Source organism: Rhinopithecus bieti, unplaced genomic scaffold (genome assembly GCF_001698545.2).
Source record: "Rhinopithecus bieti isolate Rb0 unplaced genomic scaffold, ASM169854v2 scaffold_1348, whole genome shotgun sequence".
NCBI classification, from domain to species: Eukaryota; Metazoa; Chordata; class Mammalia; order Primates; family Cercopithecidae; genus Rhinopithecus; species Rhinopithecus bieti.
In genome coordinates this window covers 332,865-400,410 of record NW_016803373.1, presented here as the reverse complement: position 1 = coordinate 400,410, position 67,546 = coordinate 332,865, and the positions used below count along the sequence as shown (strand labels likewise).

The 67,546-nt window shown below is 40.7% G+C and overlaps 1 protein-coding gene across 7 annotated transcripts; it reads right to left on the bottom strand.

The window, feature by feature from the left end:
- Positions 1-7,522: 7,522 nt before the first annotated feature.
- On the bottom strand, positions 7,523-45,761 carry UAP1 (UDP-N-acetylglucosamine pyrophosphorylase 1). 7 transcript variants are annotated; one of them, XM_017881689.1, is made up of 11 exons: positions 45,474-45,566; positions 40,390-40,516; positions 29,786-29,990; positions 27,495-27,670; positions 25,641-25,813; positions 19,421-19,614; positions 18,263-18,403; positions 16,795-16,983; positions 14,529-14,579; positions 9,514-9,580; positions 7,528-8,096 (listed from the first exon to the last, which is right to left on the bottom strand). In XM_017881689.1, the coding sequence occupies exons 2-11, from the start codon at positions 40,463-40,465 to the stop codon at positions 8,004-8,006; spliced, it is 1,365 nt and encodes a 454-aa protein (XP_017737178.1). In that variant the 5' UTR covers positions 40,466-40,516; positions 45,474-45,566; the 3' UTR covers positions 7,528-8,003. The 7 variants fall into 7 exon arrangements, with proteins under 7 accessions (XP_017737166.1, XP_017737178.1, XP_017737143.1 ...); XM_017881654.1 differs by having other exon boundaries at positions 40,390-40,718; positions 45,474-45,565; XM_017881668.1 differs by having other exon boundaries at positions 14,529-14,576; positions 40,390-40,718; positions 45,474-45,565.
- Between the last annotated feature and the right edge of the window lie 21,785 nt (positions 45,762-67,546).

Here is a 67,546-nt window from a genome sequence, read left to right as displayed (position 1 = left end):
ATTCAAGATGGATTAGAGACTTAAATGTTAGACCTAAAACCTTAAAAACCCTAGAAGAAAACCTAGGCAATACCACTCAGGACATAGGCATGGGCAAGAACTTCATGTCTAAAACACCAAAAGCAATGGCAACAAAAGCCAAAAATGACAAATGGGATCTAATTATACTAAAGAGCTTCTGTGCAGCAAAAGAAACTACTATCAGGGTGAACAGGCAACCTACAGAATGGGAGAAAATTTTTGCAATCTACTCATCTGACAAAGGGCTAATATCCAGAACCTACAAAGAACTCAAACAAATTTACAAGAAAAGAACAACTCCATCAAAAAGTAGGCAAAGGATATGAACAGACACTTCTCAAAAGAAGACATTTATGCAGCCAACAGACACATGAAAAAATGCTCATAATCACTTGCCATCAGAGAAATGCAAATCAGAATCACAATGAGATACCATCTTACACCAGTTAGAATGGCAATCATTAAAAAGTCAGGAAACAACAGGTGCTGGAGAGGATGTAGGGAAATAGGAACACTTTTACACTGTTGGTGGGACTGTAAACCAGTTCAACCATTGTGGAAGACACTGCGGCGATTCCTCGAGGATAGAACTAGAAATACTATTTGACCCAGCCATCCCATTACTGGGTATATACCCAAAGGAGTATAAATCATGCTGGTATAAAAACACATGTACATATATGTTTACTGTGGCACTATTCACAATAGCAAAGACTTAGAACCCAAATGTCCATCAATGACAGACTGGATTAAGAAAATGTGGCACATATACACCATGGAATACTATGCAGCCATAAAAAGGATGAGTTCCTGTCCTTTGTAGGGACATGGATGCAGCTGGAAACCATCATTCTCAGCAAACTATTGCAAGAACAGAAAACCAAACCCCGCATGTTCTCACTCATAGGTGGGAATTGAACAATGAGAACACCTGGACTCAGGAAGGGTAATATCGCACACCAGGGCCTGTCGTGGGGTGGGGGGAGGGCAGAGGGATAGCATTAGGAGATATACCTAATGTAAATGACGAGTTAATGGGTGCAGCACACCAACATGGCACATGTATACATATGTAACAAACCTGTACGTTGTGCACATGTACCCTAAAACTTAAAAGTGTAATAAAAAATAAATTTAAAAAAAAAAAAAACAGAAAAAAATAAAATGTATATTTTAAACTTTAAAAGGAAATATATTGTCTCATTTCAATCTTATCCATACTACTTATGTTACATATTTTACTCTATAAAATACATACAGTATGAGTTGTACACATCGTAAGAAGGAAAAAAAAAACTTTGCCTATCAGAATAAAATGAGATCTGTGGGAAGGATCATTTCCTGGGAAGTGGAATCACTGAGAAAGAAACTGAAGAACTGATATGGAAAGGATGAGTCATGAAGCTATCAGGATAGACTTTTTGTTCTTATGGTATCCTAACTTTGTTGAGCATTTGGAAAACACTGTTCATATAAACATATTTTGTGTCAGCACTGACTCACTGCACTTTTTGGCAACCCTTTTAGACCTTTCAACTTTAAAGACATAATACTGAAGGTATACATTCCATCAGAGGACTCATATTAAACCTCTTGCAGAAAGGCTTTATCTCAAACTGCATTACCTTAAATTTCTATATATTTTCTTCATATATTCCTCTGAATCATAAGGCATTATCATATTTCACAAATGAAGACACTCTATGAAATGCCCAATGCTAAAGACAATAGCATAATGAAGACTACGCTTTCTTATACTGCAACGATGCACACTCCGCTATCTGAAAGTATATTTACATCCCCCACCTCAACTGTACCACAGCCAATTTGACCTCAGAATTCCTTCACAGCTGTACCAAAGTGGCTAATGTGAACAACTTTGGTTAATTTTTCCTTTGAGCCTTTATAAAAGATAAAGCTTTTTATCATAAAATTAAGAATGCATTGTCCAAAATTTATAGAGAGAAAAAGACCTACCCATAACGTCATCACCTTAACACATTTTTTCCTTTTTGAGACAGAGCCTCACTCTGTGGCTCAGACAGGAGTGCAGTGGCGGAATCTCAGCTCACTGTACCCTCTGCCTCCCGGGTTCAAATGATTCTCCTGCCTCAGCCTCCTGAGGAGCTGGGATTACAAGCGTGTACCACCACACCCAGCTAATATTTGTATTTTTAGTAGACATGGGATTTCTCTATGTTACCTAGGCTGGTCTTGAACTCCTGACCTCAAGTTACCCACCCACCTCGTCCTCCCAAAGTGCTGGGATTACAGGTGTGAGCCATCGTGCCCAGCCTTAACACATTATTATACTTTTTACTTCTCATTCAGCCTGAAAAAAGTGCCAGTAATATTTTTAAACCAAATTGTTCACTAACTTTCCCCTTTCTCTTCCCTGCCTACCACCCCACCCTCGTTTCAGAAAATGTTGAGTCAGAGAGGGATAAAATTTAGAAAGACCCCTATTTAGGCTGGTTTTTTCTAGCAGTCTGAGATATTTGCAAAGTGGAATTATCCCCAGAATGCCTATTTCCTGGCCCCATCTACTCATCTTTTGCTTGTACTGTTCTCAAGTGAAATATTCTTCACTCTTCCCCTCATCTAAGCTTTCAAAGCCAGAACACATCCAGTCTCTTCCCTCTTATCCCTGGTTGCTGATTTCTAAGCTAAGTCTATGCCTCCAAGTCAGTAATTTTCACTCCTAGCTGCCTTTTGGAATCATCTAATGCTTTTTACAAATTAGATGCTCTGGCCTTCTACCAGACTGAGAATCATAATCTCTAGGACTGAAGTCAAAACCTTGCAAGATTTTTCTAAAATCTCTCCAAGTAATTCAGAAGATCCTAAGGGTTGGAAACCATTGTTCTAGTAATTACAATTCTCCTGGTCATGTCTTGCTAGTTTTATCTTTCTTTCTTTTTTTTTTTTTTTTTTTTTTATTTTTTTTTGAGACGGAGTTACCCAGACTGAAGTGCAGTGGCATAATCTCTGCTTACTGCAACCTCCACCTCCCAGGATCGAGCGATTCTCCTACCTCAGCCTCCTGAGGAGCTGGGATTACAGGCACACGCCACCACACCCGGCTAATTTTTGTTTTTAGTAGAGACAGGGTTTCACCATATTGGTCAGGTTGGTCTCAAATTCCTGACATCGTGATCTGCCCACCTCAGCCTCCCAAAGTGCTGAGATTACAAGCCTGAGTCACCGCACCCAGCCCATCTTTCATTCTTTTACCGCCCCCTCAGGTGTTTGAAAGAATAAAGCTCACATAAGATTTATCTATTTGGTTTCTTGCTTAATTTATTATTGCTCTGGAAACGCTGGCCTGTCTCTCTGCCTAATTTATGTTTCCTTTTTAGTATCATCCCTGAACGTGTTTTAATAATTTCAACTTTTATTCTTGATTCAGGCAGTACCTATGCAGGTTTGTTACATGGATATATTGTATGATGCTGAGGCTTGGGGTACAATTGATTCTGTCACCCAGGTAGTAAGCTTAGTTTTTCAACTATTGGTGGAAAACTATTGGTTTTTCAACCCTTTCCCCTCTCATTCCCTCCCCTCTCAAGCAGTCCCCAGTGTCTGTTGTTGCTATCTTTATGTTCATGAGTACCCAATGTTTAGCTCCCATTTATAAGTGAAAACATGTGGCATTTGGTCCAGCAATCCCATTACTGTGTATATATCTAAAAAATATATAAATTGTTCACCCAAAAAGACACATGTACTTGTATGTTCATCACAGCACTATTCACAATTGCAAAACATGGAATCAAGCTAGGTGTCCATCAAAGATGGACTGGATAAAGAAAATGTGGTACATATACACCATGGAATACTACACAGCCATAAAAAAAAAGAATGAAATCATGTCCTTTGCAGTAACACGGATGCAGCTGGAGGCCATTATTTTAAACAAATCAACACAGGAACATCTCTCAACTTTCCGTCAGCCTCCCCAAATCCTCTTACAGTGCTCATTCTCAAGCCTTAATGTACACCAAAATTACCCAGATGGCTTGTTAAAACACACATTTCTAGGCTGCACCCCCAAATGCATAATGTAGTAATTCTGAGAATCTGTATTTCTAACAAGTTTCCAGGTGATGCTGATGTACCTGGTCAGGCGACCACACTTAGAAATATCAGTTATAGATTTCCTAATGAACCCCATATTTTGTGCATCAATCACCTGGCAACTTGATGCAGTTCAGGGACCCCTTTCCTCCCCAAAATAATTATAAATCTTCCTTCATGATCCACTTCTAAATCACAATACACATTTGCACTTAGAGGTAATTAAATCTGGCCGGGCACCGTGGCTCACACCTGTAATCTCAGCACTTTGGGAAGCCAAGGTGGGCGGATCACCTGAGGTCAGGAGTTAAAAACTAGCCTGGCCAACATGGTGAAATCCCATCTCTACTAAAAAATTAGCTGGGCATGGTGGCAGGTGCCTGTAATCCAGCTACTAGGGAGGCTGAGACAGTAGAATTGTTTGAACCCGAGAAATAGAGGTTTCAGGGAGCCAAAATCATGCCATCGTACTCCAGCCTGGGCAACAAGAATAAAACACCATCTCAAAAAATAAAAAAGAGAAAAGAAAAAAGGTAAATAAATCCAATAAACCCTGATTAAAATGTTTGAGTGCCTACTATGAGAAAAACATGGCCTGATTACTAAAAACCACACTGATTTTTCATAATACATGTTAGAATTATTGAGGTACATTTTCTTGTTAGTATATATAAACATATAACCCCAATTTGGGAAGGGAATAGCTCTACTCTCAAAATGATGGATGTGATAGTTAATTTTATGTGTCAGCTTGACTGGGTTAAGGGATGCCCAGACAGCTGGTAAAACATTATTCCTAGGTGTGTCTTTGAGGGTGTTTCTAGAAGATATTAACATTTAAGTCAGGAGACTGAGTAAAGAAGACTGCCCTCATCAGTGTGGGTGGGCAGCATCCAATACATTGAGGGCCTGAATAAAACAAAAGGGCAGAGGAAGAGTGAACTGGCTCTGCTTGAGCTGGGACATCCATCTTCTCCTGCCCTTGGACATCTGCACTCCTGGTTCTCCAGCCTTCAGACTCAGACTAAGACTTACCCCATTGGCTCCCCTGGTTCTCAGGCCTTCGGGTTTGGACTGGAATCACACCACCAGCTTGCAGAGGGCAGATCATGGGTCTTAGCCTCCATAGTCACAAGCCAGTTCCTTGTGATTAAATCTTTCATATATCTATATATTTCAGCTGGTGCAAAAGTAATTGCAGTTTTTCCCATTACTTTTAATATCCTATCAGTTCTGTTTTTCTAGAGAACCCTAATAAAATGAGATCCTTCGATGAGGACATGCTAAACTCCAATTTATGATTGCCTTTGTTTAATTCTTACTGAGCTTAATTCCTTACATTTTAGTAATAAATTATATTTTCGTTTTATGCGGGTTAATTTTGTCTCTTTAACCAGAATGTAAGTTTTTCAAGGACAAGTCTCTGTGTTATACTTTTTAATATCCCATCTAATACTGCTGACCACATGACAAGCAAGCACTCAGTCCTTATTGGCTAACTCATTCATTCATCACTTCCCAATATGTATTTCCTAAACCAGGGTTCAAAACAGGACCATGAATTGCAAAAACGTCCACGTTGGCCAACAGAAAAACAGATTTCCAAACTAACTGAATGATTTGCATTTTAGTCACTCTTCTAGAGTATGCATGCTTTTCCTTCCCTCTTTTACCCAGATAACTGAAATCTGACTGTACTATGATGAATAAAGAGGAAAAGTTAGCAATAGTAAGCTGGAATTAGAAACAAAATCAAAATTACCAATAAATGCCAAAATTTCCAGGAATAGAAGAGGTAGAAGTTGAAAACTGTAATTTTTCTTTACCTTCCGATAGATGTCACTAATAATTCCTTTGTGGACATCAAAGCTGGATTAAATTTGAGAGGTAAGAGGGAAATTGAACAAAAATCAAATATTCAAGTAACATACCCATTGGGCTTATATGTTCACTTGTGACTATCAAAAAAGTTATTAAATCACAGCCAGTCAATCAAGCCAGACTCAAAATGACTATCAGCTCTCACATAAATTCTATACTGTTACTGCCAAATTATTCTAGCTTTTATTTTCATAAACATTTTACCCAATTCTATATTTTCTGAATTGTGACAATTATTTAACAAGAACTCATAAAGATACATAATGCTATCACCTCATCATTCCATGGTTCAGAGGCTCTCAGAGTTTGTTCTTAACTACCCAATGTTCCCCAGCCATTGCTCCTCTCCAACAAAACCACTACACAATCCCAGGCTTCCATTCTTCCCTTTTCATGGTGTCACTAGTATGTTCTTACAACAGGGGGAGGAGAAATAGCAGGTGGAAATAACAGTGGAAATTGCAAGGTTCAAGAAAAAAAGAAATGGATCACACCATTAGGACCAGTTTTTGGCATTCAGGAGCTAAAAACTCTGCAATTCCATTCTTACAACCCATTTGGAGCTCATTTCAAAAAGAAGTCAAACTTCACTAATCTTTCTGAAAACTAGAATAGATAACAATAGCAAAATTGAGCTGTTATTGAAATAAAATAGAAAATATGCTAAATGAACAATTTAGGCCTTAGTTAAAAAAAAAAATTTAGATAAGATTGATGGATATCAACATCACATGCTCTTCAAAAAAAACAGTGATCCTTAAACAAAAGACCCACCCCATGAATGGCATCCTATCTTGTGACAACTTGTTAGTGGAAAATAAAATTTATTCATCTCTTTTCTAGATATAATTTTCATAATCATTTATCCAGATATTCATTTTATACTTTTGTCAATACCTAAATACTATTTAAGATGCATTTATAAAGCTCAGTCTTTTCAAACGAACAGCATTTTAGACACACAGAACCCTTACTAATGACCAATGATCTATGGCCCATATTTAAAGAACCACCTTTGTCTTTTTTTTTTAATCCTCCAAAACAATTACAGTAACAAAAAACTGGAATAGCCTGCCAGAGAAAATTCAGAAACTATATTCTTTTGAATTCCTAAGTGCCACCAAATATTTGAGCAAAACAGAGTAAATGAATAATTTGAAACAAGGTTTCTCAACCTTGATACCATTGACACTTTAGGCCAATAATTCTTTGTCGTAGGAGACTGTCCTGTGCCTTGTAGGATGTTTAGTGACATCCCTAATCCCTATTAGATGCCAGTGGTACCATTTCACCTCCCACTTGTCACAACCAAAAATATCTCCAGACATTGCCAAATAGCCCTTTGGGAGGGGGACAAAATAATCTTTGAATGAGAGCTACTACTGTAAAGTGGTAAGAAGAGAAAGCCCAAAGTTAGACATTCACTGAAAGAAGTTCTATGACTCCGCAGCCTCACTGAATTATCGATTTGTTTTTATGCATTATCTTAAAGTTTCTCCCAAGTTTCACATTTTCTCAATGAAATAATTTCTTCAAGTACAAATGACACTCCAGGGACAAGAAGACACATTTATTTTACTGCCCAATTATTTTCTTAAAAAAGCTTGATGTTTGATAAAATAAAACAAACTTTTAGTAGCATAGAAATCTTTCAACATGTACCATGACATATTATTACTATGTACAACTTCAAAAACAAATGCTTCCAGCTCCAAGTAAACTGATGTTGAACATCCTGCCTATATTTCAGCTGTACAAAATTTCCTGGTTGGCCAATAGTCTCCTTGGCTTGGAAAAAAATTATATAAATAAGACCTTCAATGAGTTGGGAATCATAAAAATGCTATCTGCAGTTCAGTCATCTGGATCTTGGGAAGTGTGCAATAGCTGTAAGAGTTCAACAAGCAAAATAAAACCCTGTGGATATTTAAACGTCCGTTGTCCAAGAGGTCTTGTAGGTTCACAGTTGGTCTATCAAAAATAAAAGCTATTCCTATTGTGGCAAACAAAACTTGGTATCTGGTTCAAATACCATTTTTCACCAGCTCATGAACTCCATTCTCATCGATGATTAGAGGTGCATGGAATTCTTTATCTGCCACATAACTTTCTAATCCCTAAAAAGAAGATTGAAATGAAACACAATTAGAAAATCTGCACTTGTCATGCAATGCTGGACTTGCTATAATGATGATTTAAAGCACAAATGCCAAAAAAGGTTGAGATGCAGAATATAAAAGTCAAAATCTATTTAATATACATTTTAGAGTAGACTTAATGACTGACTTTTAAACGCATAAAACAAAATATAAAAGAAAATTACTCTGATTATCATTTCTAGAGTTAATAAGATGATAATCATTTTTCCTACAATCATCTCTCACAAAATTAACTTTTTTTTTTTGAGACGGAGGAGTCTCACCCCTCTGCTCACTGCAACCTCCACCTCCCAGGTTCAAGCAATTCTCGTGCCTCAGCCTCCTGAGTAGGTGGGACTACAGGCGCCTGCCACCATACCCGTCTAATTTTTTGTATTTTTCAGTAGAGAGAGGGTTTCATCATGTTGGCCAGGCTGGTCTCGAACTCCTGACCTCAAATGATCTACCTGCCTTGGCCTCCCAAAGTGCTGGGATTACAGGCATGAGCCAGCACAAGCGGCCAATAGAGTTAACTTTCTAAGCAAGAAAGTTGTCTCTAATGCTACAACAAAGCAATACAAAGATCTCCAGGAAAAATATTACATAATTAAAAGAGTAGAGACCTCTAAATCCCCAAGTTTTAAAAGTGACAGTACTAAGTACATGAACAAGTTAGACTCCTTGAAAGGAAAGTTACATTGCATTTTTAAAAAGCCAGATGATTTATCTAAAAAACAAGGGTGATTATATATTTTTCAAAAGCCTACTGCATTTCAATGAGTGGGTGAAATGGACTAGCTATTGTAGATGTCTGTAAATGGCAACTAACTCACTTATGGAACAGATGCAAAGCCATAACAGGAATTCTCAAAGAGAAGAATTCAGAACAAATGCAGCTTCTCAACTTGTTCCCAGGAAGAGCTCCTCAGGGCAGGACCATCAGAAAATGCTGCATCTTCTCTAAGGGCATCCCTACTTAAACATAAAACAATGCCAGAATTCTACTTTTTAAAAAAGTTTTATTGCTTTTTCCTGTTTTTTTTTTTAATTTATAAAGACAAGGTCTCACTATATTGCCCAGGCTGGTCTCAAACTCCTGAGCTCAAGCAACCCTCTTGCCTCGGCCTCCCAAAGTACTGGGATTACAGGAGTGAGCCACTGTGCGCAACTTTATTTCATTTTTAATTGACAATAATTGTATATATTTTTGAGACACAATGTGATGATGCAATACATGTATACACTGTAGAATAATCAAATAAGGCCAATTAACATACCTATCACCTCAAATACTTATCCTTTCTTTGTGGTGAGAACATTTAAAATCCACCTTTTCGTTATTTTGAAATACACAAAGCTTTGCAAAAGAATAGAGGAAAAAGTAAAGCAGACTTACTTCTCCAGCATAGGAGATAAGAGGAGAGATTTCACACTGGATTGGTACATCATTGGCATCCTTCAAGCTAAGAAAAAAAACAAATGTGCATTAAAGATTTTGCTTCCCATGTTACTTGCCGAAGCAAAAGTACAAACCATCAATTTTCCTCTGAGAAGCTTACAGATAACAATTCTTCCACTTAAACAAATGGAACAGATGCTACCCTGATGATCACTAAATTCCCTGAGGATTAAGTTAATATGAAATTCTCAGGTCAGAAGGACACTATTTGGGGCAAGTGCCAATAATTATGGGTAGCTCTTTACAGCACTTCATAGTTTTTATACACTGTCCCCTTACCTACATTTCATTTTTTACCATTTCCAAGTTTCAATTTGATAAAAAGGCAACTACTTACTAGGTATATACTATATGCCAAGCCCAGTGCTAGGTGCTCTGGAGCCTTCATATTGCATTTTAATTCTCACCACTACCTTGGTACTACTAAGGCTGACAAACATTCTAAAGCTGTACTCTCCAATACAGAAGCCAGTAGCCACACAGGGCTACTTAAACTTAGTTAAAATTTATTTAAAATTTAAAATTCAGTTTCTCGGTCATAATAATCACACTTCAAGTGTTCAGAAGCCATGAATGCCCAATGACTACAAAATTGGACAACAAAGATATGCAACATTTCCTTCACTGCAGAAAGTTCTATCGGACAATTAAATTATTTCCCAGTACATGTTTTTCTGTACATCCCAAATATTCTAGATTAACTGAGCTGATTTATTCAGTATGTTTCAAAGTACTTCTCTGTTACCAAAAGTCCCTTTCTAAAGAGCTAAGGCAGAAGGCACTCAAGCAAAGGCAAGGTCAAAGTCCCCATTTGCTTCATCTAGGTCACAACCTAACATTTATAGCAATGAATTTCCAAGTTATCTAACACAAAAGTCAATAAATAGTCAATGCATTTGCAGTCATCAGACTTCGTTACTTGCCGCTTCAAGAATCTTACCAATAAGACACAGGGCACAAAAATATTAGTCTCTTGTCAAACCATAGCTCTTTCTTTTCTTTCCCTAAGTACATAGTCTCAAACTTTGCTGGGGTGAATAAAAATCAGAGGGCTTCTGAGTTCAGCTACAGGTCAACCTTTCTCTAGCATTCAAAGCACTCTCTATCCTACTTCAACTTACCTATCCTGAGACTCTCCACTCAAATCAGACCAGTCACACTCTTTGGATTATTCCAAGTCATTCTCAATTATGGTCCCATAAAAACCATACTCATCCTCCAAGATTTGGCTCAAGCCCCAATCTTCTCTTGACCACTGCATTTCATAGTAATTGTCTCCATCCATTTATTCATATAAAAAATAAATGTGGCTGGGCGCAGTGGCTCACGCCTGTAATCCTAACCCTTTGGGAGGCCAAGGTGGGTAGATCACCTCAGGTCAGGAGTTCAAGACCAGACTGGCCAACATGGTGAAACCCCGTCTCTAGTAAAAATACAAAAAATTAGCTGGGTGTGGAGGCGAGCATCTGTAATCCCAGCTACTCAGGAGACTGAGGCAGGAGAATCGCTTGAGCCTGGGAGACGAAGGTTGCAATGAGCTGAGATTGCTCCACTGCACTCCAGCCTGGGCGACTGAGGAAGACACTATCTCAAAAATAATAACAACAATAATAAATAAAAAATAAATGTACTAGACACCTGCTAAGTCACTGCCTCCTAAAGTTATTATTGCTATAGCACACATTTGGCACATAATCACATACTGTCTGAAAATTTACTTAACTTTTATGTATGTGCATCTTGAACATCCCAGTAGGCTGTAAGAAGTGACTTATTTCTCTTGTATAAGATACTTTAGCACCTAGAATACTAATAGCACCTATAAACCTGTGAGCAGGCCTACCAATGCTTGTTGTCTGAACAAATAACACTATGAAAATAGACAGATGACAAACTAATGAAGGAAAAAGAGGAGGTATAGTAGGGCACACACCTCTCTACATACGTGCCAGATTCTACCACAAGAGCTCAAGAGGTCTAGTCCAGACCTTCCGGGACAACTCAAAGTCATACAAAACCAAATGAATTTTGAGTAGGCATGCCAAGGAAAAAATGAGGGCCCACCCATTAATAAGATGTATATAGCCCAGTCCCACCTAAACCCCTGAAGGATTCAGTGTAGCAGGAACAGAAGGTGGTTGTGAACCCAAGAAACACATATTCAGCTGGCCTTAATATATAACTTCCATTCTACCACCACAAAGATACCCCAAGAAACTAAGGAGTCAACTTTAGCAAACAAAACTGGATGCCCTGAAGGAGGGAAAACAGAAGCTACCATCACCAAATGTAAAATCTCAGGATATAGGCAAATTAGCCCAATATACCAACTGCCCCACAATTCTTTAGCCATGCATCCTTTTGGTAGCTAACACTATTCAGTAAGCATTAAGGTGAGAAATAAAAATAATAGTGAGTCAAAACTCAGCATGGCTGTTTCCATTCTTTCAGAATACTCCTAGCTGCTTCTTCCCTCTTTTACATAATATACTTTCTTTTCATCTCTCACTATTACATGATTTTCTTCAGCTGTGTAAGTTCATCCTTTGGTGCTAAGGATTATGCAGGAACTGTTTTTCAGTGCATGGTATCATTTAAAGCCAAACTTTGATTTCACTTTAATTATTCTACAAACGACTAAAATGAAGAAAACTGGGCGATGGGGGATATTAAATAAAAGAGTAAGAATAATGTTTAAAGCTTTTTGTATCTTAACTAAGATAGCTAGATGCTGTCTTCAGTTATATAATTAAGAATCTATTACACTCTTAGGTTAAAAGCTACAGTTCAATGACAAAAAAATTTTAGTCAAAGTTTTATTTTTTAAATATAAAAACAGTTTGCTTCCATATATTAAAAATGGTGGATGAGACAGAAAGTGACAAAGGGATCTGCATCCCAGTTCTCAAGGCATGAGGGGCAATAGCCATCTGTGGCAGCAGTCCCCAACCCCTGGGTCATGGACCGGTACTACTTTGTGGTCTGTTAGGACCTGGGCCACACAGCAGAAGATGAGCAGTGGGCAAGTGAGTAAAGCTTCGTCTGTATTTACACACGCTCCCCACCACTCACATTACTGCCTGAGCTCCATCTCCTGTCAGATCAGTGGCCGCAATAGATTCTCATAAGAATGTGAACACTATTGTGAACTGCCCATGTAAGGGATCTAGGTTGTATGCTCCTCATGAGAATCTAATGCTTGATGATGTCTCCCATCATCCCCAAATGGAACCATTTAGTTGCAGGAAAACAAGCTCAGGGCTCCCACTGATTCTACATTACAGTGAGTTGTATAATTACGTCATTACAATGTAATAATAATAGAAATAAAGTGTACTATAAATGTAACGTGCTTGAATCATCCTGAAACCACCCTCACCATCCCAAGTCCATGAAAAATTTGTCTTCCACAAAGCCAGTCCCTGGTGCCAAAATAGGTTGGGGACCACTGATCTACAGCACCTATAAGAAATTGATCAGATCTTTGAGTCCACTTCCTTGTTTACAGAGTCACATCCCAGAAACATTGACACTCACAGAAATTTGGGCAGAGGAATGGCACAAACAGGAAAAAGCACTTGGGTGACACTGATGTCAGTGCTACTCTATTTCTGAGACAATTTCCATCTCCAGATCTTTTGCCCTACATATATTTCCCAAATTACCTTAAAAACTTTTTTTTCTTTTTTTTTTTTTTTGAGATGGAGTCTTACTCTGTCACCAAGGCTGGAGTACAATGGTGCAATCTCAGCTCACTGCAACCTCTGCCTCCCAGGTTTAAGTGATTCTCCCGCCTGAGCCTCCTGAGTAGCTAGTTAACAAGCGTGCACCACCACACCAGCTAATTTTTCTTTTTTTTTTTGAGACGGAGTCTTGCTCTGTCGCCCAGGCTGGAGTGCAGTGGCCGGATCTCAGCTCACTGCAAGCTCCGCCTCCCGGGTTCACGCCATTCTCCTGCCTCAGCCTCCTGAGTAGCTGGGACTACAGGCGCCCGCCGCCATGCCCGGCTAGCTTTTTGTATTTTTTAGTAGAGATGGTGTTTCACCGTGTTAGCCAGATCTCCTGACCTCATGATCCGCCTGTCTCGGCCTCCCAAAGTGCTGGGATTACAGGCTTGAGGCACCGCGCCTGGCCAATTTTTGTATTTTTAGTAGAGATGAGGTTTCACCATGTTTGCCAGGCTGGTCTCCAACTCCTGACCTCAGAAAATCCACCCGCCTTGGCCTCCCAAAGTGCTGGGATTACAGGCGTGAGCCACCACACCCAACCTTAAAAACTTTAACTTTCAAAGTGTAACAATAACACCAAGCTGTCTCTTAAACTATAAAGATAATGGCTTTTCCAAACTCTGTCAGTACCCAGATGGGAGAGGATATGTGTTACTTCTAACTAAAAATGATCTGCCATTAAGATTAAAAGATTCTTTAGAAGCAAGATAGTAACTGACTAAAATTAATGCAGTGACCAAAAAGGAGAGCTATTAGTGTGAGAATAAATCAACAGAACAGTTTTCACCATATCAAGGGCCATCAAACACGACAGGAACAATCAGCTTTTATACTGAGAGCATACACCCAATTCCCCAAGACACATCTTCAGAATGGTATTTTTAATCCCATACAAGCTTATGTTAAAGGTGCAAAATGTGTTCTCCCTGACCTGTAACCTGCTCTGGATCTTATCTATCATCTAAAATTTGTCAGTTCCAGTTCTAACACCTGTGGTCAGATTCTTTAGTAAAGCATGCTCCCCATTTCCAGCATGCAACAAGATTCTGAGTTAGTGTTATCCAGAGAGATACCTGCCACCAAGTAAGCAGTGCACCCACACCAAAGCTTCAACCATCCTCCCTCCAGACCCCCAAAAGGCAGAGCACTAAACTACGATGCCAGTTAGTATGGAGGGAAGCACAGCCCCATCACCATGCACTGTAGGCAGGCTGGTATATTTACTTGTGATTGACATCAGCTGTGATGGTCTCTGACTTCCCATTTGTAGCACTGCTTTGTGGGAATAAATAAGCATTAATGGGAATGGAAGCAAATCAAACAATAACAATGAAATGGAGTTGCAAAATATACTTGATTGAATGGTATGTATTTATGGTAAATCATAAATTTGTCCCAGGAGACCAAAAGGGGGTAAAAAGAAATCAAAATAAAACTCAATGGCCAAAGATGAAACATGAGGACAACGTGACATGCCAAGAGCAAGCTTGTTGACCAATACAGAGCCCAAAAGTGGCCTTGGACTGGGAGATGAAAGCTACCACTGCTGCTTCTTAGAAAACCAGTTATGTACTAGTAAATTCCAATGTGTTCTCTAACATTTTATTATTTTTTCTTGAGATGGAGTCTCACCCTGTCACCCAGGCTGGAGTGCAATGATACCGTCTCAGCTCACTGCAACTTCTCCCTCCTGGGTTCAAGCAATTCTCCTGCCTCAGCCGCCCAAGTAGCTGGGATACAGGCGTGTGCTACCATGCCCAGTTAATTTTGTAGATTTAGTAGAGTCAGGGTTTCACCATGTTGGCCAGGCTGGTCTTGAACTTCTGACCTCAGGTAATCACCTGCCTCAGTCTCCCAAAATACTGGGATTACAGGCATGAACCACCGCACCCAGCCCAATATTTTAACATTTATTGAGGCATTCTTGCAGCCAGCCATCTTATCCGTTAGGAATATAAATTAAATGGCAGAATGATTTTTACATAAGTACGGATACACCAGATGATTCAGAAGGGGAAATTCTAGGTGCCAGTGAAGGTTTCATCATAAAATACGAGATTTAGGCTGAGCACAATAGCTCACACCTGTAATCCCAGCACTTTGGGTGGCCGACGCGGGTGTATTGTTTAAGCCCAGGAGGTGAAGTGAGCCGAGATCGCGCCACTGCACTCCAGCCTGGCTGACAGAGCAAGACCTTGTCTTAAAAACAAAAACGACTGGCCAGACATGGCAGCTCACGCCTGTAATCCCAGCACTTTGAGAGGCCAAAGCGGGTGGATCACCTGAGGTCAGGAGTTCGGGACAAGCCTGACCAACATGGTGGAATCCTGTCTCTACTAAAAATACAAAATTAGCCAGGCGTTACGGCAGGCAAGTGTAACCCCAGCTACTTGGGAGGCTGAGGCAGGAGACTCACGTGAACCCAGGAAGCAGAGATTGCAGTGGGCAGAGATTGTGCCATTGCACTCCAGCCTGGGTGACAAGAGCGAAACTCTGGCTCCAAAAAAAAACAAACAAACAAACAAACAAAAAACCAGATTTAGCTGAAAAGTATTTTATCTTGGATTTAAATTGCTACAATACCTTCTTTTTTTAACTGCTCAAAACCAAGGCCATTTCTAAAGTATCAGTGAATGTAATTGATATTTACTTCTGTTCTAGACATCTTCCTCAGTGATCTGAAAGTGCGACAGTGAAAACCGCCATGGGACTACAATTTGTAGGTAGCCTGGGGTTGGTGGGGCTATGAGTGGGTCTCACAGACAGTACTATTAATGGTAGTGAGGTCGGTTGGGCCCAGTGGCTCATGCCTGTCCCAGCAATTTGGGAGGCCAAGGTGGGCGGATCACAAGGTCAGGAGATCAACAGTACTCTGGCCAACAAGGTGAAAGCCCATCTCTAATAAAAATACAAAAATTAGCTGGGTGTAGTGGTGTGCACCTGTAGTCCCTGCTACTTGGGAGGCTGAGGTAGGAGAATCTCTTGAACCCGGGAGGTGGAGGTTGCAGTGAGCTGAGATTGCGCCACTGCACTCCAGCCTGGTGACAAACCGATACTCTGTCTCAAAAAAAAAAAAAAAAAAAAATAGTAGTGAGGCCACAGATACATGGGCAGCAACAACCAATCCTCTGTGCCTGAAGGACTTGCCCTGGGGTACAGAGTGTTACCGATGGGCTTTAACCAATGGCACACCAAAAAAAAAAAATCTTCTGATCGTTATTTAGTAGAAGTCTTTTTGCTGTCATGGTGGCATTGTTTCCAAAAAATAAAAATTAAAGAAAGAGATTTGAAAGACTCCTCTTCACAAGAAAGTAAAACAATCATTCTCTTTGTAATAGGCAAAGCTAGTGTTATTTCACAACAGGAACTGTTCACACATTAACACTTTGTTTTTTAAAAAAGATCTAGGAATACAGAGAGAGAGAGGAAGTAGTCCAAGAGGAAAAGTCCAAGAAAGCATTTATACAAAAGAGAAAAGATACTGACTTACCGGGGAATTGCTGGAAGGCGAGAGCCATTTTCATCTATGAAGTGGCCCCCTGCATTAAGGACCCAGCAATGATGAAGGGACATCAAAGCATGCCTTGCAGTAGTAGGGTTGTCTTTCCCATTCTGACTGTCAGCATTCTTTAGGGGGGAAAACTCATCTTCCCGTAATACTTCATACACCACAAACTTCCTAGAGCGAAACCATATAAAGACCTCTTTATTATGAAACTGCATACACAGCTTCTAACCCCTTAATATAGCTAAGCCTTTGGTCTTCAACAACAGGCTTTCCTATTCCAATTTGAATGATGAATAAAATATTGCTCATCCTTGGACTAAAGAAAGTTGAAATTTTCTTTCTCAATGCAAAATGAGAAATAATTTCCCCCCTCAACTATAGAACAGTTCATCTTAAGTCAGAAATATTAGGAATCCTAATGTACAAAGATCACATTAGTGCCTGTTCTGGGGAAAAAAAAAAAAAAAAAAACAGGCAAAAAAGATGATTTAGAAATGGAAAGATTAATTTCATTTTATTTATTTATGGTTTTTTTTTGAGACAGAGTCTCACTCTGTCACCCAGGCTGGACTGCAGTGGCGCAATCTCAGCTCACTGCAACCTCCATCTCCTGGGTTCAAGAGATTCTCTCACCTCAGCCTTCTGAGTAACTGGGACTTCAGGCATGCACCACCACGCCCGGCTAATTTTTGTACTGTTAGTAGAGACAGGGTTTCACCATGTTGCCCAGGCTGGTCTCCAACTCCTTGGCCTCAAGTCATCAACCCGCCTCAGCCTCCCAAACTGCTGGAATTACAGGCATGAGCCACCACACATTAATTTTATACAGATTATTTGTCTTCCTCATTTTTGCACTCATCAAATTCTGAGACAAGCATCTCAACATCAAATGTGATCTTTATAGAAAGCTATATAATCTAAAAACATGTTTACTAAAACATTTATTCACAGGGCAGTAAGAAGATATCCTAAATACAAAACGGGTCAATTCTTTATCTTAACCTTTTCAGTTTCTCATCCAAAATAAACGACTTTAACAACTTTACAGGAAACCAAGGCAGGGCACAGTGGCTCAAGCCTGTAATCCCAGCACTTTGCGCAACCGAGATGGGACGATCACTTGAGGCCGCGAGTTTGAGACCCACCTGCTCAACATAGGAAGAACCCATCTCATTTAATAAATACATACATATGAAAAAAAAACTTTATAGGAGCCAGAAACTAGTTGATTAAAAAAAAATGTTGTACTCATAGGCAACTCAGATCACACTCCTGGTTTTATTCTAGAGAACCATAATGAATCTAGACTGCATACTCACAATCAAAATGCCATGTGAGATATGTGCTATCAAATGTTTCCTTAGGCATGAAAACAGTTTCATGCCTAAGAGAGTGAAAAGCAGCACTTTAAGACATTTATTTAACCTTACTGGTACTATTCAAAGCATACTTTGCAAACTGGAAGATGTCAAAGACAAATTTTTCCATCTTTATTCCATTGGGTTTGTCTGGCTTAACTAAATGTCCTTGGGTATCCACATAAGGAATCTTCTTTTGAGCCACATGGTGCTGCAACTGAGGTTCATAAACACTAAGAAGTAGGAGGAGAAAAGATATAATCATGTTTCAGATTTAAAATGCCAGAAAATCTTATAACACTCAGGAGCAAATGTGTCAACAACCAATACTAAGATTTTCAAAGTGAAGAGCATTTAAGTTTCAGTTCATATTTAAATAGTAAATGAATAGCTTTCCCCGAATAATCTATTTCTTAAAAAATCAAATAACGGTCTCCACTAAAACTGTGTACGTGTGCATTAAAACTGTATTCATTACAAATGCCTTAAAACTGTATACGTGTACATTAAAAAATGCATTAAGTTACTATGGATGAAACAAAAACACAGCTACAAATGGCATAGAATGGGAAATATTCTGGAACTGGAGTTGATATTCTAAAGTAAGGCGTATTAACTTTTTAAAAAGTAGACAGTCATCTTGAATGTCTAAAAGCTAAGTGAAATTGATAGTGAGAATGTCCTTCATTTAAAACTATGGTGGGATAAAATAGCTCTTATTTTATCCTTTGTAGCACTACCCACTGATTTTCATGCAGATGTCAAGTTCTTTCTTTATTCTTTAGCACACTAGTTTCTAAATGCCAGCTTGGGAATCAGCTGAATTAGAACTCTGAGGACAGCTTCCTAAAAATACAGATGCCCTGAATCCACCTCCTGAAATTCCAGTTCAGTTGGGGTAGGGTGAGTATTTGTATTTTTAAAAAGCTCACAGTTGTGGTAAAGAAAGTTTCATTTCTTATTCTTTGCTTCAACAGAACCTAGCACATAGCTGGGAGTGGGAAGGTGAGAAGGGAGAAATGCTTTGGCCTCCCATTAATGCGCTGGGGAATGGGCTCCAATGATTCCCACCTTACAATACATCTTACTAAAAACAATCACAACATGAGATACATGTCCATTTGATAAGTGATCCTCGGGAAAGATGAATTCTGTGGGATATGGATTTGGGGTATCTGCGTCCCTCTCGAGTGTCTTAGTTTCTGATTAACAATAAATGTAATTTTAAAAGGCCCCCATCTTGCCCATACTTGACAACATCTCTCAGAAATGGTACAGTGAAGAAATGGTTGGCAATGTTCCCCGCATTGAACAGCAGTCGTCCATCTGAGCTTCGTTTTTGAGCTGTTGCCAGGGAAATCTCACTATATTCTACCACCTGGTAAACTCCATCCACTCGGCAAACCACTCCAACTGGTTCTGTAGGGTTCGTTTTTTCCACCACCTGTCCACCAAAGAAAGACAACAGTAGAGGAAGAAATGGAATTAAATGTTTCTTTGGAGATTTGCCATTGTCAAAGATGATATTTACAACTTTGCTTACACTAAAAGGTATAAAGCCAAGAAGAATCTTTAACTTTAGACAATCAACTATCCATTTTTATATACCTTGACAGGCATTTTCCAACCGGAAATGAGGTACATTATTTCCTTCCTACTTATCACCTAACTAAACCATGGGCTAGAAATTCCATCATATATATATATATATATATATATCTAGCACAGAGTAAATCACATTGGACTGGGAATAACTAAATCAGGAGTCAACATTCCCCATGTATCTTGTACTTTTTGTTTAATTTATCCTTAACCACACTCAATTACTTTGATAATAAACAAAATGAAATTTATCTGGGATTCACAAGACAAAAGACCTAAGTTAGGCATTTTGTCTCTCATTTTCTATTCCCCAATATTTCATTTGAAAATAGCATTTCTTTAATTTTCATTAGTGAATATGGCATTTTTCTTGTTTTTCAGGGACCTGAGTAGCAGGTAAAGGGGTTTAGGGCAGGCAGATCACTAGCCTCCCACTCCAACTTTAATCAGAAAACCCAACCGTATTTATCTGTTTTGTATACTCAATTTTGTTTGAAATAAGTGATTCTATATTTCAAAAAATTAATTTTGAAAACCAGTGATGTGACAATTTATCAAAGGCTCTGGGCTGATGGGGAGCTGAGAAAAGAGGGCATACTAAAATCAGAGGGAAAATGTAAGAATATGTAATTTTTAAAAACCTCACAGGTGATTTTGGTGTGCCACCACACTAATCCCACACATCACTGACTTAAGTGTTTACAAGAAAATTATAAAAGAACTATATACAATGAACTAATATAAAATCAAGGTTCAGATGAGATAAATATCCAACCAAAGAATCAAACAATAAAAAATATTTGTCAACCTAGGCAACAAAGTGAAACCCTGGTCTCTATTTAAAAAATAAAAAAATTAGCCAGGCGTGGTGGCATGCTGGAGTCTCAGCTACTAGGGAGGCTGAGGCAAGAGGATCACCTGAGTCTGGGGAGGTTGAGGCTACAGTGAATCGTGATTGCACCACTGCACTCCACTCCAGCCTCGGCAACAGAGTAAGACCCTGTCTCAAAAATACATATTTATTTGAAGGTATTGTTTTATTTGTCCTATCCAATTATCAATTCAGCATGCTTCAAAATATGTTTAAAACTCTGTCCCCAATTTGACAAGTCTATCCTAAGTGGACATGAAATTATATTAATAAAGTTAAAACTTTTCTTCAACAACTGATTTCTTAAAATAAATACAGTCAGTAGCAGTCTCGTCCAGAAAACTAAAGGCACTATTGAGAACTTCATTTACGCAGCAATTCGAGATATAGGCACTGAGTCTAGCTGGGTGAGGCAGAGCTGCTGGATAAGTAAGCCTGCTGTGTGGTTCAGTTTGCCACCCTGAAAGGAACACAGTTCTTAATGAAAAGAAACTTTCTACCAAGGAATTAGATTAAACTGAAGGGGAACATTATGCAGCAAATCATTTAAATCAATCAGGGCCCTATTTATAATTCTTATCTACCAACCCATCACCACCTCTTACTTCATGTACTTTACCTACAGTGGGTATCTTACTAGGCAGGGAATTTGGGATAGATTCCCCTTATTCTCATTTTTTTTTTAACACACACAGGTTTATTTTCCAATCACCGCTATATACGCCTACTCCCAACCAGCCATAAAAATAAAAATATGTATATTCACATTTTACATTTCCCAAAGGTTTACTTCTATGGCAGCTATTAACCTCCAAATATTATAAAAGTCTACATTACAGAAGAAAGTATTTGTAAACTGCATGAAGTGGGAATCAATTTATATTATACAGAAAAGATACAAAGCATAGACCGGGTGTGGTAGCTCACGCCTGTAATCTCAGCACTTTGGGAAGCTGAGGTGGGTAGATCACCTGAGGTCAGGAGTTCAAGACCAGCCTGGCCAACATGGTGAAACCCCATCTCTACAGAAAATTTAAAACAAAATTAGCCAGGAATAGTGGCAGGCACTGTAATCCCAGCGATTTGGGAGGCTGAGGCAGAAGAATCACTTGAACCTGGGAGGCGGAGATTGCAGTGAGCCAAGATTGCACCATTGCACTCCAGCTTGGACAAAAAGAGAAAGACTCCATCTCAAAAAAAAAAAGAAACACACACACAAAGAAAAGATATACAGTATAAACTTAAAAGGTTTACTCATTATTTCATAAGTTTAATCCAGAAAAACTGAGTCCAGGGCCGGGTGCAGTGGCTCACGCCTATAATCCCAGCACTCCAGGAGGCCAAGGCAGGTGGATCACTTGAGATCTGGAGTTAAGAGACCAGCCTGGCCAACATGGTAAATTAGCCAGGTGTGGTGGTGCATGCCTGTAATCCCAGCTACTTGGGAGGCTGAGCAGGAGGATCACTTGAACCCGGTAGGCAGAGGTTGCAGTGAGCTGAAAGAAAAGCTGAGTACAAAATAACACTTTAACCTCAGAGTTACTATAATTGCTTTACAAAATGATCTTCAATTAACAATGGTTCCTGCCTTTTTAACTTTGCACTTTTGCAAATTACCTCACCGTTTCAGTCTTTTCTCATGTTCCTCACTCCATAAAAAATACTTAATGCACCAAGACAGGGGCCTATTAAAGTACTGTAGGCCAGGCACAATGGCTCACACCTGTAATCCCAGCAATCTGGAAGGCTCAGGCAGGCATATCGCTTGAGCCCAGGATTTCGAGACCAGCCTGGGCAACATAGCAAAACCCCATCTCTACAAAAAAGACAAAAATTAGCCGGGCATGGTGCCGGGTGCCTGTAGTCCCAGCTACTCAGGAGGCTGAGGTGAGAGGATCACCTGAACCCAGGAAGTCGAGGCTGCACTGAAGCCATGATAATGCCACTGCACACCAGCCTGGGTGGCAGAGTGAGACCCTGTCTCAAAATAAATAAACACAATAAAAATAAAGTACTGCAAATAATTCTACTACCACAGTATGAATCATCCCCTAACTTACGTGTTTTAAAACACATATTCTAACGCTTTGATTTTCTTATTTTAAAAGGGCAGGGGAGCAATTACATAAACGGCTTCTAACATTTCTAAAAGATTTCAATATATGCCAGTCTAGTTATATTTTGGTTCCATCTGAATATTTACTTATTCATTCACTGAGTGACTACTACATTACATGCCAGACACAGGACTAAACAGTGACAGTCTTTGCAAGGAAGATTCATTCTGGATTTACCCTACAGAGCCCACAGGTAATGGAGAGGAGTGACAACACTTGCATCTTTGCGTGATTAGTGTACTCACAAAAGTTAGCACACCAGTTTAAAGATTTTTGAGCTGTCAGCAAAACTTAACTAATCTAAAGAGTATGGTTCTATAATGTAATACAATATAAGACTAGGAAGTTAGGAAACACGAACTCTAATCGTGGCTCTGCTAATGTGATAAAGAACCTTGAGCCTGGGTCTTATAAAGTACTAGAACTCTGGCCGGGTGCGTTGGCTCACGCCTGTAATCCCAGCAAAAGGCCAAAGTGGGCAGATCACCTGAGGTCAGAAGTTCAAGGCCAGCCTGGGCAACATAGCAAAACCCTGTCTCTACTAAAAATACAAAAAGACCCAAAAAAATTAACCAGGCATGGTGGTGCACGCTCGTGGTACCAGCTACTCCAGAGGCTGAGGCAGGAGAATTGCTTGAGCCTGGAGGCAGAAGTTGCAGTGAGCCAAGATCACATCACTGCACTCCAGCCTAGGCAACAGAGCCAGACCCTATCAAATAAATAAATAAACAAACAAACAAAGTACTAGAACTCAGGATTCTCATTGCTGAGATCAAACAGGTTGACCAGATGATCTCTGGGGTCCCTTCCAGGTTGAACACTCTCCGATTGCATAAAGTTTAAATTGGTTCTGAAGCTCTTAACAGTAAAATTTTAAGTTTCTATTTTAGAAAAAACAAGTGACACTGGCTGGGCACAGTGGTTCACGCCTGTAATCCCAGCATTTTGGGAGGCCGAGGCAGGTGGATCATGAGGTCAGGCGTTTGAGACCAGCCTGGCCAACATAGTGAAACCCCGTCTCTACTGAAAATACAAAAAAATTAGCTGGGTCTGGTGGTGAGTGCCTATAATCCCAGCTACTCAGGAGGCTGAGGCAGGAGAACTGCTTGAACCTGGGAGGCAGAGGTTGCAGTGAGCTGAGATCATGCCACTGCACTCCAGCCCAGGCGACAGTGCAAGACTCCGTCTCAAAAAAAAAAAAAAAAAATAGAGTGACACCAAGTGGAAGGCGTGTGCCTATAATCCCAGCTACTGGGGAGGGTGAGGCAGGAGAATCACTTGAACCCAGGAGGTAGAGGTTGCAGTGAGCCGAGATCCTGCCACTGCACTCCAGCCTGGATGACACAGTGAGTCTGTGGCTCGAAAAACAAAAACAAAAAAAATACATTTCAGATACTCAGAGGGTATACAGAAGTCTTAAATAAATGAACTAAACCAACTCTTATTTTCAGAGTCCAGAGGAGGCTTATTAGGTCCATCAGCTTAATCTCTCAAAACTTGTATCAGTAAATTTAAGATTTCAGCTTCAGATGTGACTTTGCATAAAAGTTCTAGATTAACTTTGAGAGAAATCACTTCTTTGGCAGATCTTCTTTTTAAATACAGATATTTCAAAATACTTTGAAATCTAATTTGTTTTGTCAGAAGTCTATACAGTTACTGTTTTGGTAGAAAGGTCTTCCCTTTGCATCACAATTGTAAAATTATTCTCATTTTCTTCTAATACCTTTATGGCTTCATTTTAAAATACTTAACTGTAATTCACCTACAATTAATATTTGTATGAACTTTGACAGAGAGATCTTTATTGTTAGCCAGTTATTTCATTCATTTCCTCCACTGATTTGAAATACCATATTTTATAAAATGTGTTCTTATACATACACAGATGTGTTTCTGACTGACCTACATTATTTTCATTAATCTGCCATTCTATTTTGGTTCTAGTACCACACTCTTTTAATTTACAATTCCTTTTAATGCTTGATAGATTGTCTTTGGCCCCCTTTCCTCGCTTATCTTCATCCTTTTTCAACATTTTCCTGGCCACCTTTACATGTTTATTCTAAACTTTGCAATCATTCTGTCAAGTGTCCCCAAAATAGTCTCACTGTAATTTTGACTGGATTGTATTACAGTTTTTGATGAGAATGGATACCTTTACAGACTTCTAGTAATGTTTATATCAATATTTTAAGTCTTCCAAAGTGTTTTTAAAGGTTTGCATGTTTGCTATCTATTTTATTTCTAGCTATAATACATATTTTTTTGCTACCATAAAGACATATCATCTATACAACTAAAAGCATGTTGAAAAGTACAATGCCAAGAACAGAATCATTACATATCATTACAAACCTCCCTCCAACTTAGTACCAGTCTGTGTGTGGTCATTCAAGAAAGTATTTATCTCTTTAATTGTCCTTATGCCCAACTTACCTATTTCCAAATTATTCGAAAGAACATCATGATACCTTGTCACCTGACTTAGGAAGTCTAAATCTGTTATTTCTACCACATTTTCCTTTCCTACTCCAATAACTTTGTCACAGGAAAAAAGTTGGGTTAATCTGATTGAACACAATTTGGTATTAATGAATCCAACCCAGGTCTAGTGATGACCACTTTCCCAAGTACTTACAAATCCTCCTCACATACTTTAAACTCTTACCTGTGATTGATAAGTATACAACATTACTTCTAGAATCAAGTCTTGCCAATTTAAGGAAAAAAGTAGGTGTGGGACCGTTTAGTTACCTTAGAGAGATAAATGGTTCTAAAATATTCAAATCACCCTAATAAACTTGGTTTGAATTCTGGAATGCATATATGACAGAGAAAGACCATCAAAAGCCTCACCATAGTTGAGAAAGGCATTACCTTTGCTCCACAGTCTGCTCCTTTCTGAATGCAAAATCCAATGAACCGTGGGTCTGCCACTTTTACTAATATGTTGTCAACACAATAGACATGAATGCTCCAAATGCCCCTTTGCTCCATATCCTCCACAATATTCTGGGCTGCAAGTGCCCGATAAAGACCACCATTCCCATCTGAAAAACAAAATAGCTCATTAGTAGCACATCAAAATCCATTATAAAGGCAACACAAAGATTGTTTCCAAACTAGGGTCAAGATCCCTAAAAACCAAAATTCGCTTTACAAAGGCAAGAAAAGAGAACATCCATAAGGAAGGAATCAGGTGTCAAAAAATTAAACTATAGGATTTTGAAGGTTACTTAGCATTAAGTATCCAGAGAATAACACTATCAATGTAAGATCAGGCAACCCCAAAAACCGTATCTTTCTTTTTAACTCAGCCCCTTTTAGTAATATATTATATGATATAAAATCCTTTATCAGGCAATGATTATTTCACATCAAGCTTTATTAACATTTGTATGATATAAGTTAGCTCTGTATTTATAACTCTGACGCTAACAATTTCACCCATGTCAAAAATAAAAATATGTAAGTATTTTATATCAAATCGTGTTAAAAAAAATAGACTGATATGAAGGCCTAAGGTGATTTAAACTAGATATAAATAAAGCCCCTTGTTTCTCCATCTATTTATAATGTTGCTTTAATGTACTTTGTCCAATAACAACCTTAGCTATAGCTTAAGTGATGAAAAATTAGACAATTTCACAAAATACAGCTAAGAATAGTAACTCTTCCATTAACCAAAAGAATTAAGATGAAATAAAAGCCTACATCTAGAGAGCACCACTGTTAATACCATTAATTTCTTTTCAGCCTTTCCTCCAAGTACAGATTCACATAAATATAAATCTGTCAATAGGTCTATTTTTATAGGTTGACGTTGTACTCAAGGTCACTGAATGTGGCTACATGGGCAATACACTGTCCCATTCTAGTAGGTCCCATTAACAAACCACGATGTGCATGCACTATCTGGAACTGTGCAAAGCAGTGGCCCTAATCATAGACTGTATGTAGTTTTTCATTTTGCATTCCCTTACTTAACCTACTGAAATAATGTTTATCATTTAATGCCACCAATTATTTTAATGCTATTTAAGAATTAATGCTATTTATAAACTTAATTTAGCCTCTCATTTATTACATAGCGTATGGTTTCAAGTTTTTACTATAATAAATAATGTAGCCACGAACATTGCAGTATATAGAAAATATTTGCTATATGGCTGGGCACGGTGGCTCACACCTGTAATCCCAGCACTTTGGGAGGCCAAGGCAGGTAGATTACTTGAGGTCAGGAGACCAGCCTAGCCAACATGGCGAAACTCCATCTCTACAAAAAAGTACAAAAAATTAGCCAGGCATGGTGGCGCGTGCCTGTAATCCCAGTTACTCAGGAGGCTGAGGCAGGAGAATCACTTGAACCCAGTAGGCGGAGATTGCAGTGAGCGGAGATTGCACCACTGCACTCCAGCCTGGGCAACAGAGTGAGACTCTGTCTCAAAAATTTAAAAAATAAAAAATAAAATAAAATACTTATTATAGAGAATGAATACCCTGAATGTTCCTCAAGTTGCTCCATCACAGAGCAGACATCAACAACAAGTATAAAAGTGTATCCATTCCACCAACGGGCATTTTCATCTTTTTAAATTATTTCCAAGCTGCAAAAAACACATACATATTAATGTTTAAATACTCAAATCACCATGTTAAAAAGCAAATCAACATTTGATGATTTAGGTTGTTAGCCTTTCTAGTCACCATTAAATAAGGATGATTACAAACCTGGAGCCATAGAAACTTTGTTCTTCTCTTCCAAAATAATTTTCCCATCAAAACTCATGGCGGGGAGCATTCCTTGCTGAAAAAAGATTACATTCTCTTTTTTTAAACCAAAGTACTTGTGCTTGGTGAAGAACTCCTTTGTAGATTCCATTGTTCTGCCACTGGTCATTATATACCTTACAAGAGAAAATTAGATCTTCTAAGCAATCGTGCTAGGTGGACTAGGGCAAAATAAAGTTTTGTCTATTTCCTAAGCTAAAGATATCTTTGAAAGTACTTGCTTATTATTTTGACTTCCTTCATATTTTTCTTGGGTAAGACACATTCATTAGCTATTTCCCAAGGGAAATTTCTTTCAGTAATTTCATCACCTCTTAGGTATGAACTAAATCTACTTAACAATATTAAACATACTAAACATAACTCCTTCCAGAGAACCTATAAAATGGCTTAAGGAAACATTTTGGAACTCTGTGAAAGTGTATTTTAAATTTGAAAAGCCTATTCTGAATAAATAGGAAGAAAAGGGTAACTGTAATACAGTTTAATGATCTCTTGGGGTTCCTTTTATTGAAACTTGAAATGCAATCTGGGCTCTGCTAACCCTCCATTTAAAAATCATAAAACTATAATTATACTTTCTGTTGTCACAAAAAGTCAACCCATGCTAGTGTGGATAAGAAGAAAATTATATCTAAAACTATAATTAGTGACTGTGGTAGCTTTTGCCCTTACTAGAATGCAAACTACATATAAGAAGGGATTTTTGCCTGTTTTGGTTACTGATTTATCCTCAACACCTAGAAACAGACACTCAATTAATATTTGTTAAACGAATAAACAAAATGGTATAATTTCATACCACAGGAGATATCTGTCTGTTTAACAAATTATCCTGGATATTTTGAACTTTAGGTACAAAAGGTTTGGATATATTTAGAAGACGACAAAAGAAATGGCTAAACTTCTCTGCATAAGAACAGAAATTCTAAGTTGTGAGGAGATGGAAGAAAGAAAGAGAAGAAAATTCAACATGATAGTAGGAGGCCAGGGCTGTAAGTAGAATGCTGGCCACTTAGAACACAGATGTTCCTCCAAATTCCCCACAGGAATCAAGATGAACCAAATAGTTCACAGCAGGCCAGTACTTGTGGTAAGAAGAGCTAGAAAAGCTAGGAAAATTACAAAAAGCAGATTTTTAAAGGCATCAGAGAGCTTCAGAGGCAAAACAGATTGGAACTGTAAGTCCAGAGACAGAATCTTTCAAAAGGGAACTGAGGCTTTCAAAAGGGAACTGAGGCCTTGTCCTGAGGGCATCTGCTGATTTGGGTTACAGGCTAGTGGTGAATATGGCTTGGACCAAAGGCTGCTGCTGGGGGACAGAAACTAGTGGAGCTTTTGTTGATCACACGGGATTGAAATAACAAGATAGGGACTTGGGGGGCCTCAAACACACAGCTGATTTTCCCCTCAAAACACGCTAATTTCCAAAACTGCTCGGGCAAAGAGATTAAAGAGCTGAACCAAAAACTTGTAAAAAGCAGAACAGGATCTTCTGTAATCTCTTGGTACTTAGGAAACTGACACTGGCTGGACACAATGGCTCACACCTGTAATCCCAGCATTTTGGGAGGTCAAAGCAGGCAGATGGCTTGAGCTCAGGAATTTGAGACCAGCCTAGGTAACAAGTGAAACCCTGTCTCTACAAAAAATACAAAAAAAAACAGCCAGGCACAGTGGCTCATGCCTATAATCTTAGCGCTTTGGGAGGCTGAGGCGGGCAGATCATGAGGTCAGGAGTTCAAGACCAGCCTGACCAACAAGGTGAAACTCCATCTCTACTAAAAATACAGAAATTAGCCAGGTGTGGTGGCAGGCGCCTGCAATGCCAGCTACTCGGGAGGCTGAGGCAGGAGAACTGCTTGAACCCAGGAGGCAGAGGACGCAGTCAGCCAAACCTGGTGTGTATGTGGAAGAGGTGTGGGACAGCTAAATAACCTGGTACTTGAAAATAAGGGTTTCTAGATGCAGAGAGCTCACTGAGTACTTTAAGGTACTCAGTTAGGAATGTAAAAGTTGGTGGTGAGTGCGTATTGCTTATTAAGTCAATAGTGGTCATCTACCAAGCAATAATTATATATTACTTTTAACATATATAGTAAATTACACCTCCCAAGAAAATCTTCAGTAACAAGAAATATGTCTGCGAGTGAATAAAGTGTATATATGCATTCTGAATATTATAAAACAATATATGTTCGGACACACTCCAATAATGAGACGTATCTTACCATGGAATAATGCATTTGTTGCCATAATATTTTTCAGCAACCTGTTGTAGCTTCAGGATACGCTCTGCTTGAATCTGAAAAAGTGTCTTACAGGATGGCAAACCAACATCATACATCCCCTTAGGATATGCAACGCCAAGTCTTGTCCCCTGCCCACCAGCTAGAAGAAGAACTGCTACTTTATTCTGAGAAATCTGGAAAAGTCCTAGAAAAGAAAACACTTGTATCACAAAATCTCTACAATTCAACACTTTAGTATTAAATATACATAGGTAGCAGCAAAGACTCATCAAAAGGGGAAGTAAGGCTATACAGCTGCCTTGTCCTGAGGTCATTTGCTGATTTGGGGTACAGGCTAGTGGTGGAGAATCTGGCTTGGACCAAAGGCTGCTTGCTGTTTTATTGATCACATGGGACTGAAATAACAAGATAGGGGCTTATCAACGTAAGGCACAGACAGCACAGAATCTACATAGAATCGTGGATGACTACCTTGCTAATAAAAACTTTTCTATTATTAAAACAATTAAATTTACATAACCCAACAGAACACGAAACGATGAACGATGTATTTTAATGAACTAAATATTTTTGCTGATAATGTCAGGAGGTAAGAAGCGAGAGTTATTATAAAGGTTTCGCAAAAATTTGATGACTGATTGACGTGGCAAGTCAAGAAAAGATAAAATAAAGAAAATACGAAAGTTTCAGGATGAATGATGACACTATCAAATTACCTCCAGCCTATAATAAATAATCAATAAGCACGCAAATATAGCAGGTAAGCTATGTAAAGAAAATTAATCTTCAGTTAGGAAAGCAGTAAAGTATAATGGGTGAGAACTCAGGCTCTGAAGTTAGGATTTCTGGTTTGAAACCCAACTCAACAGAATGAGCCTGGGGTATCACCTGCAATGGGCATCAGAAGTCTTTGTAGGGTGATGGAAATATGCTTATGTTGATTGGGATGGTAGTTATATGGATATATATTTGTTAAAACATAAAATTTGCTGGGCACAGTGGCTCACCCCAGCACTTTGGGAGGCCGCGGCAGGTGGATCACCTGAGGTCAGGAGTTTGAGAGAAGCCTGGCCAACATGGCGAAACCTGTCTCTAATAAAAATACAAAAATTAGCCGGGCATGGTGGTACACACTTGTAGGCTGAAACAGGAGAACTGCTCGAACCCAGAAGGCGGAGATTGCACTGAGCTGAGATCATGCCACTCCTCTCCAGCCTGGGTGACAGAGCGAGACTCAAATAAAACACAAAAACATAAAACTACGAGACAGCCAGATCACGTGAAGCCAGGAGTTCAAGACTAGACCAGGATGGCCAACATGGCGAAGCCCCATCTCTACTAAAAATACAAAAATTAGCCAGGCATGGTGGTGCATGCCTGTAATCCCAGCTACTCAGGAGGCTGAGGCATGAGAATTGCTTGAACCTAGGAGACAGAGGTTGCAGTGAACCAAGACTGCACCACTGCACTCCAGCCTGGGTGGCAGTAAGACTCTGTCTCAAAAACAAAACCAAACCAAAAGGTAAAACCAGTGTATTTTATTACATGTAAATATATATTAATTTATTAAAATGCCTTTTGTAGGCCAGGCACAGTGGCTCACGCCTGTAATCCCAGCACTTTGGGAGGCCAAGGCGGGAGGATTACCTGAGGTCAGGAGTTCGAGACCAGCCTAACCAACATGGTGAAACCCCATCTCTACTAAAAATACAAAAATTAGCTAGGCACAGTGGCAGGCACCTGTAATCCCACCTACTCAGGAGGCTGAGGCAGGAAAATCACTTGAATCCGGGAGGCGGAAGTTGCAGTGAGCCGAGATCATGCCACTGCACTCCAGCCTGGGCAACAAAGTGGGACTCTGTCTCAAAAATAAATAAATAAATAAAATGTCTTTTTAAAAAATGGGCCATCTATACCAGCTCAGAAGAATATAAGACTCAGACTGTCTTCACTACTGATTTATTTCTTTAGTCTGGAAGCCTGTCAATTTTTGCCAGTAGAATATTCAGCAATAAGTAGTCATCAAGCATAATGTTTGAATAAAAATGTTATTCTTCAAACCAAAATAAATTCAAGATGATTTGAGATCCAAATGCAAATAAATGTAACTATAAAAACTACAAAGGAGCTCTCAGTCTGAATTTAAAAAAAAAAAAAAAAAAATCTTGCCATAATCCATTCCTAAGACCGATCTCATTCAAAAGTGGACAGTCTCAGTACCACAAGGCACAGTAGTTTGTGAGAAGAGGCTATGTGGAAACTGGGTTTCTGGCAAGCTAGAAAAACTATAAAATTAAAGCCATGGTAAACAGTTTTGTTCTTGTTTTCTGAGTTTCATACTTTCATTAGAATTCTTAGAAATTTTGTGAACAAACCTGGCCACTGCCCACAATTGTACGCTAAGTCAGAGGACGCAGTCAGTGACGGCAACTGACGGCAACTATCAATTATTATTTTAAAATCCTTAGGTAATGTTTATTTCATTTACCAACATTGTGCTTTATTTGTTTTTGACATATTGGGTTTTCTTAAAGCTAATACATTAGTAGGTCAACAACATAAAGAAAACTAAACCCGGCCGGGTGCAGTGGCTCACACCTGTAATCTCAACACTTTGGAAGGCCAAAGTGGGTGAATCAGCTGAGGTCAGGAGCTTAAGACCAGCCTGGCCAACATGGTGAAACCCATCTCTACTAAAAATACAAAAATTAGCTGGGTGTGGTGGTGCATGCCTGTAATCCCAGCTGCTCGGGAGGCTGAGGCAGACGAATTGCTTGAACCCGGGAGGCAGAGGCTGCAGTGAGCCAAGATCGTGCCACTGCACTCCAACTTGAGCAACACAGTGAGACTCCATCAAAAAAAAAAATAAAGAAAAATAAACCCATTATAAATTTAGAGCCAGTTCTGATTCTATTTTTCCTTCATTAGTAAGTATAGTCCAAGAACATTATTCAGCAATCATTCCAGCTATTTTTTCTTCTTTTTTTGGAGACAAAGTCTCACACTGTCACCCAGGCTACAGTGCAGTGGCACAACCTTGGCTTACTGCAACCTCCACCTCCTGGGTTCAAGTGATCCACCCACCTCAGCCTCCCATGTAGCTGAGACTACAGGTGCACACCAACACACTTAGCTAATTTTTGTATTTTTAGTAGAGACAGAGGTCTCACCATGTTGCCCACGCTGGTCTCGAACTCCTGGGCTCAAGCGATCTGCCCACCTCAGCCTCCCAAAGTGCTGGGACTACAGGCATGAGCCACCCTGCCCAGCCTATTCCAGCTATTTTTTCAATTTAAAAACCCAAAAGCACATTACATATTTTCATAAATTTCACCTTCGATATGAAGCTGACCTTAGCTACCTGAGAGTTAAATCTTCTTTCTTCCTTCCCTAAAACCAGAATTGTCCTCGTTAACTCCATAGTATTTAATTGGACCTCATCAGAGTTTGAAAACAATAACATAAAATCAGGTGTACCAAAATAGAACCCAAAATAGTAACTATAATCTAAGAGGCAGGTTCTGTGTAATTTTCACCACTTTAGAGATAATAAACTCAGAAAAGTTAAGAGTCTCGCCCAGGGTCACATAGCCAGTAATTGTGAATCAGGATTAGGACCTGACTCCAGGGCCTCTTCAGCACCATACCACCCTGCCACCAGAGGTTATGCTGCCTTTTTTCTTAGCCTGTCTTACCCACCATCCTAAATGAAAAAACTGTTGAGCAAGAAGAGCCAACATTCTCCAAAACTTCCCAAACACCGAAATTCTTAACAGTCATTCTGAGTTTGTATTTGTCTTAAGCAAGACCCATAACCATTATATAACAAAAACTGAGATGAAGAAATGTAAAGGGAACAGGGAACATTTTAAGACATTTGAAAACTGTTCTATATTTGGTTATTCCCTGAATTATATCAAATAAACTATGGTTTCTAGAAAATAAATTTAATTCTGCTGTCACCTACAAAACATTGTTTTAAAGTACAAGTCCACAATCTCTTACTTAAACTCATGGGTCAGATTTGTTTCAGAACACAGAACTCTTCAAAATGTATAAAAAGACTATAGTACATGTATAATATGCTATAATAATATATGTCCCCAGCAGATCTGAAACAGCATCCTATAATCACATTAAGTGGGATAAATAAAGTTGACAAACAGCCTCATGTCTATTCAGGTCAGGTTTTGTATCATTTTAGAAATGCAGATAAAGATCTGCTGTCTGGACACTTGCATATAATCCAAGGTGTTAGAATAAAAAATATTTCTGAACATCTTCAAAAGAAGTGCCTGATACCTATATTTTGGACACAGAGATCTCTGTTCTTTTTATACAGTACATTTCCTTCATATGGCACATGTGTTTCAAGTTGTTTTACTCTTAACATGGTGCTAGCCTTCTTCCTGACTTCTTACTTTCACCCTCAGTCCCAGGTAAGCTATTTCCCTCAGCTAACTGACCTGAAAAAGGTAAACGCTACACTCCCAGAGCCAGTTCCAGGTCTCAGCTCCTGCTGACCTGATGGCATTCAACATCAATTCTGTGCTTTCTATAGGTCTAACCAGGTTCAAAATAGTCCTGTATAAACTTTTCTCTTCCTTAGGTGGGTTCCCTAAATTACTGCTTCATTCCTACTCTCCAATTGTTTCACGTTTAAAATTTTGCTAACCAACAGCTCACAGTGGCTTCATTCTTTATTCAGATAAACGGCATGTGTTTGTTTCCTAAACTCCTGTTCACTCTTCAGTGCTTCTTTCCATCTCTGAACCTGATAACCAGTCCAGTCATCAATTAACAGTGGCACTGAGATGATGCCAACCAGATGTATATTACCAGGTAGATATACATTTACATCTCATCTCTATTTAACCACAACTATTACAATGAATTATAACACAATCCACATATATTTGCAATAAAAGGTTTTTCATTAACTTCTTCCTGTTTACACACCTCACTTATAAGCAAACAGCGAAAAACAAGAGAAAAGGCAGCAGTCCCTGGAGAACCAAGGCCAGCTATAATTCACAAATGAAATGCAGCTACAGCTATTGTTCACAGTATCAAATTGGTGTACACTGGCTGAAGTACTCAGTACTCATCTACTTCAGCTCTGTTACTACAATAAAGTTGCAATGTTTATCAAAAGTATGCAACACATAAATTAGTATCCGTCTTCTGATGACAGATAAAATGCTGTTTTGAATTAAGTGGGCCAATAAAATTCAATAAGTTTTTTGGTTATATGGCAATTATACATTATTTCAAACTGCGTTTGTCATAACATAAATTTTATATGGGCAGCACAGCACCTACCTGAAAAATGTTAACTAATTATAAATGTATTTAAACCCAAGTGACAATTAGGAAATTATAAATTTCTATCCTAAAGCTACCTCTGCAGAAATACTGAAAAACACTGAAAAGTTCAACACTGTATCACCCTTTCTATCTCTCCATGGTAAGACATAAGGGTTAATTTTCCTACACAAGGGAACTCAACACAGGCAAAACTGAAACTGAAATTGAAAAAAGTGGCCAGGTGCAGTGGCTCACACCTGTAATCCCAGCACTTGGGAGATAGCTCACACCTGTAATCCTAGCACTTGGGAGGCCAAGGCAGGCAGATCACTTGAGGTCAGGAGTTCAAGACCAGTCTGGCCAACATGGTGAAACCCCATCTCTACTAAAAATACAAAAATTGGCTGGGTGTGGTGGCAGGCGCCTATAATCCCAGCTACTGGGGAGGCTGAGACAGGAGAATTGCTTGAACCCAGGAGGCAGAGGTTGCAGTGAGCCGAGATCGTGCCACCGCACTCCAGCCTGGGCAACAGAGTAAGACTCTGTCTCAAAAAAAAGAAAGAAAGCAAGCCAGACTGACACATGTCCAGGGCTGGAGTATATCTCTCTCCTTGGAGAGTCATGCATTGTGGGCCCAAGAGAATCTAAGCACTTTTTCTGATAACATTCACAAGAAACAGAAAAGTTTACAGTGGCCTGTCAGAGGTCAAATGCTTCCTGGATAACTTTCTACTTAGACTAGTTCCTTCTGTAGACTTTAACAAAGAAGACAGCACAGGTCCTTTTGGAGTAAAGCACTGTCAGAACTTTCATTTAAATTATCAGAACTCCAGGACAAGTAGAGTTGGGTAAACAGGCTATTCAACTGCTAGCCTTTCAAATAAAGGAAAGCTATCCAAGAAAGTTAGAATAATTTAAGTCTTTAATTTTTAATCACATTATAGCTGAAACTACAGTATTTCCCCAAAATAGTAAGCACAAAAAGCAGAGTAATCAGGAAAATCTCTATCTGAACCAGTTTTAGGTAGCAGAGATTACATTAGAAGAATTTCATTAGGTATGATATGAGAATAAAAATAACATGATGTTTGGGATTTGCCTGAAAATACTGCAGCAAAGGAAAAAAAAAAAAAAAGAGGGAGAGAGAAAGCAAAAGGAGCAAAACTTTCACAATTTTAATTAAGGTGGCTTATGAGGGGTTCACTGTACTGAATTTGCCGCTAAATATGTTTCAAAATATCCTTGACATTTTTCATGATAAATTCTTGTGCAGGCTACAAAACTATACAACGCACCACAATCCCAATATATGCATGTGTGTGTGTGTGTGCCAAAGGAAATACTGTAAAATATTACTAGTGAGTATCTCTGGATGGTGGAATCACAGAGATTTGTATTTTTTCCTTTGTAATTTTTAGCATTTACCCATTTCTCTAAAATAAATATGTATTTATTTTTTTTCTTTTGAGATGGAGTCTCGCTCTGTCGCCCAGGCTGCAGTGCAGTGGCGCAATCTCAGCTCACTGCAAGCTCCACCTCCTGGGTTCACACCATTCTCCTGCCTCAGCCTCCCGAGTAGCTGGGACTACAAGCACCTGCTACCACACCCAGTTAATTTTTTGTATTTTTAGTAGAGATGAGGTTTCACCATGTTAGCCAGGATGGTCTCGGTCTCCTGACCTCATGATCCTCCTGCCTCAGCCTCCCAAAGTGCTGGGATTACAGGCGTCAGCCACAGTGCCCAGCTGTATTACTTCTAAAATAAAACAAATCTATTAAAAACATCAGTATCCTAGATTTCAGAAAATGTAGAGGGAGATAATGTTAAGAATGCATTTCTTCTAAACAATCCACTTACTTTTCTACTATAGTGCTATATGGTAGAGAAGCACCATTATGATTAACAGGAAAACGTCTCATAGGCAAAAAAGGCTAAGACTGAATACTAATTAGATATTATAATATAAAATTGGTAGATTTGTGTTCAAATAAGCATGCATTTGTTTTAATAAATGGGAATTTTTATCAAGCAAACAGGTTTTCCCAGTGTATCTTTACTAAAATAACATTCTCAAAGCTGGTAATTACTTCTCTTTCAAGATCTCAGCTTTGTAAAATAAAGATTTTCTAGTTGTTCCTCTACATTCCTTTTTCTACAACTGGCTAGAAAACTTCAAGAAATAAAGCAAGATCTCTCTTTAACAAGGAATACAGTGGTTACTTATATTCATCCTTCAGAAATAAATAATTTTCCACTCTAGTTGTAAAAATGTCCATTATCATCTGAATAACCACCAGATACTTTGCAACTACTGGACAATGCTTTCATTCCCCCAATCTGAGGAGGTGGAGGTGTGGGGAAATAAAAACTGTCCCTGATACAATTACCAGGATCTTCCTACTACCTGAAATACAATGCCATGATCTTCGCAATGGCTTCTCTTCCCTTTGATAACTTACTGCAGAAACTTCATTTTGTTATGAATTTGCAGATACATGATAGTTTCTGGCTAAGTGAAAAGGATATAATGTCAACATAAAGTCTCCTTCTCCACCCTTACTGTTTAAGCTACAGATAAATACCTTTCCCTTGACACTAAGCCAAAAGGAAGTTTACACCGTGTTATGCTATACTTGGTTCTAATAGTTCCGGATTTTAGTTTACATGAAAAGTCATAAAAGTAGACTGGCTTCACATAGTCCAACAAAAAGGCTATAAAGAAGACTCAAATTATAGGATATCTTAATTGTGGCTTATGTTCCCCATTACACAAGGTCAAAGCTTTGACTTTCCGTAAGAGTTACTACTAATACTTCATCCCATTAAAATCCCAAGGAAAAATATAGGCAACTGGGATACTAGAGGGTAAAGAAAGGCCTGTGTGGTTTTTGGTTTGGAATAGTAGCCTTTTGAAACCCAGGAAAGGAGGGAAGGATTAGTGAATCCAAAGTAACAGGAGTCACGGTATCACTGAAACTCTTCATTCACAAGCACTCATCTAGGCATCGTTCTCTCACATCTTAGTGGCAGAGCCCTATCCTAGGTAAAAAGCTAGGTTAGCTACCACCAAGCATTTTACATCTGAAAAGCACCTCCTTGAAGAAGATCCAATTATTTTCAAACTGTTTTTAAACCTCTAAACTCTTTTAAATAAAACCTCACGTAAAGATCAAATACACAGAACAGAAAAAAGTAGAACTACTCCTAGTGGAGAACAAAGGGGTTGAAGACCTACCAGTTTAGTATCTGCTCCCTCCCTCCCTCCCTATAAGAGGCAGCTTCTCCAACAGTGAAAACCCTTGGGTTCTTTGGAACACCCTTTGAAAATCAGTAAATTTGTGAGCCTGGAGAAAGACAGAAAGAGGTATACAGCAAGTTGATAATGCCAGTAATCTTTCTTTTTACAAGGGGTGAGGGGATGCCAAAGAGTGGAAAACAAAATAAAAATAGCCATGTTATAAATACAGACTATAAGATTGTATGTATAGCATTACTACACATCTATGAAATCAAATATATATACAATCTGCCCGGGCACACTGGCTCATACCTGTAACCCCAGTACTTGGAGAAGCTAAGGTGGGCGGATCACTTGAGATCAGGAGTTGGAGATCAGTCTGGCCAACATAGTGAAACCCCCTCTCTACTAAAAATACCAAAAACTTAGCCAGGCATGGTGGTTCACACCTGTAACCCCAGCTACTCAGGAAGCTGAGGCAGGAGTATTGCTTAAGCCTAAGAGGCAGAGGTTGCAGTGAGTGAGGAACACACCACTGCACTCCAGCCTGGGCAACAAAGCGAGGCTGTCTCAAAAAAAAAGGACAAAGAAACAAAAAAGTAAGTATACAATCAAGTACTGGGTGGTAATGTGAGCAAATAAAAATATAGCTTTGATGAGATGATGGGCAATCTGTTATTTCAATAATATTTTTGCAATAAAATAATGTATTTTAAAAAGTTAAGGAAAGTATTCGCCCAAGCTCTCATTCACAGTTGAGAAAATGAGGCCCAAATGTGACAAGGATCATGTACAAACACTCAGGGAATCATCTACAATATTTAGTCAACATTTTACTTACAAAGGAGTAATAGGTTATAAAAAGCACAGCTTTCAACTACACCAAAAGCTACAGTTGAGCTATTTTGTCATTCTCAAAAGCACAAATTAGTATTAGGTTAAGGGGACAGATTTTTTTACATGCTTTAGAATGAAAAGCATTGGGGCAATTCAATAAACACTTATTGATCAACTTATAACTATAAAACTCTTGTTCTAAATGCTACGTAACATGCAGAGACAACTAGTACATGGGCTGCTCTTCAAGAATTTACAATGCACTGAGGAAGACAAACACCTCTTATGATAAGCTAGAATGAAATAAAAGCATGAACAACTAATTCTAACTTGGGACACAGAAGAAAAGGTCACAGATCAAATATTATGTGTAGTGAACCTTAATGAATGAGTGTAAGTTCCCCAAGTGGCAGAACTACTGCACCGTACAACTCCAAGAAATGACCTTACAAGGTGACCTAGCTAGGTAGAGAAAGGGCAAAGGGCACATCAAGCTAAGGATAAACATAAGCAAAGGCAGGGAAAGGTGAATTATTTCGGGGAAAGGTGAATTATTTGGTTCAGCTAAAATGTTGACTGGAAATATGGGTTAGGGTCAGGTTAAGGCATTAAAGATTAAGCCAGCTGGGCTAGGCGCAGTGGCTCACACCTGTAACCCCAACACTTTGGGAGGCTGAGGTGGGCGAATCACTTGAGGTCAGGAGTTCAAGACCAGCCTAGCCAACATCGTGAAACCCTGTCTATACTAAAAATACAAAAATTAGCCAGGCATGGTAGTGCATGCCTATAATCCCAGCTACTCGGGAGGCTGAGGCAGGAGAATCACTTGAGCCCAGGAGGTAGAGGTTGCTGTAAGCTGAGATTGCCCCACTACACTCCAGCCCGGGCAGCAGAGTGAGACTCTGTCTTAAAAAAAAAAAATTAAGCCAGCTTAAACTTAAGTATTTAACTTGTGCTTCGGGAAAAGAAATCTAGCAGAAGTATGGAAACTAAGGAGGGAAAGAGACTGAAGACAAATTAAGACTTGAGTGAGAGAAGCCTTGAATGGAGCATCAAAATAAAAGACAATTTTGTCACTTTCTGCTAGATCACCTGGTTTAATGTAGTATGAATCAAAATATTAGTGACATGATCCAGCTACCTGAACAATTTTAGTATATCTCAAATAAACTTCAGAAGAAATATGTACATGCCCAGTACCTTCGCTTTCCCAGGCCTGGAGCTGATCTTGATCCCTTGTAGCACTGCCCAATACCTCTCGAGGCACAGGCTCCATTCGTGCATCCACATTCTTTTGGTGAGAAGACTGGTTAAATCCTTCAATGGCCTTTTGGAAAAAGAAGTTCAGCTCCTCAAAATTCATGGCCTGGAGCTCTGCATAAAGTTCTACCTGTTGGGCTTCTTCAAGCTCATTCCAGAAATGTAGTAGGTGCTCTTGCCCAGCTTTGGACAACGTGAGTTTGAGGTCATTAATGTTCATAATGGTCTAATAGCCAAGCTTTGTAGAAATAGGGGTGTAATGTACGTACCTATAAACCAAAAAGAGAAAAATAATTAATGGCATGTCAAAATTCAACCTCCAAAATTGAGGGGGGTTTTCCCCTCTAAAATAAGAATGTTTTTAAAACTTGATGTTAAAAAAATTAACTTCTGCTTTTCCATCACTCAATATTTGTAAGAGATCAAACCTGTAAGGCAATAATATGCACCAGGCACTTCTAAGTACTTTACCTTCATGGTCTTGTTTAATTTTCAACAACTCTATGGCATAGGCACTATTATTACCACTCCTTTACAGTTGAGAAGACAGGCAGAGAGGCTAAGCAACCTAACAAATGAGTGGAGCTGGGATAGGAACCCAGGCAGCCTGATGACATGGCTCACACTCTTTACCACATTTAGTTGTCTCTGTATTAGTCCTCTGACCACTAAGCTACCACTGAAAGAACACCTGACTATTTTACATTTAAATGTTTTCCTTGTATCTCTACTGATAGAAATACTGTTAAGTGTTGTAGTCAGTATACCGAAATATTCAGGAAGACAGAACTACCTATAATAAGGAAAAATACATTTCATTTCATTAGCAACTTCTGCAAAGAAGCAATAACACATGTATTGTCTCTACTCACTAAAAACTTGGGTCCTCCTTAAAGAGACAAGCAATATACATATAACAATCAGTGAATAAGACAAATGTTTTCTAAAGAGCTATATTCTGTGATAATATAGTAAAATGTTAAACTTCATTGTGCTAAAAAATAAGAAAATGAGGAAATATTTAATCTACTTGCCCAATATAGACAAATGCAACAGGAGATAGGTGTTTTCTAGAAAGTTCACAAACAGGCACGATCTAGCCGTATGTTAAGGGTTGGGCAGACTACATAGATAAGATTAGAGGCCAGGCATGGTAGTTCATACTTGTATTCCCAGCACAGACCTCTGCTCAGGAGTTCAAGACCAGCCTGGGCAACATGGCAAAACCCCACCTCCACAAAAAACACAAAAATCAGCCAGGTGTGGTGACATATGCCTATAGTCCCAGCTACTCTACTCAGGAGACTGAGGTGGGAGGAACACCTGAATTCGGAAGGTCGAGGCTGTAATGAAGCGTAATCACATCACTGCACTCCACCCTCAGCGACAGGAAATTCTATCTCAAAAAAATAAAAGATTAGGAAACAAGCAGAGCCTGGTGGCCATAAGGAGCAAGTATGTGTGGGATGGAAAGCAGTAAGAAGGTTAACGTATGACAAATGACATAAAATGGCCTGGGGTAGGGCTAGATCACGAAGAGTCTGAAAACTAACCAAAAGAATTTAGACTTTAGAGAATAAGTAATAGAAAGTGAACAGCAGATTCTCAAACAGGGCAGCGTTACCATGCTTTAAAGAGATCAGAGAAAGGAGCAACGGCATACAATAGATTGTAAGGAGGGACAACTAGAAGCAGGAAAAGAAGTTAAAAGACAATTGCAGGTATGAAATACCAAAGGTCTGAACCAGATTAGTGGCAGAGAAAATAAGAGTGAAAGGAATAAATCTGAGGGTCACTGTAAAGAATCATCACTGCATTATAATTGCTCCGACGTGAGGGACAGAGGGAAAAAGTAGGTACTAAAGATACTTATCTTCTCCTACGAGAACAGTGAAAAGTAATACACATGGTAGTTCAGAGCACAATTCTAGGCTCAGCTGAGCCACTTAATTTCCCCATGCCTCAGTTACCCTGTCTGTAAAATGAGATTAATAATAGTATCTACCTCACCAGGATCATTAAACATCAAACACCATTTACAAGCTCAGATCTAGAGAACCTACATCTGTGTGTTCTCTGAGGTGGTAATAACAACACTTAGCTTTCAATGTTCGTATTAAAAGGCATTCCTATTGATTTATATAGGTTTCAAGAGTCATGATGCTATCATTTTTTAATTTTAAAAAATCACATTAAAAAAGACACTTGAGAGGAACAGATTTATATTAAATTATTTTCCAAGGAATGTAGTTTTTCCCAAGACCTCATTCATGCTACTGCTTTGCCTCTGATTTAAGAGAGTACATTGTAATAGGAAGATCAGCAAGGAACCAGATAACCAAAGAATAGGAAGTCCCTGTTCTTGGTCCTTCTCCATCATTTGATTCTATGCAATCACTTTACCTCCCTGTGCATATACTTCCTCATGAATATAAGACAACCAACCTTTCTCACATGCCTTCAAGAGAGTCAAGAGTAAAGAGTGCTCTGTCTGCTAAAAGGCATACACATATTATTATAACATTTTAAGATATAAACCAAACTTTTCTAAAAGGTCATTAGATACTCCTCCACCTTCAGACACTTGGAAAAATGAATCCATGCAAATAAGATACCTCATAGGGCCGGTCGCGGTGGGTCATGCCTGTAATCCCAGCACTCTGGGAGGCAGAGGCGGGCAGATCATGAGGTCAAGAGATGGAGACCATCTGGCCAACATGGTGAAACCCCATCTCTACTAAAAATACAAAAATTAGCTGGGCATGGTGGTGCGCACCTGTAGTCCCAGCTACTCAGGAGGCTGAGGCAGGAGAATCGCTTGGACGGGGGAGGTGGAGGTTGCAGTAAGCCGACATCACGCCCCTGCACTCCAGCCTGGCGACAGAGTGAGACTCTCCATCTCAAAAAAAAAAAAAAAAAAAAAAAAAAAAAAGGTACCTCATAGGTTACACTTTGATATCTGGACCTAAACCACTGGTCACATGTACTCATTTACATGTTGTATAATGTTTATAATGTAACAACCATACTTGAGTTTTAGACAAGCACAATTCATCTATTATATTTATCTGAGGCAGATGTAAGCATCTTCATGCCACAAAAATAGTACCATATTTCCCATTAATGATGTTTAGAGGCGTGTGTGTAATGGTAAGCAGCAATGAACAGAAGAGTTAAAAGACAAGAATTTTTATTTTGACAACCGAAAACTGAAAAAGTCGAAAATCTGCTCTAGAAATTATAACAAAACTTGGTACATGCCCACAGCCTAATCCATCTGCATCAAAATATATGACAAATTTGGCAATAATCTACCATTATCAAAATATTTTTATTAGAAATTAAATACCAGTATTAAAGAAATCCAGTATTTCTCCCTCCTTTTCTGGCCTCCCCCACCCGGCCCCTATCTCTGCTGGTATATGTATGCCCTCGAAATGATTAAGTAAACCTTTTACAGCTTTTAAAACATAGTATCAGCGTTGAGACATAACCACCAACAGAATCCTATAAATGCTTGGCAGCACAGCCTAAGAAGTCTTTCTTAGCTCCACCTAAGTGAGCCAACTGACTAACAGTGAAGGAATAGACAACTGCCTTGAGTTTCCGGCGAACTCTTGGGTCCACACCCAGTGAATTTCACCTAAAAGTCCTTAAACTTTTGCAATACCAAATGACACACACATATGATCATAATCCTATTACCTGATTCCAGATTTCATAAACCATGTAGAAGTAAGTGTAGCACAGCGTCAGGCCAAAGTTCAAGCAGCCATATGTTCAGCACATATGTACTTAGCCCTCCAATACCATCCTTCTGTTTGGCCAAGCAAGGGGAAACCCAGAAATTTCAATTCTCTCACTACCAGTATCATGGCAAACCAAACCAAAAAAAAAAGAAAGAAAAAAGTGGCAAGCAAACAGGTTTTGTCCCACTGTCCTGTCCTCCAAATGTATCCCGTCTTCGTCAGAGCTCTCAATTCTTTTCTCATATATTCAAGATACACGAACTCGCTTCCAACTGACAGTTCCAACGATCTCCTGTCCCACTGGAGGCCCCATACTTGGTATAACTGTCCACAATGCCCTAGCCTGAGAGCCTCGAGGTCTCTACTGCCCACACGGGAGAGGCCCCACTCCCAACCCCACACGCCTACACAACCCCTCGGACTCCAGACACTGGCCCAGACCTCCTCCCACAACGCCTCCAGTCCATCTGGGGCGAGATCATTCCATCCCTGGCCCCGCCATCCACCCGGCTGCCCAGCCCACACACCCTCTCGCCGGGTGGCGGAGGACCGGGTGCGACTGAGGGGCGCACGGGCTGGGGTGTGTGTGTGCTCGGTTGCCCGCGNCCTTCTGTTTGGCCAAGCAAGGGGAAACCCAGAAATTTCAATTCTCTCACTACCAGTATCATGGCAAACCAAACCAAAAAAAAAAGAAAGAAAAAAGTGGCAAGCAAACAGGTTTTGTCCCACTGTCCTGTCCTCCAAATGTATCCCGTCTTCGTCAGAGCTCTCAATTCTTTTTCTCATATATTCAAGATACACGAACTCGCTTCCAACTGACAGTTCCAACGATCTCCTGTCCCACTGGAGGCCCCCATACTTGGTATAACTGTCCACAATGCCCTAGCCTGAGAGCCTCGAGGTCTCTACTGCCCACACGGGAGAGGCCCCACTCCCAACCCCACACGCCTACACAACCCCCTCGGACTCCAGACACTGGCCCAGACCTCCTCCCACAACGCCTCCAGTCCATCTGGGGCGAGATCATTCCATCCCTGGCCCCGCCATCCACCCGGCTGCCCAGCCCACACACCCTCTCGCCGGGTGGCGGAGGACCGGGTGCGACTGAGGGGCGCACGGGCTGGGGTGTGTGTGTGCTCGGTTGCCCGCGCTGTGCACGTTCGCGCGACGCGTGTCCACGTCTGAGCGCGTGGCCTTGTGTGCAGCGGGGCCAGGTCCTCCGCCCGCCCAGGTCCAGGGCCCCGCCGTCCCCTCGCTGGGCTGGGAGCCCCTCACCTTCCTCTGCGCGACCGCAGCTACGCCTGTCTCCGGCTCCTTCCGCGCGGCCACTCATCGGCGTCCCGCTCCCGCTCCGAATATATACCCTCATCCGGGGAGCCGCGGCGGCGGGGCGGGCCGGGAGCGGGGGCCAAGGGGAGCGCCAGCCCAGGCCACCCCGCCCCTCTCGCCACGAGTGACTGCCGGCGCCGGGAGGAGTGGAAGCCGACCGCCCAGACACGTCAGCGTCCGGGGCGCAGATGACGACGCGGACGCAGCCAGGGGCGCCGGGGCGGAGCTAGGGACGGGGGCCGGGTATGAAAAGAGTAACCCGCCGGGGGCGGGGCGGGGCCTAGTGCGTCACTCATTCTCTGGCCCAATGGGGATAGTCCTGGAGCGCAGTCGGCTGGCGGCCCCGTCCCTCCAGCGCACTGGCTGAGCCTGGAGGATATCAGTTGGGTCCGCTAGGAGGGGCCACGCCCGGGCCGGCAGAGAGCGCCTACTGGGTCCCAGGACTCCTGACGTCTCTAGGTTGTACTGAGACGTGCGAGCCCGAGGCTCTTGGCCCAGCGCCACGAGGCACAAGCGGGCCACAGAGATGGGCGGGGAGCTGTGTCCCCAAGGTGGCGGATTTCCGAGCCACCTACGCGGATGGTTGGGAAAGAGCGGCGGATTTTCCTGCGGAGGAACTTTCAGGGCGGGCCTGGCGCGCTCTCTGACCTTGGGTTAGTTATTTTGTGTGCAGTTCGCAGGATGCCTGACCGAGCTCCAAACTCGCTCTCTGGTTGTGTTTTGGCTCCCAAGAAGGTGAAGCCAGGCCTTTTTTCTTTTCTTTTTTTTTTTTTTTTTGAGACGGAGTCTCGCTCTGTCGCCCAGGCTGGAGTGCAGTGGCCGGATCTCAGCTCACTGCAAGCTCCGCTTCCCGGGTTTACGCCATTCTCCTGCCTCAGCCTCCCGAGTAGCTGGGACTACAGGCGCCCGCCATCTCGCCCGGCTAGTTTTTTTTGTATTTTTTAGTAGAGACGGGGTTTCACCATGTTAGCCAGGATGGTCTCGATCTCCTGACCTCGTGATCCGCCCGTCTCGGCCTCCCAAAGTGCTGGGATTACAGGCTTGAGCCACCGCGCCCGGCCCAGGCCTTTTTTCTTTTGCACAAGCAGACAGGAAAGGAGAGAGGAAATGCAAGCAAAGGTATTAGGTAACCTAAGGTAGTATAAGCCCGGGGTCATCTTTGTGAGTCTGCAGACAACGTAGCTAGGCTTCAGTACTCTGCAGAAAGATGGCGGAGGGCCTAGATGACCTCCCAGGCCTTTCCAGGACCAGTATTTACAGTCCTGTTACATAACCTAGTGTGGGTGTGCACACACAGGTTATTGTATGTTCAGCACTGTGCCCTTGGAAGCTATGTTTACATTTAAAGTTGTGTTGCATTTTGCAGCTTTTGCAAGAAGTGGAATATGTTGAAATACGAAAACACCTAGATTTAACATGCCACCTATCATAAAGAGATTCAGGCGCCTTCTACTTTCTTGAGTGCAAAGGCCTTTTCGTTCCCTTTACCAGTTGCATAATCACCCACTGCCTCAAGTAACAACAGAAAAACTTAAACTTGGTAAGTAATGGTTGTAGATTTACATTCAGGAGATTGAATACTCTCCATCTCTCATGATCCTAGAACTTCATTCGTTTCTTTGAAAGAAGAATACTGTAGTGATTGGTTTACAGTGTAGTGATTGGTTTCTTAACCACGGGATCCAAAGACAATTTCAGCTTCTTTATTGCTTGTGATCTTTGGCAAGCTACTTGTGCGATCAGTTTTCTCATCTATAAAAAACAGACAATAAAGATGGAAATGCCATTTGGTGGTTGTATTAAACCAATCGATATAAATGAAGTATGTAAAACAGTAAACAATAACTTTTAGTTATTATTTATTATTGAGTACTTATAAAAATTCAAACTAGGAGACCCAGATTCAAAATCAGTCTATACTTACTGTGTCTCCAATGTCCTTTTATGAAATGAAGCTAATAGCTATTTCACATGGGTGTAGTAAAAAGTGAGAAAGAACCTAAGATAGTGTCTGGAATATTATAGGCATTCTATAAGTCTTAGATGAATGACTGAGTAAAGAGCAAAATTATTAGTTAGTAATCCTTTAAAGAAAAAAGGTAGAACTGAGGTCTGACTCAAATGTTTTTAATGAACTACTATAAAATCGAATTTGTACTTTTACCCTTTTTTGCTGAAGTTTCATTTGTTTGTTTGTTATTCCGGTTAGTAGGCATAAGAGGGGCCATAATCTCATCTTGCCAGCTAAATGTCCAGAAATTTCTCACACTAGAGTTATATCTGTCCTTCAAAATACTTTTTATATACATGGTCTTTTAAGAGCCGATTGAAGAAAACAAGGCAGCGATGCTCACTCTACCTATGATTTTTTGACATTACACCAAAGGTATCAGCTAATGAAGTTAGACAACAGAAATCATAAGAGGCTTATGAATTCGAAAAATATATATAAAATGTTAAAAATACATTTTGAGAATTTTAGAAAGTAGTAAAACTTCTTTGACTTGCAAATGACAAGAGAGAATACCTGGAAAACCCTAAAGAGTCAACGATAAGACTAACAAACCATAAAATTTTGATTAGTGTATTAGTCCGTTTTCAAACTGCTATCAAGAGATACCCAAGACCGGGCAATTTATAAAGAAAAGAGGTTTAATTGACTCACAGTTCTGCATGGCTGCAGAGGCCTCAGGCAACTTACTATCGTGGTGGAAGGCACCTCTTTACAGGGCAGCAGGAGAGAGAATGAGCACTGAGTGAAGGGGGAAGCTCCTTATAAAACCATCATATCAGCCAGGCGCGGTGGCTCACGCCTGTAATCCCAGCACTTTGGGAGGCTGAGGTGGGTGAATCATGAGGTCAGGAGTTTGAGATCAGCCTGGCCAACATAGCGAAACCCCGTCTCTATTAAAAATACAAAAATTAGCCGGGTGTGGTGGCATGTACCTGTAGTCCCAGCTACTTAGGAGGCTGAGGCAGGAGAGTTGCTTGAACCTGGGAGGCGGAGGTTACAGTGAGCCTAGATTTCACCACTGCACTCCAGCCTGAGTGACAGAGCGAGACTCCGTCTCCAAAAAAAAACAGATCTAATGAGAACTCACTATCACAAGAACACTGCGACGGAAACCATCCCATGATTCAATTATCTCCACCTGGTCTGACCCTTGACACATAGAGATTATTACAATTGGAGGTGAGTTTTGGGTGGGGACACAGAGACAAACCATATCAGTAAGGTAGCAAGTTATAAAATGAACATGTAGAAATCAGTAACAGTAGCTCTCATATACACACATTATAACATCTAGAAGACATGATGGTGGAGAAAATCCCATTTATAACAGCAACGAAAAAAAATTAAGTATAAATTCAGTGCAAAATGTGCAAAACCTGTATAAGGAGAGTTGTAAAAGATGCCTGAAAGCCACACAAGATACTTGATCAAATGAAAAAATTCTGGAGCTATTTCATGTATGTTGCGGATATGAACAAATGACTAAATAAATTGATTTTGGTCACTGTGCTATGGTTATGTAAAAGAATGTTTATGTTCCTAGGAAAGACATACCAAAATATTTAGGAGTAAAAGCATATGATGTCTGCAATTCTTAAATGACTCAGAAAGATCAGGAGCGATGGCTCACGCCTGTAATCCCAACACTTTGGGAGGCCAAGGTGAGAGGATCACTTGAGTGTAGGAATTTGAGACTAGCCTGGGCAACATGGCAAAACCCCATCTCTACAAAAAAAAAAAAAACACAAAAATTAGCTGGGCATGGTGGTGGTATGTGCCTGTGGACCCAGCTACTCCCAAGGCTGAGGCAGGAGTATCGCTTTAGTCCAGGAGGTTGAGGCCACAGTGAGCTGTGATCATGCCACTGCACTTCAGCCTGGGTGTCAGAGTGAGACCCTGTCTCAAAAAATAAATAAATAAAAGGCTCAGAAAGAAATATATGTGCATACACACATGGGGGTAGGCAAGGAAGAAATTTGGGAGGCAAAGTAAATAATAAAGTAAATGGAGGAAAATACAATTAGTTAATTTAAAGGGTATTTAGAACTTTATACTGTTCTGCAAGTAAGATTGAAATTATATAAAATTTTAAAATACAACCAACAGTGGAGTTGTTCATTACCAGTCCAACACAAAAGGAAATCTTTAACCTATAGAGCACACAGCTCTGAAGGGAAAGGATCCAGGAAAGGTGTGACAGTGCACAGAACAGCATATCTGTCCCATGTTGCAAGCCTTCTGGCATTTGGTCAGAATGCCACATCACCTGAGAAGCTATAAATGCCACCAGCAAGTCCTGTTTATGGTGGCATTCTTAGTATGGGAATAATGTGCTCCTTAGTACAGGAATAATGATAGGGAAATGCCTCCTTAGTACAGGAATAATGATAGGGAAATGTTTTTCTGTGATTCTCAGCCTTCTAGTTGGATACAGTGGAGGCTTAGATGAAGAGCACAGAAACCTGTACAGAGAGGGCATTGCCTGGAATCCCTCCATGTTTATATCTGGATGTCTCTGAAGTTGAACTATTCTCTTAAGCACAAACTGGCACATGTTCAGCATTCAAAAAAGAACAAACTGATGTTTGCTCAAAGTATGTTTATTTGGCTGCTCTGTGCTAAACTTCGTGATAGACACCCTAGGATATCAAAAGATTCTGTGTCCTAAAGGGCTTTATAGTGCAATAATAGAGATAGGAGAGATGTTTCTTTTTCAATGCAGAGTCATAAGTGTCATAGTGAATGCACAAATAAAGGATTTCAGAGCTCAGAGGAGGGAAAGAATGAAGGAATGAAGAGGTTTCCCCAAAGGACACCCAGAAGGTTTGGGAAAGAGGCAGGAGGCAAAGGACAGCCTCACTCCTCACAAGAGGCTGCCGTTTGATACGCAGCCTTTGGGTTGAGGCTTTCATGTGTTTTCCTACTTGTAACACTATCACCTTTTCTAACTCTTGCTGCCTCCTTAATGAAAAAGACCAAGGTATTTGTACTCAGGTAAAGAACTTAGAAAGTAAGATATCTGTAGGTAAAGAACTTAGAAAGTAAGGCATCTGGCTGGGCGCAGTGGCTCACGCCTGTAATCCCAGCACTTTGGGAGGCTGAGGCGGGCAGATCACATGAGGCCGGAAGTTTGAGACCAGCCTGACCAACATGGAGAAACCCTGTCTCTACTACAAATACAAAATTAGCCAGGTGTAGTGGTGCATGCCTGTAATCTCAGCTACTTGGGAGGCTGAGGCAGAAGAATCACTTGAACCCGGGAGGTGGAGGTTGCAGTGAGCTGAGATGGTGCCATTGCACTCAATCCTGGGCAACAAGAGCGAAACTCCATCTCAAAAAAAAAAAAAGTGATATATCTACTTAAGGGTTGCTATTAAATAAGCTGTAAAATTTGAAACACCAAAAATGAAATATTTACCGAAAGGTATGTATTTTCAGCAGTGTTATGATGTCAGCTTGGTGTTCCAAAAGATAATATTTCATCTAGATAGATAGAGAGATAGAGAGATCCATAGATAGAGCCGGGCACGGTGACTCACACCTGTAATCCAAGCACACGGGAGGCCAAGGCAGGTGGATTGCCTGAGCCCAGGAGGTCAAGACCAGCCTGGGCAACATGGAGAAACCTTGTCTCTACCAAAAATACAAAAAATTAGCTGGTGTGCTGGTGTGCACCTGTGGTCCCAGCTACTTGCGAGGCTGAGGCAGGAGAATTACTTGAGCCTGGGAGGCAGAGGTTGCAGTGAGCCCAGACTACACCACTGCACTCCAGCCTGGACGACAGAGTGAGACCCACATCTCAAAAAAAAAAAAAAAAAAAAGGAACAGGTATATAGAAGCTGTGAGACCTGGAAAAAAATCACCTAAATTCCCTGAACTTCAGTTTCCTCATCTACAAAATTGAAATATGGAGTTGGAAAGAGAATTAAAAGAGAAAAAGCCTAGTCACAGTAGCTATTCAATAAATATTAGGTGAATACAAGGTCAGGAGTTCAAGACCAGCCTTACCAACATTGTGAAACTTTGTCTCTACTGAAAATACAAAAATTAGCCAGGCATGGTGGTGCACGCCTGTAATCCCAGCTACTCAGGAGGCTGAGGCAGGAGAATCACTTGAACTCGGGAGGTGCAGGTTGCAGTGAGCTGAGATGGTGCCATTGTACTCCAGCCTGGGTGACAGTGAGACTCCATCTCAAAAAATAAATAAATAAATGTTAGGTGAATAAATGAAAGACAGAAGGAAAGAAAGAAAAAAGTGAAATGAAATAGTCCTCTATTAAAAATATAGAATCAGGCTGGGCTAGGTGGCTCATATCTGTAATCCAGCACTTTGGGAGGCTGAGGTGGGTGGATCACCTGAGGTCAGGAGTTCGAGACCAGCCCAACCAACATGGCAAAACCTCGTCTCTACTAAATACAAAAAATTAGCCAGGAATGGTGGTGAGCACCTGTAATCCCAGCTACAACCCCAGGAGTGGCGGCGATTTGCAGTGACCGAAGATTGCTACCATGTGCACGTCCAGCTGGGCAATAAGATGAAACTCTGTCTCAAAAAAAAAAAAAAAAAAAAAAACCAGGCCAGAATCAATACCGCGATTACAGGAGAGATGTTTTAAGAGGGCCATTACTACAAACAAAAAAATTCAAGACATACAAGAGTAGGTTTTATGTTTTGTCTTTTAGGGACAATAGAATTATGGTGATTTTTATATTCTTTTGGATGATTTTGAGGGGTTATTTTCTAAATATGCTCCAGAGGAAGTTGTTTTATAATTAGGAGAATTTTTTTTTTTTTAATTTCAGAAGAGCAGGTATGCTAACAACTTAAAAAGCTGCTTCCTTGATTGTTCTTCCCTGAAGTCATGACAGATATGTGCCAGTCTGACCACACTCTCTTGCTTAGTACAACAAGTAATGATCCACCACCCAGGGTTTTTTGTTTTTGTTTTGTTTTGTTTTTGAGACAGGGTCTTGATCTGTTGCCCAGGCTGGAGTGCAGTGGCACGATCTCAGCTCACTGCATCCTCCACCTCCTGGGTTCAGGTGATTCTCATGCCTCAGCCTCCCAAGTAACTGGGATTACAGGCATGTGCCACCATATGTGGCTAATTTTTATATTTTTAGTAGAGACGGTTTCACCACATTGTCCAGGCTGGCCTTGAATTCCTGGCCTCAAGTGATCCGCTCACCTCTGCCTTCGAAAGTGCTGCGATTTGCCTGGCTCCACCAAGATTTTTTGAACAGTAGGCTGGTATTAGCAAGTATACACTAGAGGAGTCTTCCCTCCATTGTCCTGAGTACAATGGCCTCAGCTAGTCCACTGAACTTCTGCAAATGTCCAGATTATTTCCCAGCTGTATAGACAACACACCAGGAGAAAGTCTGGCTCAACTCAAGGCTCTGTTCAATGCAAGGCCTGAGCATTCATGAGATCACTGTTTCTGAGAGCCTCAAACAAATGGGTGGGGTGGGATTAGCGTTTTGACTTTCCTGTTGACAGTTTCCTAGGACATGAGTACTTCATTCTCCCAAGAGATCATCCTGACTTAGCTTACCACTTCTTCCACACTATAAATTTTCTGTACTTCAGAGTGTGTTTTGAAATTCTGTGGAATGATGAGTACACTCTATTAAATGACAAATTTTTTTTTTTTTTTTTTTTTTTTTTTTTGCCCAGTGTTTTCCACACCCTTCTAAAGTATATGCAGTCCTTCAGAGGGTTAAGTTGTCAGAAAAATATTTGTGCATCTACAGTGTGTGGGATGCTGGGGATGATATACAAATATGAGTAAAGGTACAACCTCTCAAAACTGATTATAACCTAAGAATCACATAAATAACAAAATGGAATGAACAGGAGAGAAAGCGGGCAAGAAAGTGTTGGTGTGCCAGGTGCAGTGGCTCACACCTGTAATCCCAGCACTTTGGGAGGTCGAGGTGGGCCAATAGCTGGAGCTCAGGAGTTTGAGACCTGCCTGGGCAACATGGCAAAACCCTGCCTCTACAAAAAATACAAAAATTAGCCAGGTATGATGGCATGTGCCTGTGGTCCCAGCTACTCCAGAGGCTGAGGTGGGAAGATCACTTGAGTCCAGGAGTTTGAGGCTACAGTGAGCCGTGATCACTGCACTCCAGCCTGGGCAACAGAGCCAGACACTGTCTCAAAAAAAAAAAAAGAAAAGAAAAGAAAAATTAAGAGTATCATTGTGTGCTAATTAGAGCAGGTACACAACCTCAGGATTCCACACTGAGGTATGGTTTTTATAGTGTGGAGGAGTGGACTTGAAATTTTATTCCTGTGCTGTTAACTGGAAATTACCTGGTTCACCTCCCTTAATTCATAGATAAGGAGACAAAATTTCTCGTAAGAGATTAACTGAAGGAAAGAACGAGTAGTTAAGAAAAAACAGCAGGATCAGAAGTCAATCTATTGCCACATAACAGAGTTCCTCTGAAGGTAATGAGTGTAAAATAACCCAGTCATTAAAACCTCAACCACCATAATCAATGATTCCAATATATTTTCTTCTCTTAAAGGTAAATGGCTTGTAACCATTATGAGTCCTAGGTCAAATACTTAATGCATATTCTTGAGAGTCCAGTTGGCTGAATCTTTCCTTTTTTTTTTTGAGATGGAGTTTTACTGTCACCCAGGCTGGAGTGCAGTGGCACAGTCTCAGATCACCACAAATTCCGCCTCCCAGATTCAAGGAATTTTCCTGTCTTAACCTCTCAGGTAGCTGGGATACAGGTGCCCATCATGATGCCCAGCTAATTTTTTGTATTTTTAGTAGAGACGGGGTTTCACCATGTTGCCCAGGCAGGTCTCGAACGCCTGGCCTCCAGCGATCCACCCACCTTGGCCTCCCAAAGTGTTGAGATTATACACCTGGCTTTCACTGGATCTTTCTAAGGCGGGCAGCCACACAGTATTACTCTCTCCAAGGGAAATTCCTCAAAAACCTAGCCTAGAATGGCATCTGACCTGCATTGAAACCAGAAGGGCAGCATACTTTATTCTAAACCTGCCTTTCCACCTATTTTGTCATTGTTCAGCCATCCATCTCTGCTGGGCTGTTGACCTTCCATAAGATGATTTCTCAGAGGTGGATGATTTCTCAGAATATGATTTTCATAATACAGTTTTTCAGCTCTACTCTAAGTGAACATGTCTGAATTTATTGTGCATTTTATCTCTTATCCTTCTCACACATACAATATACCACAAGTTATTTTTGTTGGAGATATCTCCTGGTTGCCTATTCCTTCTTTATGAATAGACAACAAATTAACTTTGTTTTTATTTTCCAGGTAATATGTTAGGCACAGCAAAAAATTCCTCAACATTTTTTGCTCCAGACCCCATATCTCCCCTTGGCCTATGTTACTGAATATTAGTGGAAGAAAAAAACCAATGTTGCAATAAAAGTCTCTGGCAGTGGCAACTGGCTTGACATCAAAATTGAATTACAGAAACAAAAAAAAAGAAAAAAATTGAATTACAAATCGTGTTTGTTTCAAAACTTACTTGGGTTCTCAGAGGTGCTGGGTAATTATTTCCTGTTTCTCCCCAAAGCATTTATTTTTTCATTTAGTTTGTCTTTAACTGCTTAGCATAATAGGTAAGAATATGAACTCTGAAGCCAGACTACAAGAGTTGGAGTCTTGGCTCTGCAGTTACTATGACCTTCAACAAGTTAACTGATGTCTCCATGCCTTGATTCTTAAATGCATATATAAATAAAACCTATCAGACCTGGCGTGGTGGCTCACACCCATAATCCCAGCACTTCAGTAGGCTGAGGCAGGAGAATTCCTTGAGCCCAGGAATCCGAGAACTAGCCTGGGCAACATAGTGAGACCCCGTCTCTACAACAACAACAAAAAAAAACAAGGTAGAAAAAGAAATAAGACCTACTTAATAATAAGACCTACCGACTAGAGTTGCTGTGAGGATTAATATTTATAAAGTGTTTAGAGCAGTTTCTGACACCGAATAAGAGATCTGTAAGTTTTTGTTTAAAAAATTATATTTGCTGGCCGAATACAGTGGCTCAGGTCTATAATCCCAGCACTTTGGGAAGTTGAGGTGGGCAGATCACTTGAGGTCAGGAGTTCAAAACCAGGCTGGCCAACATGGTGAAACCCTGTCTCTACTGAAAATACAAAAATTAGCCAAATGTGGTGGCAGGTGCCTGTAGTCCCAGCTATTTGGGACGCTGAGGCAGGAGAATTGCTTGAACCCAGGAGGCAGAGGCTGCAGTGAGCCGAGATAGTGCCACTGCCCTCCGGCCTAGGTGACAGAGCAAGACTCCATCTCACTATATACATGTGTGTGTGCATATATATATATAACTTCATGATGGAAAGAAAGGAGAGAAGAGAAGGAGGGAGGGAGGGAAGGATAGAGGGAGGGAGGGAAGGAAGGAAGGAAGGAAGGAAGGAAGGAAGGAAGGAAGGAAGGAAGGACATAAATCACCATTTGGGCCTGGCACATAAATCCTATATATGTGTGTATACACACACACACACACACGTATATATATATATATTTGCTAAGTTTGGCTTTGTGAGTGTCAGGTATTGAGAACAGAATGGTGTGCATTTGGAGGAGGTTTGTGTAACCCCTCTCCTTGAGTGCAGGCAGGACCTGTGACTTGCTTCTAACAGAATATGGAAAAGGAGATAGTCACTCCCCTGAATACAGTATGCTGTTTGACAAAGGTGAGTGGATGTCAATTCCAAGATCATGTTACATTATGTAAAACTCCTTGCCAACAAACTATTTTCACAATTCGGCTGGCCTTGAGGAAACCAACTGCCATGTTGTGAATGGCCTGTGAAGAGGACCACATGGCAGAGAACTTGCAGCTTCTAGGAGCTGAGAGTGGCCTCCAGCCAACAAAACACAAACAAACAATAACAAAACAACAACCACAAAACCCTGAAATTTGCAATCCTGCAATGCAAGGAAACAGAGGGAGCTTGGAACTGGAGTCTACTCCAGTCAAGCCTCTAGGTGAGAATGCAGTGAAGCTGACATCTTAACTACAGTCTGGTGGGACCTTGAAACAAAAAACCCAGGTAAGCCCTGGGCCAACGACACCTTGATTGCAGCCTTGTGAGAGACCCTGAACCAGAATACTCAGGTAGATGAACATATTGGAGAAAAATGTGCAATCATGCTGACTGGTCTGACTTTAAATTCATGAACACCACAGAAATATGATATGCTATATTTCTGTAGTCTACTCTAGAGAAATATCATTTTACCATCCTCCTAGATGACTATTTCACGTCTTTTTTTTTTTCCTCAGGCCTCTATAATCTTCTCCCCCATGCTCACTCTCAACAGATAACCTTGCTTCTTTCATTGAGAAAACAAAAGCAATCAGAAGAGAACTTTTACAAGTTCCCACCACCACACCCTCCCATGTACTTGTATCTGCACCCATATTCTTATCTTATCTCTATGTGCTTAGGATAAACTGTCCATGGTTCAATCCCTCTACCTGTGAGCTAGATCCCATCCTTTCTTGCTCACTCAAGGACATCACTCTGGGGCTTGAATTCTTTAATATTTTAAAATTTAATTGAGACTGGGTTTTGCCATGTTGCCCAGGCTGGTCTCAAGCTATCTGCCTGCCTCATCCTCTCAAAGTGCTGGGATTACAAGTGTAAACCACCATGCATGGCCTTGAATACTTACTTACACAATTAACATGTCTTTAACTGAATTCCCAAATGATTCCTATACACCTTCAAAACTACCTGCTTCCCTCCCTCAGTCTTCCCTATCTCTATGGTTTCTCAGGCCAAAAATCTTAGGGTCATCCTTCACTTCTTTTTCTCATACCAGATCCAATCTACAGTAAATCCCATAGGCTCTATCTTCAAAGTACATCTAGAATCTGACCAATTCTCACTATCACTTTCTCCCATCATCATTTCTTACCTGGGTTACTTAATGGCCTCCAAACTGGTCTTGCTTCTACCCTTTCCCTTGTTTTTATCTTTTCTTCTTTCTTTCTTCCCTTTTTTTTCTTTTTTTTTTTTTTTTTTATTTTTAATTGAGATGGGGTCTCACTGTTGCCCAGGCTGGTCTCAAACTCCCAGGCTCAAGTGATCTTCCAGCTTCAGCCTCCCAAAGTGCTGGGATTACAGGCGTCAACGACCAAACCCAGACCCCTTGCCCTTCTTAAAGCCATTCTCAATACAACAGCCAGAATGATGATCTGTGGATTTATAGTACCCCTGTGCTCAAAACACTCTGATGGCTTCCTATCTCAACCAGAATAAAATGCAAAATCATCAAATGACTCACAAGGTCATCTATGCTGTCCCACTCCACCTGGCCCGCTCCTTCTCTAACTTCTCCCTAAAGTTCTCCATAGCCTGCCCTGGTTCACCAGACTCCAGCCACACTGGAGCTTATAATTTGTCCTGAGGCCAGTGAGGAGTTCTTGAAGGGTTTTTCTTTTTCTTGTTTTTTGTTTTTTGGTTTTTTTTTGAGACAGAGTCTCGCTCTGTTGCCCAGGTTGGAGTCCAGTGGTGCAATCTTGACTCACTGCAACCTCAGCCTCCCAAAGTGCTGGGATTACAGGTGTGAGCCACTGTGCCAGATCCCCTGAAGGATTTTTTAAAAGCCACCATTTTATATTCTCTGCCTATAAAGTGGGACAAAATACAGACAGTTAATATCACAGGCCTGCACCTCCTACAGTACCTGCCCCTTATGTGATCAAACTGTTCTGATTGGTCTTGCTGACCCAGCAGGGGCACAAAGGGTCCCTTAGTAGCCAAGCTGGTGTTACTTGAGACTCTTTTTTTTATCTTCCTTTTTGTGATGAAAGAAAGATTAAAAGCAAAAAAAAAAAAAAAAAATCAGTTAAAGACCTGAAGCTTTTAGTATTTTTAAAAGAATAAAATAGATTCTTATTTTTTAATTTTACAGATATTATAAATATTAAAACTTGAAACACAAAGGAGAGAAAGAAGGGAGGGAGGGAGAGAGGGAGAAGGAATAAGGAAGGAAAGAAGGAAGGAAATCACCTTTTGAGCCTGGCACATAAAACAATTCCTATTCAAACTAGTATTTTTTCTTATAGAGTAAAAAGTCTAAATACTTTTAAAAGACTTATTTACTATCCTTGGCAGTGTTCCTCCCCAGGGAGAGAGAGGAACAGTGTCTTCTCTGAAATCCTGACTTCACGTAGCACACCACACCCTGCCCCAGTTGAGCTCATTTCTCACAAGTTTTTGAAAAGACGCCCTGGGGTTTGCTCATGAGCCCAGACCTTTCTGGCATCTCACTGAAGTAACTTCTGACCGTAAGGCTGTTTTAAGGAGACAATCTAGATTCTTCTTTTGATAGAATATATTTCATTGCACTATATTCTCAACAGTTAAAATGAATGCATAAAATATAAACAGGCCACCCAAGAATAAAATAAATCCTTTTTATTGAAATGGACATACAGACTTTTTTCTTTTCCTCGCCAGATTATCTCATTAAATTACATCATGATGGAAATCTACAATTATTATTTTTTTTTTTGATATTTGGTGTTTGTTTTGTTTGTTTGTTTTTGAGACAGAATCTCTCTGTCACCAGGCTGGAGTTCAGTGGCGTGATCTCAGCTCACTGCAACCTCTGCCTCCCAGGTTCAAGCAATTCGGCCTCAGCCTCCCGAGTAGCTGGGACTACAGGTGCGTGCCACCATGCCCAGTTAATATTTGTAATTTTAGTAGAGACAGGGTTTCACCATGTTGGTCAGGATAGTCTTGATCTCTTGACCTCGTGATCCGCCTGCCTTGGCCTCCCAAAGTGCTGGGATTATAGGTGTGAGCCACAGTGCCCAGCATTTGTTTATATTTTTAAAGATTAATTTGTCCTTCATTTATTTGTCATTGAACCTTGTTCCATTAATGCTAGGTTTTATAAGATTCTACTGTAACTACTAAAGAAACATTGTGATGTTTGGTTTGGAGGTAGCCATTTTGTTTAAATAACTGTCTAAAATTGTTATTTATTATTAGCCATAAAAAACATGACTTTAGGCCACAATTTAGTACACAATAGAAAATTGCTAAAAAGTAATTTAGGAATATGAAAATATACAGTAAATGGAACTTTCCAAATGGCAGCTGTGAATTTTTTTTTTTTTTTCTTGTTCTATATAGCCCATGTCAGAGTGCAGTGACTCTATCACAGCTCATTGCAGCCTCAAACTCCTGGGCTCAAGTGATCCTCCCGCCTCACCCTCCCAAGTAGCTGAGACTCCAGGTGCATGCCACCACACCTGGCTAATTTTTATTTTTTTAAATTTTTGTAGAGAAAGGTCTTGCTTTGTTGCCCAGGCTGGAATGACTCTTTGATATAGCACCTGATTATAGCTGATTTGGATAATTATTAGAATAAGGAAAGCCTATATTTAAATTAACAATGTAAAATATTTTCAATTATGTGCTTAACATTTTTTACCACAAAAGTTAAGATCATTTTATAATAATTATTTTTGTTGTTTTTTTTTGTTTTGTTTTGTGTTTTTGGTTTTTTTTGTTTGTTTGTTTTTTAGACAGTGTCTTGCTCTGTCACCCAGGCTGGAGTACAGTGTGCAGTGGCTTGATCTCAGCTCACTGCAACCTCTGCCTCCTGGGTTCAAGCAATTCTATTGCCTCAGCCATCTAAGTAGCTGGGACTACAGGTTTGTGCCAACACACCCGGCTAATTTTTGTCCTTTTAGTAAAGACGGGGTTTCATCATGTTGGCTAGGTTGGTCTCAAGCACCTGATCCACCCGCCTCAGCCTCCCAAAGTGCTGGGATTACAGGCGTGAGCCAGCATACCCGGCCCTGATATTATTTTCATCTTATAGTTCAATAAACAGGCTGAGAAATGTTAAGCAGCTTTTTCAAGGTCTCAACCAGTGGCAGATTTTGAATATAAACACATCTCTCTTACTACAAATTTCATACTCTTAATCACTGAATTCATATATCCAACAATTTATTTTCCAAAATAGTAAATACTCTGTCCAGCACCCATTTAGATAAATACTGCAGAGTAACATCTCAAAAAGACAATAATGGGCCAGGCACGATGGCTCACGCCTGTAATCCCAGCACTTTGGGAGGCTGAGGTAGGCGGAGCACGAGGTCAAGAGATGGAGACTATCCTGGCCCCCGTCTCTACTAAAAATACAAAAAAGTAGCTGGGCGTGATGGCACATGCCTGTAGTCCCAGCTACTCAGGAGGCTGAGGCAGGAGAACTGCTTGAACCTGGGAGGTGGAGGTGTATTTTGTATTTTTAGTAGAGACAGGGTTTCTCCATGTTGGCCAGGAGGGTCTCGATCTCCCGACCTCATAATCTGCCCACCTTGGCCTCCCAAAGTGCTGAGATTACAGGCGCGACCCACTGCACCAGGTCACTGGAAGAAACTTCCTAAGTCATCATATCCTACCTCCCAACCAATGCATGAATCATTTCTTCAACATCTCTGACAGATAGAGCTAATGAAATCATGAATTAGGTATTGTCAGATAGAAATGTTATAAAATCTCTTTGTTCTGTGGATGGATGTATTCGTTTTATATGGATGCTCTAACAAATACTACAAACGTAGTGGCTTCAAACCACACAGATTTGTTATGTCACAGTTTCTCTGGATCAGGAAGCTGGGTAAGTTCAATTGGGTCCTTTATTTAGGGTACAAAAAGGCTAAAATCAATCAGACACGGTGGCTGACGCCTATAATCACAGCACTTTGGGAGGCCGAGGCAGGTGGATCACGAGGTCAGGAGTTTGAGACCAGCTTGGCCAACATGTTGAAACCCTGTCTCCACTAAAAATACAAAATTAGCTGGGTGTGGTGACAGGCACCTGTAATTCCAGCTACTTGGGAGGCTGAGGCAGGAGAATAGCTTGAACTTGGCAGGTGGAGGTTGCAGTGAGCCGAGATTGCACCACTGCACTTCAGCCTGGGCAACAGAGCAAGACTTTGTCTCAAAAAAAAAAAGAAAAAGAAAAAAGAAAAAAAAAACAAAACGCTTACATCAAGGCTGCACTCCTTAATGGAGTGCACTCCTTAATGGAGGCTCTAGGGAAGAATACACACCCAGACTTGTTCAAGTTGTTGGCCACATTCAGTTTCTTGAGGTCACTGTTTCCTTGTTGCTGTCAGGCCAGGGCCAGGCTTTGCTCTTAGAGGGTGCCCACATTTATTTTCATGCTTTCTATGTGGCCTCTTCCAACAATGGCAGGTAGAGTTCTTCTCATGATTTGAATCTCTGACTTTACCTTCTGCCACCTCTCTCTGACCCCAGCTGGAGAAAGTTCTCTGGTTTTTATTTTTTTCATTTTTATTTTTTGAGACAGAGTCATGCTCTGTCGCCGAGGCCGAGTGCAGTGGCGTGATCTCGGCTCACCACAACCTCCACCTCCCAGGTTCAAGCAACTCCTCTGCCTCAGCCTCCTGAGCAGCTGGGACCACAGGCGCATGCCAACACGGCTGGCTAATTTTTGTACTTTTAGTAGAGACGAGGTTTCACCATATTGGCCAGTCTGGTCTCGAACTCCCAACCTCGTGATCTGCCACCGTTGGCCTCCCAAAGTGTTGGGATTACAGGTGTGAGCCACCGTGCCCAGCCATAAAAGTTCTCAGCTTTGCTGGGTGCAATGGCTCACGCCTGTGATCCCAGAACTTTGGGAGGCCAAGGCGAGCGGATCACATGAGGTCGAGGGTTCAAGACCAGCCTGACTCAACATGAAGAAACCCTGTCGCTACTAAAAATACAAAAAAAAAAAAATTAGCCAGGCATGGGGGCGCATTCCTGTAATCCCAGCTACTCGTGAGGCTGAGGTAGAATTGCTTGAACCCAGCAGACGGAGGTTGCAGTAAGCCAAGATTGCGCCATTGCACTCCACCCTGCGCAACAAGAGTGAGACTCCATCTCAAAAAAAAAGAGAAAAAGCTATTTGCTTTAAAGGCTTCTGTAACTGAATGTTCCCCACATCCTCATCCCTAGGGAAAATCCAGGATCACCTCCCTATCTTAAAGTTCATAACTTTAGTTGGATCTGCAAAATCCCTTTTGCCATGTAATGCAACATGTTCCTTGGTTCCAGGGATTTGGGTATGGACAACCGAGGGGTGGGGGTGGAATATCTGCCTCCCTTGTGATTCTGCCCATTTTTCTGAATACTACCACTTGAACCACCCGTTCCTTTCTCTAAAACCACCTTTGCAAAAATCATAATGGCGAGAAATTATGACAGTAAAAGAGATCTGATCTAACCAACTCCACCTTGCCTTAACCTCCAAACTGCCCTTGGTCATTCCTGGGCATGGGTCACACTAATTTGGGCAGAATTTTAGTTTATAGTTTAAATTATAATAGCCCTTCCCTAAACTAAACCACTTTTGTAAAAGCAATGAAAGGCTGGGTGTGGTGGCTCACGCCTGTAATCCCAGCACTTTGGGAGGCTGAGGTGGGAAGATCACTAGGTCAGGAGTTTGAGACCAGCCTGGCCAACATGGTGAAACCCCGTCTCTACTAAAAAATACAAAAATTAGCTGGGTGTAGTGGTGCTCGCCTGTAATCCCAGCTACTCGGGAGACTGAGGCAGGAGAATTGCTTGAACCTGGGAGGTGGAGGCTGCAGTGAGCCGAGATTGCACCACTGCACTCCAGCCTGGGTGACAGAGGGAGACTCCGTTTAAAAAAAAACAATGAAAATCCACCAGATTACGAGGATGAGAGGGGCCTGAATTCTGCTAAGATGTAAGCACAGTTAAATGATTACCAGCCATTATTCTGGAGGTCACAAGATTTGCAACTTCCCCAATTACTCCTGTAAATAATTTCACTACTGCCGGGGGCGGTGGCTCAAGCCTGTAATCCCAGCACTTTGGGAGGCCGAGGCGGGTGGATCACGAGGTCAGGAGATCGAGACCATCCTGGCTAACATGGTGAAACCCCGTCTCTACTAAAAATACAAAAAACTAGCCGGGCGTGGTGGCGGGCCTGTAGTCCCAGCTACTCGGAGGCTGAGGCAGGAGAATGGCGTGAACCCGGGAGGCGGAGCTTGCAGTGAGCCGAGATCGCGCCACTGCACTCCAGCCTGGGCGACACAGCGAGACTCCGTCTCGAAAAATAATAATAATAATAATAATAATTTCACTACTGTAGAACCTAAGATTGGCCTTTTGAGATGTCTTTTCAGACTTTTGCATTTCTGACAACCAGATGGCCCCATCTAGACCAGGGGCTCCTCTGTGGCCCCCACCCAGAAGCAGACTCAGAAAAAGACTGTTTCCTACACTCCTATGATTGCATCCCCAACCAATCAGCATTCCCTCTTCTGAAGTCCCATGCTCACTAAATTAAGCTTGAGAAGCCCTAGCCTCTGAAATTTTTAGTTTTCAGGGAGGTTGATTTAAGTAATAATAAAACTCCAGTCTTCCATTTAGCTGGCTCTACGTGTATTGAACTCTTTCTATTGCAATTCCCCTGTTTGGATAAATTGGCTCTGTCTAAGCAGTGGGCAAGATGATCCCATTGGGTGGTTACATATGCACTTGACAAATAATTATTGGGCTCTTACAGTGTATCAGGCAACATATTTGATACAGGGGATATAATAGTGACCAAGCCAGAAACAGTTCATGATCAAATGAAGCTAGAGGAGAGGCCACATTCAAGTGTAATTACACTAATAAATGCTAAGGCACAATTATAATCAAAGTACATATCTGTACTTTGAGATTGCTATGATGCTATGGTAGTACAAATTATGAAGTCGACATCACAACAAATTATGAAGTTGAACCACAGGGTGTGGTTCAAGAAAGACTTCCTTAAAGAAGTGAAATCCCTGCACATATTTGAAAAAGAGCCATTACATCTCTGAAGTATTTTTTCCAAATATTCCTAATCTTTACATGATGTCAAAACAAATAAATGCAGTGTAAGGGATATTAGCGTGTGTGTGTGTGTGTGTGTGTGTGTGTGTGTTTTAGGGGGTGTCAAAGTGGCCTACCATTTACTTCTCCTTGCCTCTATCCAGCAGAAAATGTGTTAGGGGAATTTAGGCAGACAGAATTTACCAATTAAATAAATATTTTGTTTTATTTTATTTTATTTTATTTTTTGAGAAACAGGATCTTACTCTGTTACCCAGGCTGGAGTGCAGTAGCATAATCACATCTCACTTCACCCTCAACCTTCCAGGCTCAAGCAATCTTCTTGCCTCACCCTCCTGAGTAGCTGAGACTACAGGTGCGTGACACCACATCTAACTATTTTTTTTTTTGTTGGTGTCTTTTGTAGAGATGGGGGTCTCACTTTGTTGCCCAGGCTGGTCTTGAACTCCTGGGCTCACGTGATGCTCCCAACTCAGCTTCCCAAAGAGCTAGGATTACAAACATGAACCACTGTGCCCCACCTAATTTTTTTTTTAATATAAATACAAATTGAGATTGCTTTGCTCTTAAAAATTGTTCTTGACAGTGGGAGAGACTTCCATCAGGAGAAAATTTGGAATACAAAAGAAAAGAATGCTAATTTGAAATGGCGTTTCCCTTTTTTTTATGAGAAATGAAAAGTAATGTATGGCCAGGGTATAATATAAGACAGGTCTAGGAAAGAGCAAATGCTTCAATGACCAGGATGTGTTGTTTAAAAGGAACAGCCAAACCATCAGCAATTTCTAATGTTTTGTTTCTTAACTTTGAGATGTAATGTACCAAAAGGGAAAAAAAATTGCCCTTCTTGGTTAGTTTGAGTTGTACTTATTTTCTGTGAAGTCAGTAGGAAATTACTGCTGCTCTCGATGAGTAAACTGAATTGCAAAGGGAGTACCTATCCCACCCCACTCTCCCATAACCTTCTCTCCAGAAAGTAGTGTTTTCTCTTCCTCCAGGAGCTGACAGGAAATGAGTGGAAGACAGCCAGCATCTGAGCAAAGCCAGAGGCATTTCCCTTGAATGCTTATGAAGAGACTAAGAAAAAAAAAATCCTTCCCCATTAGTTGGGATTACAAAATGGAACAGTGGCCATAGGGTCACTCAATGGACAGATTTTGAAGGCAGAGGCTGCAAGAGAACAGAGAACTGGCCGGGTGCGGTGGCTCAAGCCTGTAATCCCAGCACTTTGGGAGGCCGAGACGGGCGGATCACGAGGTCAGGAGATTGAGACCATCCTGGCTAACATGGTGAAACCCCGTCTCTACTAAAAAATACAAAAAACTAGCCGGGCGAGGTGGCGGGCGCCTGTAGTCCCAGCTACTTGGGAGGCTGAGGCAGGAGAATGGCGTAAACCCGGGAGGCGGAGCTTGCAGTGAGCTGAGATCCGGCCACTGCACTCCAGCCCGGGCGACAGAGCGAGACTCCGTCTCAAAAAAAAAAAAAGAAAGAAAGAGAACAGAGAACTGAGGGAAGAAGGGAGTGTGTGGATGAGATTAACTGCTCAGTCCGGACTCTGAAAATCCATTTGGTAGCTGCTTTTGACTCAATCCTCCGGGAAGTACCAGTCTAAGGTGCATGTCGATACTGTACCAGGGTTCCAAACTTTCTCATATACAAGGATGAAGAAGAGAAGCCATAAGAAGCCTTCTTGTGAACCTCTGTAACAACAGGATGTTTTGCATCACTGCACTGGACCTGACTATGAGGCAGCAGATCTTGCCTAAAGAGCAGTGGACCAAATATGACAGGATAAATTCTACTTTGAACTGTATCTGAAAGTGGTTACTCGGGAGACAAAAGAGATAAGAGTGGGCAAAGAAGTAATCATGTAGTTGAAATCTATGGATGCAGCTGTTCTCAAAGTATTTTTATGAAGATGGCTAAGCCCAAAACACAATATAATAATTATTTAGGCTGGGGGCAGTGGCTCATACCTGTAATCCCAGCACTTTGGGAGGCTGAGGCGGGCAGATCACCTGAAGTCAAGAGTTCAAGATCAGCCTGGCGAACATGGCGAAACCCTGTCTCTACTTAAAAGAATACAAAAATTAGTCGGGCGTGGTGGTAGGCGCTTGTAATCCCAGCTACTCAAGAGACTGAGGTAGGAGAATCTCTTGAACCTGGGAGGTGGAGGTTGCAGTGAGCCGAGATTGTGCCACTGCACTCCAGCTTGGGTGACAGAGTGAGACTCCGTCTCAAAGAAAAAAAGAAAAAAAGAAAGAAAAAGAAAATTATTTAGTCTGCATGTTTTCCTTTAAATAAATACCTGTAGTAAAAACAACAACAACAACAAAAAACTCTCAAATGAATCCAGTATGTACCCCAACTTTACCAAGTTGGTTGATGTTTGTTCTTATTTTTGGCCTCCTGAGATCACTGTATTTTATTATCCAGATAAAATAATTCCAATTTCATGTCTTTGGATTCCCCACAAGCAGAAAATCAGGTAATCACTTGATTCTCTCTGTACCCAAGGAACAAAATCTTTAATATACCGAGCAGTTTAGCCCCTTCCTATTTCCACACACTAGTCTGTGAGTACTGTCTTTACATCACCCAAAGACCTGTTGAATTGCTCCCCCAAGCAAAAGATGAATTGTCTCTGGAGCTATAAAATGCAGCTTGTAAAACTGTAATATTTTTGCAATCTGCAGCTACCACCCAGAAACCATTTTAAAATGACAAAGGTTTTCTGGTTTCTTTCTTTCTTTCTTTCTTTTTTTTGAGACAGTTTCGCTCTTGTTGCCCAGGCTGGAGTGCAATGGCACAATCTCGGCTCACTGCAACCTCTGCCTCCCCGGTTCAAGCGATTCTCCTGCCTCAGCCTCCCCAGTAGCTGGGATTACCAGCATGCATCACCATGCCTAGCTAATTTTGTAACTCTCGACCTCAGGTGATCCGCCCACCTTGGCCTCCCAGAGTGCTGGGATTACAGGTGTGAGCCACTGGCCACTGGTGTTTTCTGGTGTCTTATTCAGAGCTTATAGTCAGGATCTTAATGATCTCATGTAGAATATTTCTCTTTAAAATTTGGTACAGC

Bases quoted from the DNA above. Each gene is read 5' to 3' on its own strand.
- UAP1 (XM_017881654.1), bottom strand. From the start codon at position 40,669: ATGAACATTAATGACCTCAAACTCACGTTGTCCAAAGCTGGGCAAGAG. The intron at 27,671-29,785 runs GTAAGATACGTC...TTCTCTTGTAAG, and splicing joins AACAAATGCATTATTCCATG to GTATATAATGACCAGTGGCA. The intron at 25,814-27,494 runs GTTTGTAATCAT...TTTGTTTTTCAG, and splicing joins CAAAGTTTCTATGGCTCCAG to ATGGGAATGGTGGTCTTTAT.